This window comes from Rhododendron vialii, chromosome 7a, assembly GCF_030253575.1.
Source record: "Rhododendron vialii isolate Sample 1 chromosome 7a, ASM3025357v1".
NCBI classification, from domain to species: domain Eukaryota; kingdom Viridiplantae; phylum Streptophyta; class Magnoliopsida; order Ericales; family Ericaceae; genus Rhododendron; species Rhododendron vialii.
Window position 1 is genome coordinate 35,708,466 of NC_080563.1, and position 60,313 is coordinate 35,768,778.

At 40.8% G+C, this 60,313-nt stretch overlaps 4 protein-coding genes, 1 long non-coding RNA gene and 1 pseudogene across 5 annotated transcripts; 1 reads left to right on the forward strand and 5 right to left on the reverse strand.

Moving 5' to 3' along the window:
• The first annotated feature begins 10,536 nt into the window (after positions 1-10,536).
• Positions 10,537-12,064, forward strand: LOC131332155 (uncharacterized). Its single transcript, XR_009201605.1, has 2 exons — positions 10,537-10,767; positions 11,464-12,064. It is a non-coding gene; the product is annotated as an uncharacterized LOC131332155 (long non-coding RNA).
• On the reverse strand, positions 10,774-13,627 carry LOC131332144 (MDIS1-interacting receptor like kinase 2-like). Its single transcript, XM_058366224.1, has 2 exons — positions 12,116-13,627; positions 10,774-11,709 (listed from the first exon to the last, which is right to left on the reverse strand). The coding sequence occupies exons 1-2, from the start codon at positions 13,548-13,550 to the stop codon at positions 11,360-11,362; spliced, it is 1,785 nt and encodes a 594-aa protein (XP_058222207.1). The 5' UTR covers positions 13,551-13,627; the 3' UTR covers positions 10,774-11,359.
• A 27,897-nt stretch (positions 13,628-41,524) lies between these two features.
• On the reverse strand, positions 41,525-45,562 carry LOC131332143 (MDIS1-interacting receptor like kinase 2-like). Its single transcript, XM_058366223.1, has 2 exons — positions 43,049-45,562; positions 41,525-42,036 (listed from the first exon to the last, which is right to left on the reverse strand). Exons 1-2 carry the CDS (start codon positions 45,468-45,470, stop codon positions 41,630-41,632), a joined length of 2,829 nt encoding a protein of 942 aa, XP_058222206.1. The 5' UTR covers positions 45,471-45,562; the 3' UTR covers positions 41,525-41,629.
• LOC131332957 (ATP synthase subunit alpha, mitochondrial-like) lies at positions 45,529-47,424 on the reverse strand (annotated as a pseudogene).
• A 7,684-nt stretch (positions 47,425-55,108) lies between these two features.
• On the reverse strand, positions 55,109-55,527 carry LOC131332958 (large ribosomal subunit protein uL10c-like; the record flags this gene model as incomplete). The annotated part of the gene is made up of 1 exon (XM_058367264.1): positions 55,109-55,527. A coding segment is annotated over one exon (360 nt), but the record flags the coding sequence as incomplete, so codon positions are not given.
• Positions 55,528-56,291: 764 nt separating this feature from the next.
• LOC131332159 (MDIS1-interacting receptor like kinase 2-like) lies at positions 56,292-60,082 on the reverse strand. The gene is made up of 2 exons (XM_058366230.1): positions 57,396-60,082; positions 56,292-56,807 (listed from the first exon to the last, which is right to left on the reverse strand). Exons 1-2 carry the CDS (start codon positions 59,833-59,835, stop codon positions 56,428-56,430), a joined length of 2,820 nt encoding a protein of 939 aa, XP_058222213.1. The 5' UTR covers positions 59,836-60,082; the 3' UTR covers positions 56,292-56,427.
• Between the last annotated feature and the right edge of the window lie 231 nt (positions 60,083-60,313).

Sequence of the window (60,313 nt, forward strand, 5' to 3'; positions counted from 1 at the left end):
ACAGGACAAATTCAATTATGTTCAAGCTCTAATTGAGACATGCCCCACATATGGACGAATTTGCTAGGTTAAAATCCATTCTCTTATGAACCAATTAGGATTTAAACTACAAGAATATCCAGGTATAAACATGTTTGATCAAAACCCAAAACATAGATTAGGTATAAAATTGGGTTTACCTTCAATTAGATTTCCCCAATTCCTCCTCCTCTTCTTCTTCTTCTTCTTTTTCTTCTTCTTCCTCTCTCTCTCTCTCTCTCTCTACGTGATACAAAGGAAACAGTGGAGGGGTGTGGAATGGTGTAGAATACCGTAGAAGCTAGGTTTATTAGGAAATAATTATCCCATGAGGTTTGGTGTATAGGTTTAAATGTGTCATAACTCATCTCCACCCTTCATTCTCCCTACGAAGACCAAACCCTTTTAATTAACTTAATTAAACCCTCAAACTTAATCATGTGTCGCTAAACAATTTATGAATGATATGTGAACGATAACCCAACACGTGTAACAATTAGCATGACCTATGCAACATAAAATTAAATGTCATATGCGATGCACGTGCATGCTCAGAACAGGTGTTACAAAAACTACTAAACTTTATGGATCGAAAAGGTATTTTTGGGTGAGTTTCTTGAAGAACACAAGAAGAACTTCAAAAACAAAGAAGAACTAGGCAAGAACGAGCAAGAATACAAGACTTTCTTAGAGAGAGAAGTTGCTAGGTGAATGTGTGAATTGAATGGTGAATATGGGGTCCTATTTATAGCAAAAACTTGGGCTCCTCTCCTCCCCCCATGGCCGGCCATATCTCTCTCTCTCTCTCTCCCATGGATTTGTTCCATGGTCTTGTCATTTCAAGTCTTTCAATCAAGTCATAGCCTTCCATGACTTGTCATTTCCATTCTAGGCCAAATCCTAGGTTATTATGAAGGGTTTTTGACTTGTCTAGTCCTAGGAAAGTCTTGCTTGGAAGAAAGAATAAAATCATGGGCTATGTTATGACTAAAGTAGCTTAGAATGGGTTGGCATGGTCATAATTAGACTTAGGGCTATAAGGTAGCTTGTGCAAATGAACAAAACACACCACACACTCCACCTCTCTCCCTCTCTCTCGGCCTCTCTCCCCTTTCTCTCCTCTCGGCTTCTCTCTCTCTCTCTTGCACTATGCACAAACATATATATATATATAGGGGCCGGTTCCGTAGACACCCACAAAAACACCCAAACAAACACCCCATCTCAGCCCTCCATTTCAAGGGCTGAGATTAAATCTCACTCCACCCCTAAAAACCATCGACTTCCCTTCTTCTGCCTTCACTTCCCGTTCTGCTTCTCCAGAACGATACCCACCCCTCCACCTCCCTCCCCTCCGACCGACGAGCTCCGATCGACTAGCCCCAACCGCCGAAGACCCACCACCTCTCGCAGGCCCTGTCTCCACTTCTCGCACGCCCTGTCTCTCACGTCTGAAAGACCCACCCTCGCTGCCCGACCTCTCTATCTCCCTCCACTCCGACCGACGAGCCCAGCCGCCAACGACTCTCCACCGCGCGCCGCCGCCGACGCTCTCCCTCTTTCTGTGGCGTACTACTGGAAGGGAAGGTCGAAGCACGGTAAACTTGCGAAAATTGAATCTCCCACCCGAAGCTCCATTGCCAAGGTCTCTCTCTCTCTCTCTCTCTCTCTCTCTCTCTCTCTCTCTCTCTCTCTCTCTCTCGTTGATGAGCCCTAGATTGTCCATCTTAGGGTTCCAAAATTTGGGGACCCCCAAAAATTAGTGTTTGTCATACAATACGAAATTGGGAATTTTCTGTGGTCAGTTTGATTGGCTAAATTAGATGAGTTGATTGTAAAAATCAATTGTACAAGAAAGCTGGGTAATGAGAAAGGGGGCAGGAAACCCTTCTGGCATTCTACCTCTGTATTAATTTTCGATGAATATTTGTTTATGTTGACCCATTGGATAGTATTTTTTTTTTGAACAAATTGGATAGTAATTAAATCATTTTAGTTTCTACATATATAACAATCACGTGATATATCCTCCTGGCATTTTGTACTGAGGTTGGCTTGTTTCTGAACTGTATCCTGGATACTTTGTTTGCATTTTTTTTGTATATCAAAATAACTGTTTTGTCCAAATTGATTACAAACAGTATACAATTGAGGAAAAGGTGATCGAGAGGGCTTATAAAAAGCTTGCTCTTGATGCTTTGGTGATCCAACAAGAGCGATTAGCAGAGCAAAAGAGTGAGTGGTTTCCCCTAGTGATTAAGTCATCATGATAAATTTGCGCGAGTAAAATGAGTTGATAATCACTGGCTTCTTTTTCGGCAGCTGTTAACAAAGATGAGATGCTGCAAATGGTGAGGTTTGGTGCTGAAATGGTTTTTAGTTCCAAGGACAGCACAATAACTGATGAGGATATAGATCGGATCATTGCTAAAGGAGAAGAGGCAACTGCTGAGCTTGATGCTAAGATGAAGAAGTTCACAGAAGATGCAATCAAATTCAAAATGGATGACAGTATGATAGTTATCTGTACTTATTAAATTAAGATTTTGACTTCATGCATTTTGCAATTGGTGCTAAGTGCAACTTCTCTTGGTTGGTGCAGCTGCTGATCTGTATAACTTTGATGATGAGAAGGTACAGGTGTTCCAGAATTGTCTGAACTGCTTTATTCATTTTTACTTAATGTTTGTCTGAAGTATACTGTTAATTAATTGTTTCCTTTGCATTGATATTGTTGAAGGATGAGAACAAGATGGACTTCAAGAAAATTGTCAGTGATAATTGGATTGAACCACCGAGACGGGAGAGGAAGCGCAAGTAACAGCCTGTTTCCATTTCCCTCCTATGGTGTCATTCATGAAATTTTCTAGCAGATGTAGTTGGACTTCTGAAAAACCAGTTTCTTGTGCATGCAGGAGCTGTTATTGGAAACAAATTGTTTCTTCTTTATTTCTCTAACCCATTTGAGTTTCAGTATAACAATTATAGCGTCAATAAACCATTTATCTGGTTTGACTTGTGCAGAAGTTGAAACTGACCTTGATGGTGGAGATATAAGATGTCCTGATATTTTCCCATCCAAACTAGCTGAGTTGTTGGAAAGTGTCGCGATGATTGGTTGACGTAGGAGAAGTTCAAGCGGACATGACTACGGCCAAGAAATAGTAAAGAGAAGGTGAAGTTACTGCAGCAAGCAAAGAAGCTGTTCAGATTAAAAAAATATCGAAGAGGCTGTTACTGTTCCAATGGTGTTTGTGAATCCAGTTTTGCTCATCCAACTTTTCAAAAATGAATTATCTCAATCCATCTGGTTGTAATGTACTCTTGGATGTAACAGATTAGAGATCAACAGATAATGAATTATCTCAATTGTACCTATGTTAGAGCTATGTATTGGAAGTTTATTGGAAGTTTTTTCTCTTTTCCGAAGCCATGTATCAATAGTATGGTTTCTTTCTCTTTTTCTGTGGACTGTAAGGTGATGCTAGCATTAGTAATGTCATGCTACCATTAGTAATGAATGGGTGAAATATATAGATGCCCCTTTTGAATTTCTGTTTGGCTGTTACTGTTCCAATGGTGTTTGTGAATCCAGATTTTTGCTGATGTGGTTCCTGTTGTTATTTTGTTGTATTGACTGAGACGCGAGACGTCAGGCTAGGTTCAAAAACAGGGGATACTCTGCTGAAATTTTTTCAAAACGTACCTTTGTGAACGGACACGACACAAGGACACTAATAACTAAATATGTTAATTTTTCTAACTTGCCACAGGCTCTGGCACACTAATACCTAAACAAGCACGTGCTCTCAATTTGCCATTCTCATCAATGAGCAGTAGCTACTATTCTATGAACATAAATGTGCATACTATTCTAAGAATAGATCATTACAAAACAAAGCATAGAAAGAACTTTCACTTAACCTGATCCATACAATCTTTCACTTAACAAAGCATAGAAAGAACTTTCATTACAATCTTTTTTACATTCAATTCCATCTCAAAAATTGATCCCAATCGCATAAAAAAATTGAGGATTATGCGCTTGTTTGTTCCTAAAGTAGTCAAGAACTGACTGTGCATCCCCGCAATCTAGGTCTCTATGCCTCACATTCCTCAAGTGATTGTAGCAGTCCCTATTATCAAAGCCCATGTACTCACCACCAAAAATTGAAGGAATTTTCAAAATTCCTATATTTTCTTGATGGAATACCTCAGTCAAATCCTTAACTGCTTTGGGCATGTTCCGATTTGACTTCATTTTGGTTCTCTTACATGGAGTCACCAGTTGGTGGTTGTGATTTTCATCGAAACTTGTTACTTTCCATTTGCAATTCCATTTGTCATGCATAATTCGCAAATGAGCCTTGCATTCACATTTAACGGTTGAACAACGTCTAACTCTTTTCTTTGGTATCGCTTTTTCCTCTTCATCTGTCTTATCATTCTCCTCCACAACACTCTCTTGTTGCTTTTTTGCAAGATATTTTCCTTCTTTTACGCAAACAAATAGCACCTTAGTGACTTCATTCGATCGGTTTCGTCCTTTGCTTGAAGCCCGAGTACGAATCCAAAATCCATTTTCTTGACCATAACGTTCATAGTAATTTTGTGCTTCTTCAATTGTCTCAAAATACATTCCAATTGTCGGTGTTTTTAACCCTTCCACAATGTTTTCTGGAGTCTCCATATCATCTGCTTCAACATCATCTAAACTCACTAACTCCATTGTTCACCCTTCACTTGCCTGCAAGAAAAAGTAAAGAAATCCATATGCAATGTCGACATAAGAAATCAAGACCTTATTCGACATAAGAAATCCATCACAGCAAAGTAACTGACCGCAATTGGATAACAAGACCCTTTTCCAGAAAAAGAACAAGTACACATAGACAATGTCGACGTAAGAAATCAAGACCAGGTTAAGTTAAGAATTAGAAAATCCAAAAAGGGTGATATTGATGCAATGACCTTATTCAAATTTTTTTTGCAACGTCAAACATTTGTAGATTGTTGGTTCATCTCGATGAAAAAGAATCAAATAACTAAAAAATTATGACTTTTACTCTATTTTTTTTGGAAGTATCCAGATTTGAGCACTTTTGGGGAAAAGCCCCAGGTTCTCAAAATGAGCTAATGCATGAACCCAAAAAACACTAATCAAACATTATAGTAGAAACCCTAGAATCAGAACAACAGGACCCACAAAAATCGATCCAAACTTTTTTCAACAATCCTAAATCCACCCATTGGCGCCAACTAAACATGTGTTTTCCCCACACACAAAAAACAGAGTACACCACAAAAAACAGAGTATTATTTGCATTATCTGCTTGCAAACTGTGTAATGAATGAAATGCCCCTTGAATCCGTGATTAAAGATGGGTCCAACAAGAAAAAACTTGGGAAATAAAACAAAACTGAATTGAACCCATGAGAGGAAACCGATCATGAATGTGAAGTAAAAGAATTGAAGAAGAAAACCGTTTGATTCAAGTAGTACGCCACGGAAAGAGGGAGAGCGTCGGAGTCGGCGTCGGCTGCTGGGCTCGTCGGTCGGAGTGAAGGGAGATGGAGAGGTCGGGCTGGAGGGGTGGGTGTCGGACGGGAGGAAGCTGGAGGGGTGGGTGTCGGACTGGAGGGAACTGGAGAAGCAGAACGTGAAGTGAAGGGGTGTTTGTTTGGGTGTTTTTAGGGGTGGAGTGGATTTAATCTCAGCCCTTGAAATGGAGGGCTGAGATGGGGTGTTTGTTTGGGTGTTTTATTTGGGTGTCTACGGAACCGGCCCCATATGTATGTATATATATATGTATATATATATATACACATATAAGTACATGTATATATTTATCTAGGAAAGTAAAATCTAAGATAGTTAGGTTTAAGGCTAGAACATAGGTGTGCATGCATGGCAAAGCTAGTCTTGCCTTCTTTGGAAGCAAAATGATGAGATTCTTTGTATGACTTGTCTTGTCATGCTTATTGGCAAGTCAAAGGTCTATTAATCAAGGGATAAAAATTTTCCTAACATTTATTAACCAATGGTTAAAGAAATAAAGTTGATAGGTATGGGTTTGAATGACCATTCATGGGGTATAATGATTACTCCTAAAAGGTCTAAGGGTTCATTTAAGGTTTGGAGGGATTTATAAGGCTCAAAGATGGTCTAAAAGGTTCAATTAGGGTTAGGGTAATGTAACTAGGTGAATCGGTGGTCCGGTTCCTCCAACTAATCGGTTGGAAACTAACTTTACTAGCCAAGTAGAGCTTTTAATCAAGAAATAAATTTTTAAATGACTAAAACTTAATTATGACGGATTATTAGAAATTAAAACGGACTTTTAAAAGTAATACCAAGTAATTAAAATAAAATTCAAATATTTAACAAAATTTTTATTTACTGAAAATCAGGGTCGTTACATGGGACATATATAATTTTACACTGGATACAGTATAACATACTCTTATATATAGTGTTATATAAGTATTTTATATATAGGCTACTAATTTTGCCACTCTCTTTTTTGTTAACGTCACTCCCCTGCAAGTATATTTTTACTTATATATAATGTTATATAAGTACTTTATAGATAGGCTATTGATTTTGTCCCCCTCTTTTTTGTTAATGTCATTCCCCTGCAAGTGTATTTTTGTAGTGTTATATAAGTACTTTATATTTAGGCTGTTGATTTTGCCACTCCATTTTTTGTTAATGTTACTCTCTTGCAAAAATACACTTGCAGAGGAGTGGCGTTGTTAACAAAAAAGGGGGCAAAATCATTTCCCTATAGATATTTAGAAAAATATATTGTATATACATACAAATAACACAAACACACATATAGAGACAGATCTATTATGGGGCTTATGGGGGCCAAGGCCCCCAACTGGTTTGGGACTTTTTTTTCTTCCAAATTTCAATATTAATATTAGTTATTTTTTGATTTGCTAAGAACACTTGTATATTGTATTTTTTATTGGATGTTATTTGACATTTAAATGAATGTTATTAGACACTTAGATATTAATATTAGTTGTTTTTTTGGTATTGGATGTTATTAGACATTTCGTATTTGTATATACTCTCTCTATCCCATAGTTTTTTTTTGTCCACAAACTTAGAACGTAAAAAAATACATTAAAAAATATAATTCAAACTCTTTTTTTTGCAAATTACTAGAAATCCATGTCTTCTTTAAATTTTTGCAAAAAGTGAAAATTTAACTTTTGCCGACACAAAAATGTCATCTCCGAAAGATTTATCTTTTGGCAATGCACATTCTATCGCCAAAAGTTCCCCTTAGGACTATCACCGACACAAAAATGTCGTCGCTAAAATGCTGAACTTTTGCTGATGCACATTTCGTCGCTAGAAAAAAAAAATTCGTCCGCAAATATTTCGCGGGAGAATATTTCCCGCCAACCTTACTTTTGCCGACAACATTGCTGTTGCACATACTTTCATTGCCAAAAAATCTACATTTACCAACACAAACTAGTTTTGCATCGGCAAAAGCTTACTTTTGCCGACAAAAAATGCATTGCGTCGGCAATCGGGTCACCTTTGGTGCATTTTCTTTTAGTGCTATTTCCTCTTGAAGAAGCCGAATAAAAACAAGGGCGTATGACAATTAGAAAGGTAACAATTTTTTGAGCTTCTCTTCACTTGCAAATCAAATCCTTGATCAATTTCCCGACACTTTAGATATTTTTGGCATTTAGAGCAGTGTATAAGCTCTTGATTGGTCTCTATTATGTACTTATTGGCCTGCTGTACTTTGCTTTCTTTTGTACATGCGTGGCATCCTCTTGACGGACATATAAATAAATTGTTACTACTTATTAAACAAAAAAAAAACTCGCAAACCGAATCCATTGGAATACATGTGCATAATAGAGACCAATTTATTTACCTTATCATCGTACATATAGAAAACATACACAAAAGAATCATGTCTATTATATATATATATATATATATATATATATATATATATATATATATGAATCATGTCTATTATATATATATATATATATATATATATATATATATATATATATATATATATATATATATATAGATATGAAAACACATACAGATGGAAAAAGGGTGAGACTTACTTGAGACATCGCAGCAATAGACGGCGCCGTTATGGCCACGGTACGTGCCGAGGCGCTCTCCGTTGTCAGCAAACCATAAGGTGAGATTATGATCCTTATCCCTTGCGCAGGAGAAGAGGAGATCACCGTCCCTGTTGCACTTAAAGGAACGGTGGCCTCCCATGCCCTTTCATCAGTATCGGCCTCATTTTGAGATCAAATTTAGGTCAGAATAGAATTATACGAACGGAACGACAACTTCCTCCGGTCCGTTTTCAACTTTTAGACCATTTTTCAAAGGCAATTTGCTAATCAACTTCGTTCATTTTGTAGAGCTCAACAATAACATTAAACTTTGCTAAAAATTATGTTTATCGGATTTCAGTAGATATATGATCGGCACATGTGGAAATTGAAGAAAAATGCCGAAAAATCTAATGAACATGATTTTTGGCAAGATTAATGTTCTCACCGAACTCTAACAAATGAACAGAGCCGATTATCAAAATGTGTTCAAAAAAGGCCAAAAAATTGAAAAAGGACCGGAAGGGGACACCACCACCCCTCCTATCCCAGTATTTTCAAAAGTTTCTCCAGCCTCCAACTACCTATTCAAGACTATTTTATGTCTTTAACAAAATATTTGACACAATATTTGCGAATCTCATAGATCCAAATTAAATTTCAATAATCCGAACTGTTAGTGTTCGGAACATGATTTGAAGGAGTCTCAGCAAAAAATATGACTGAAAAATACTTGATCTGAGTAATTTTTTATTGAACGATTCAAAGGAAAAAGCTTAAAGAGAATATATTAAACAAAACTTGACATCACTTGACGCAGTAATCTCCAACGTGAGACAAAATGTACATTTTACTTGGAAAAATAGATGCATTTGGGATTCATGTACGTAATCTCCTAAAGTTTTCTACAGTAGTTGGCTGTTTCAATATTCCTCCACTTGGCTGTTTCAATTTCCTCCACTTAAAACCAGCAGAGTAGGACAAGATGGTAGGATTTTTTTATATTTTGAAAACTTTAATTTAGAAATTATATTATTAAGAAATTATATTTGTGCCGCTTGTTTTACACGTTTTTTATTTTTCTATTTCCTAATTTTGGTAAAATTTATTATTCCCTTGGCGATGCAGTAATCTCCAAAAGTTTTTTTTGCATGTTTCTTATTTTTGCACGTTTGTTTTTTTTTAGAATCTCTAAGAAAATAACATCGCCAAACGAGGGAATAATAATCATCTCGGCAGTAACCCTATCTCTCCCTCCCTCTTTTAACCCTAGCCACCACAACTCTTCTTCTCCCTTCCCCTCCCCCCATGGGTTCCATACTTGTGTGTGGCGGCCGGAAGGGAGGCCATAGTACTACCGACTCCCTTTTTTTATTTTTTATTTTTTTCTTCCATCTCTCTAGATCAACGACTTGTCGTCTGATCTGTGAGAGTTTTGTTTTCTCATTCTATGAGAGTTTTGTCTCTCGTTCAACAAGAGTTATCAGTTTCATCTTTGGACGAATTTTGTCTACAGATCGGGTTCTCTCAATCAAGGTTGCTTCACAACGATATTTGTGCTTCAGCGTTCTATCCCTACACGATATCTTTGGCGAGGCAACTCGTGGTGGCTTGGCAGATCTGTAGTCCTTGGGAGTTCATTAGTGCGTTCATCCTTGGTTAGAGTGCATCTGATTGTCTGGGTATTTGGTGTCTTTATCCTTAAACTTTGCACTTTTTCTCGTTTAAAACTCCTAATTAGATGTTAGGCAGTTTAAAAGTATCGTTATTGCCTCAGGTCATGCCTAGGTTAGGATGGAAGATATCGATTGTATTGTGATTTACTCGTTTTTATTTGTTACACGATTAGTTTGGCTTTGTCCAAGTTCCTTGTAACGATTTTTGTTTTGTAAGTGCCGCTGAACGTTTATCAATACAATCTTCTCACTTTTGAAAAAAAAAGCTAGGGAATAATAAATTCTACAAAAATTAGGAAAAAATTAGGAAATAGAAACGTAAGAAGGGTGCAAAACAGAAGGCAAAAATATAATTTTATAATAATACTATTCATAAATAAAAATATCTTACGATAATGTTCTACATCAATCATTCTCAACCGCTCCGGCTACACGTTGCAGCCAAGAAAGCCTCTCTCTCTCTCTCTCTCACACATCCCATTGTACCAACTCAAAAATGCTACTTGCACAATCGTTGTGTTGGTTGTATACATAATTCTGACCGTTCAGATGTATTTGGACGGTCTAAATTTTATAAAAACTCTTCTAAGGAAAAGTTGAACTTTTATGGGAAAGAGTTTGGAATCCTGGCCATTTATTTCAGCAATGGACGGTAAGAGATTGATTGTGTGTTGTGTTTTACACAACCGTTGTGTGTAGCACTTTCGTACCAATTTCACAACACGACTCATTCGGATAGTGCTTATCTTTTATCTCCCTTTGTCATGTCTAAATCGACTCGGTTTTTTGTTTGACGATTTGGTTAGGTCGGCCCATAATTTACCTTACATCTCTGGGCCATAAGGACGTGTCTGGTTTTTGATATTCGGCGTTGGGAGCAGTTGACAACCAACTAATTCAGGGTTAATCTTTTGAGGCATCAGAGATGGGTTCGGTATCCAATATTAAGGTACTTTAATTTTCAATTCTGTATTACAAATTTCAAATTCTGAGTTGCATATTTCACTATATATTGTGGTTTTTATCAAATCCGAAATGGGTTATCAATGAATTTCTATCACAACCAAGATTTTAAATACATAGACTGTAGATAAACAGGTTATTATAGCAGGACTGTATGCTAGTAGAGAAATTGAAGTTGTTTAAATGATAAGAGTGTCATACTGTCAAACCAAACTGATCCTCGTGTCCCAAATAATTGGGATATTCACCTAAATTCTATTTTTTCATTGAGCTCTCTTCCGGACTACTTGTTCATTTAGATTTAGTAAGTCTTTCTATATTACGGCATCCAAAATTAGTTTAGGTCTTTCTCTCTTTACAAATATAGCAGATAGACTAAGAGTAAAAATATTAAAATCCTACAAACTTTGTTTGAATTCGCAACGTTGCAAAATTGGTATTTCAAAACTAGCAATACTCTAAGTACAAGCAATTACAAAATAACATAAAGAGAAAAAGAAATTCTGAAGGTTTTTTGCTTCAATACACTATGCTAACCAGAGCATTAGGTTTATTTGGTCTTTGTATTTCATATATACTCACTGGGAAAGTGGCTTTATCTCATCTTTGTATGAGTCTTCGCGGCTTTTAGAGATTTTTCTGGTGGAGAACAGTTGAGAAACAATGTGCATGGTTGGTCTAGATTGTGGATTGGAATGCAAGCATGCAATTGCCAACTTGATCATGTACTTCACTACCTCCTCAACTTCAGAAGACGGAGGTGAAAGGCGTTGGTCCAATACATCGCTCAGTGCTACATTTTCAACAGCTGATGTCGATAGAAAGGAAACAAAATCTCCTGGATGCTTTCCCTTGATCACTTCCAGTGCTAACACTCCAAAGCTAAACACGTCACACTTCTCAGTTACCTTCATTGTGTAGGCAAGCTCTGCGAAAGGAGAGAGAGAGAGAGACCGATAAGAGTTTGTAACACCACTTTCGATAACCCTAAGAAATTGAACTTCAGTTATAATTAGCCAGGGGTGCGCAATGTTATAAGCGGGTAAACATGGTCCATGTATGAGTATACAAATTGTATGATCTGGTGTGTCTGTCCAACATGAAGGTATATAAAAGAGGAATTGAGGGGAAGCAAGTCGGGCTAAATAGGGAATCTGACATTCGAATTGGATTTGAGAAATAAGAAGATATATGGTGTGAAGTATTGTATCACGGGAATTATGATGTATAATGACTTTTTATCGGGTGGGCTATTACGAAGGCAATGATGAGTATATGCTTTATGATATTCGTTTCCATTTTAATCTAGAACACATATATAAAGCAATCGATACCTGGTGCAACGTATCCATATGTGCCTGCAAGTTGACTCCAATTAGAGGAATCAAACTTTAAAAGTTTAGCTGTGCCAAAGTCGGAAACGCGAGCCTCAAACTTCTCATCAATCAAAACGTTCTTGCTCGATATGTCACGGTGAACAATTGGTGGTGTGCAAACATGGTGCATGTATGACAAAGCTTCCGCCACCCCCTTGATAATATTCACCCGCTTCGGCCAATCCAATTGTTTAGCTTCTTTATCATTGCTGAAAATTGAAGCCAAACTTCCCCTTTCGAGGTACTCATAAACAAGAAAAGAGTTCTGGGCATGCGTACAGAATCCCAAAAGCTTTACTATGTTGTGATGCCTGGTTTCAGTTAGTGCCCTTACCTCGTTCAAGAAACCTCGACGATCATCCTTCTCAGACAAAGGATGAAGCTTCTTAACCGCCACTGTATTGCCTGATGAAAGTTTTGCTTTGTAGACAGCTCCATATCCTCCTTTTCCAATGCAATACGTGGCATCGAAATTGTTCGTGGCTTTTAGGATGTCATTGTATACTCCTTTTCCAATGCAATACTTGGCATCGAAATTGTTCGTGGCTTTTAGGAGGTCATTGTATATTGCTCTTCCGTCGTAGATTGATATAGAGAAGAGATATTCATTGTTGGAGGGATCTTCTACATGTGACTTTCTCTTTCTTCGATTGTAAATGATGAGGAATCCGACGAATGCACCTACAAGCAAAAGCACTCCGCCAAGAGTGAGCACAATTACAAAATCAAATGGACCATCAAGAGTCCGGTGGTCCATTTGATTTTTGCATGACTGCAATCCTGGGACATTTCCACACAAGCCTTTGTTTCCTTGGAGGCCCTGTATGGTAGCATTCATGAAGGCTTTGCTGTTGGGAATAGGACCCTCCAACTCATTGAAGGATATGTCGACGTGCACCAACCAATTCATTTCTTCGAAAACATTTGGAATTAAGCCAGACAGATTGTTGTGGGAGAGGTTTAACCACTCCAAACTCTTGAAACCTGTGATCTCTAGCGGTATCTCCCCCGAAAGTGAATTTCGGCTGAGATCCATTTCACATAGGTGAGGTAGCTTTCCCAATGGACCTGGGATTTCTTGGCTAAAATTGTTGTTGGCCAAATTCAAGTAATTCAGTTTGATGCAGTTCTCTAGATTTCCAGCTGCTATTGACCCACTTAACTTGTTTATCGACAGGTCAAGCTTTTCTAGTTCAGTTAGTGATCCAATTTCTCTTGGTATACCACCGGAAAGCTGGTTGTCATTTAGATACAGTTCCAATAGAGAACTCAACTTCCCTAATACCGTTGGAATCTCTCCAGTCAAATGATTTGACGAAAGATCAAGCCTGTGTAGTTGAGCTGAATCTCCCAACTCCAGTGGTATGCTACCTGTTATATTGTTCCCTCCCATCCGTAGGGATTGCAATTTAGGGCACTTACTCCAGTTCTCAGAGATTTCTCCGTAGAATTTATTGTGACTTAGATCCATGTAGTCAAGATGTGGGTAGACCCCAAAGTCTTCTGATATGCTTCCAGTGAGTTGGTTTCCTTCAAGGAGGACTCTAACTAGACTCGAGCAGTCTCTCAAGCTTTTTGGGATACGACCCGTTAGCTGATTGGTGGATACTGTGAAATTCTGAAGCTTCCCACCTTGGCAAATATCTGGGAGATCCCCGGAAAATTGATTTCCCTCCATTTCCAGTACAACCAAGTTTTTCAAATTGCGAAATTCTTTTGGAATAGCACCAGAAAGGTTGTTTACACGCAAGAATAAGTGTGTTAATTCGGACAAGTTTCCAAATGAAGCAGGAATGGAACCGCTGAGTTGGTTATCGCTCAATTTCAAGTCAACGAGAAATTTCAAGTTTCCTAATTCATTAGGAATTGAACCAGAAAGATTGTTGGTGTGCAAGCTCAGGCTAACTAATGCTTTCAGATCACCCAACTGGCCTATCTCTCGAGGAATTGAGCCGTTCAAATGATTTTGTTGCAAATGGAGTGTTTCAAGTTTTGCTAAGAGACCAATTTCCAGTGGGATGTTTCCCGAAAACTCATTAGTAGACAAATTAAGGTAGACAAGCGGGAGTGAGCTAATTTGAGATGGGATGGGACCAGAGAGTTCGTTCATGCTTAGATCAACATATGCAAGATTCGCAAAAGATGAGCATGGAAAGGTTTTGAGAGTACCTTTGATGCCTGAGTTCATGAGGTTCAACCGGGTGACGCTTCCTTCAGCATTGCAAGAAACCCCAAACCAGTTGCATGGGCTACTAGCACTTGAACCGGAGCCATTTTTTGGATCAAGTACCCATGTGGTTAGCACAGAAGTGTTGGCACCCTGAAGGGTTTCTTTCCATTTGAGTAAAGCATTAGACTCTTCAACAGAAGCAGAGCCCGTATACGGTGTGGACCAAAGTGCAACAAAAAGGACCCAAAAAACAGGGCGGAGTAGCTTCTGTAAAAGATCCATGTCTTTGTTTCTTTTCCTTTTGTTTTGCATTTGATGATGATCAAGTTATAGGCACATTTGTGTTAACTGTGTTCATATTTACCCACAGACTTTTGGGGATTTAGAAGTCTATCTTGGGTACCTTTTCTTATTGCTAACAATGAAGAGAGGAGGAAAGAGCCTCAGAACTGAGGATGTACTTTTATAAAGACTTGACTTGAGGTTAAGTTCTTCGTCTTCATTGCAGTTCAAGGGAAAATAAGGTCTTTGTCTTGATCCACTACTTGCAAAGAATTTCGGCTACGTGAATGACCGGACTTGCACACGCGTTCACATTCATACTTTCGAGGTGAAACTAAGTGATACATTCATCTTGAGTGGGAGATTCGATTAGGGTACTGCTATACAATGAACTTTTTTCCAAATAATCTGTCGTAGTAGTTTATAATCTAAATGTTCTGTGGCTAAATAGAGGCGGCTCCTCCTGTACTCGAATACAAGTACGAGGTGAGGAGGGTGCATGTCTAAGAGTTAGATCTTAATCTTTTTGCGTGACAGCCACGATATACGTGACCATATATTGAATCCATCACAGAAACTACCGGGATGGTGCCAATGAGGCAGCTTTGATATATTTTACATTTGCGCAACAAGTCAATTTGTTTGCCGTTCTAAATGAATCGAACTCCTCCTGCACGTTTCCTTTAACGAGTACTGTCTTGCTATCTGTTGAACATTTTTATGTCTGAATTCAAGCTCCACAACAAGAAGATTCTTGCGCTTTACTTAAAAAGTTCCATTACCATCGGCAAAGCTTTTCAAAGGGAGTTTCTATTTTCTGCACTTTATGATTTCAGTCGGAGCGTATCGTATAGTCACTGTATTTTGTTATGTTGGTGCGAATTCGTCAAAGCCGATGAAAGAGGATAAACATGGAGTGGAGTGGAGAGATGCTTCTAGTTGTGTTATAGTGTTGCTGTCCTTAAGACGATATTCGCCCTCACCAATTCAAAAGAATCTGGGGTGCACCGGGTTATAGCGAAGCCATCTCCAAGATAAAATGAAGCTCAGTCTTAAACTGTTATTTAACTGCGTTATGCGCTAACAAAGAAAGATCCGAATACCTTTGGATTCGCGAGCCCGCCAAGAATAAAGTATGGGAGAAAATTCTAGAGAGAAACAACAATCAGAATTGTTCTAATTATCTCTCTCCCAATTGGTTAATTATGTTGCGAAATGCATTCTTTACATATTTCCTAAACACTTTACAAATTCAATAATACATTCTCATGATAATCCAAATAGTCAAAATGCAAAAACTGAAAAAATGAAACTCCCTAACGCGCCGCATTATTGTAGGATCCACACAGTTCGCCATGGTCTGAGGCCTGTGGGATACGAAAGGAAGATAAAAGAGATGTTTGATTTTCAAAACTATCGCCTTGTATCACTTAACCTGATCATCTTTAAAACGAAAAAAATTATTCCAATCAAGTGGTGCCCTAGCCCCCTTACCTTCTACTCATTGTGGTGAAGCCAAGGCAAAGTGTGTGAAGCTCACTATAATGTGTGGTGGGGAAGGAACCTGGGGCACCACGTGACAGTGTCTCAGGAACACCAAATAATTAATTACTCACAAGTCACAACCAACAGCACTATCCCATCAACCTCTCCGGATACGCGTTGCAGCCATGAGGCCTCTCTCTCTCTCTCTCACACACACACACAAACACATCACCCTACCCGAGAAATTTTTCGGTGTCGGGTGGGTATATCCCAAGTGGTACCCACTCGGCACATCCGGACCATCCAATACAGTTTTGGACAGCTTGGATTGAAACACTCTCTCTCCTCTTATCCAACACTTTCTCTCTCCAAATTTGAGCAGTCAAAACACGCAATGGATGGTTCGGATGCGCCGAGCGGACACCACATGGTACCCACCCGGCACTAAAAATTTTACCACCCTACCCTGTATTAACAACAAGGTTCGTTGGGACAATGATGCCGTTTTATCTCTCTTTACCAGATCTAAATTGAGGCTATTGTTTTTGATTATTGTGTTGGGTACTTGGGTCGCTCATCATCACTGGAAGCGAGTTTAGTCTATGCGTATGGGTCTGGTGGTTGATATTAGGCGTTTGGGAACAGTTGAAATTTGAAACCATCTAATCCGATGTGGATTTGGTATCCAATTCCAAGGTACTTTGATTTTCACTTTAGTTTCCCATATTCTAATTCTAAATTGCGTACATGACTTGGTTGTTTTTCATCTAATTTGAAATGGGTTCTCGATGATTTCCATTAGATTTCTAGTTCATTCTCAGGATTTTTAGAAAAATAGACCGTAAATTAACACATACAAACGTTCTTTTAGGGACATCCGATAAAATTGTAATAGGGAGAAACACATATGTACCGGCAAGACTGTGTACTAGTAGAAGGAAAAAATTGGATTTTTAAGAAGGGTAAATTACATTCAACCTCCCTAAGGTTTCTTACTATATCACTGACCTCTCCAATTTTATCTGAATATACTTTAGCATCCTATGATTCACTTTTCCATTTCGATTCACTTTTCCATTTCGGTTTCCCCCTTTTGTTAGTTCAACAATTAAATTTGTGTTTATTCTCATTTTACCCTTGTTTTTGTATGTTTGAAGTATTACACTACTAATACACCAGTTATAGTAAACAAAAATAACTCAACTAACCAATTAGAATCGCTTAACATTCTATAGTTTACCGATAGTTGATTAAAAAAAATTAAGAATGAAACTTATACTTTTGAAATTTGAATAAAAAATCAACTGCTTTAGAAATTGTTCTAACATTTTTCATTGTTAGTCAAAATTTATTATGTTCCGATCCGTCTCAACCAGAGGAACCTAGAACTGTATAATAAAAAGGCATGAATCAAAAAAAATTTAAATGAAAAACAAAAAAGATTCAAATAAATGCTTTTTAAGCATTTCGCGCTCTTGAGTTTGAGCTAACTGGAAGATGTTAAATCTTTAATAGAACCTCTTCTTCTTTTTTATCGGTTGAAGTTTTATAATTTTTTGGTAAAAAATATACCTTTTCAATTCGTGTTGACAAGAAAATTTCAAAGAGAAATATTTTACATCATTTAGAAAAGGTCAACAAGAGACAAAACAACACAAATGTGAGGGCCATTTTTTATTTTTTCCCTTTTTTGAACTATGTAAAAGATCTGTCTACATTTCATTATTTATCAACGCCTTATTGTTGAGACAAACTGAAAAAGGTAAAAAAAAAATTATTTGTGAGAAGGAAAAAAAAAATGCTAAGATGAAAATAAGTTCCAAAAGAATTAGTAACTTTTTTGAATGTTTATATCACATGAACTAATTAAGATGGATAAGGATTAGGTCAATATTAGACTAACTTTTTTAATTTGTCTTTCCTAAAGTATTGGTCCAAATTTTTTTTTTCCTCTTGACAAGAGAAATAAAAAACGTAAAAATAGATGGAGCAATTGTGGAAAGATATAAAAAAGATAACAAATGAGTCAAAATTCAACTTAATTTGTCTTTTATGAATTTTTTAAGTTTGGGAACAATGTTTAAAATTTTGATATTCCCATTGTCAAGATGAATAAGAAAAGTAGAATACGTCGACAAAATTTTGTAAATGCAAACAATTTTATAGTGGAACATATGATTATTTGACCTTAGAGATATGAATTTCCATATTAAGCACGGTCAAAAATGGTATTTACGATTTTTCATTAATGGCGTCATCCTGAAAAGAGTGATAGGGGAGGTTAGTGCAATTTTAAATAAAGCAGGGGAGATTAGTGAAATTGTCAGAAACCTTAGGAGAGGTGATTGTAATTTGCCCGTCTAAAAATCATAGGATTGTTCACTGACACCACTTGTCCTCTTACTCCTTTTAGCGATTTGTATATGAAATCAGGATTTGTTTACGGTACTTTGGAATCACACAAGCAAAGAGTCCTTATAAATGGAATTGCAATTTAGATACAATTGCGGATCTAGGGAAGAGATAACTATTGGCTTTATCGAGTGGGATCTCTGATGGGTACTTGTGTGCTGATCAATTCAGGTCAATTACGTGAACTATTTTCTTGGTATTATGATTCTTCAAGGGCTACACAAATTAACTAGGCTTTAGAGAGGGTTTAGACAGAGAAGTTGAGTGTTGTCAAATTGGACTTAAGAGATACTAATTTTGATACATAACGTATTAACAAAACGGGGAAATGAGTCGGAATATTACTGTCATTTGCCCCCATAGCAGAATGAGTATACAAATTGTATGATCTGGTAAATATTGTCTATGTATGAGTATACAAATTGTATGATCTGGTGTGTCTGTCCAACATGAAGGTATATAAAAGAGGAATTGAGGGGAAGCAAGTCGGGCTAAATAGTGAATCTGACTTTCGAATTGGATTTGAGAAATAAGAAGATATATGGTGTGAAGTATTGTATCATGGGAATTATGATGCATAATGACTTTTTATGGGGTTGCCTATTACGGCAATGATGTAAATTTGCTTTACGAAATTGGTTTCCATTTTTATCTAGAAGAACACATATATAAAGCAGTTGTTACCTGGTGCAACATATCCGTATGTGCCTGCAAGTGCACTCCAATTGGAGGAATCCAACTTTAGAAGTTTAGCCGTGCCAAAGTCGGAAACGTGAGCCTCATACTCCTCATCAATCAAAACATTGTTGCTCGATATGTCACGGTGAACAATTGGTGGCGTGCAATCATGGTGCATGTATGACAAAGCATTTGCCAATCCCTTGATAATATTTACCCTCTTCAGCCAATCCAATTGTTTAGCTTCTTTATCATTGCTGAAAATTGAAGCCAAACTTCCCCTTTCGAGGTACTCATAAACAAGAAAAGAGTTCTGGGCATGCGAATAGAATCCAAAAAGCTTCACTATGTTGCGATGCCTGATTTCAGTTAATGCCCTTACCTCGTTCAAGAAACCTCGACAATCATCCTTCTCAGACAAAGGATGAAGCTTCTTAACCGCCACTGTATTGTCTGATGGAAGTTTTGCTTTGTAGACAGCTCCATATCCTCCTTTTCCAATGCAATACGTGGCATCGAAATTGTTCGTGGCTTTTAGGATGTCATTGTACATTGCTCTTCCTTCGTAGATTGATATAGAGAAGAGATCTTCATTGTTGGAGGGATCTTCTACTAGTGACTTTCTCTTTCTTCGACCAGAAACAATTAGAAATCCAACAAATGCACCTCCAAGTAAAAGCGCTCCACCAAGAGGAAGCACAATTACAAGAACAAGAGTCCGGTGGTCCTTTTGATATTTGCATGGTTGCAATCCTACGAGATTTACACATTTGCATGGCTGCAATCCTGTGACATTTCCACACAAGCCTTTATTCCCTTGGAGGCCATCTATAGAAGCATTCATGAAGGCTTCGCTCATGGGAATGGGACCCTCCAACTCATTGAAGGATATGTTAACGTGCACCAACCAATTGTCTTGGAAAACTCTAGGAATTAAGCCAGACAAATGATTGTGGGAGAGGTTTAGCCACTCCAAACTCATCAAACCTGCGATCTCCGATGGTATCTCCCCCGTAAGTGAATTTTGGCTGAGATCCATTTCACCCAGGTGAGTTAGCTTTCCCAATGGACGTGGGATTTCTTGGCTAAAATTGTTGTTGCTCAAGTTCAAGTAATTCAGTTTGATGCAATTCTCTAGATTTCCAGCTGCTATTGACCCATTTAACCTGTTTATGGACAGGTCAAGCTTTTCCAATTCAGCTAGTGATCCGATTTCTCTTGGTATACCACCGGAAAGCTGGTTGTCATTCAGATACAGTTCCCATAGAGAACTCAACTTCCATAGTTCCTTTGGAATCTCTCCGGTCAAATGATTCGACGCAAGATCAAGCCTGCGTAGTTGAGTTGAATCTCCCAATTCCGGTGGTATGCTGCCTGTGATATTGTTCCCTGCCATTCGTAGGGATTGCAATTTCGGGCAGAGGCAATATCCGGAGAGGAAAAAAGTATAACTAAAGAAAAAGAGCAGAACTGTTTCTGCAAAAGCCCCATGTTTTGTTTTGTCTTTCCCTTTTGGTGTTTAATTGTTGAAGATCAAGTCCTGTAATTTATATTCACATCTCGGTAAGTGCCCCCTTGTGTACGTAAAAACTTTGGAATTTAGAAGTCCGAAGGACTTTACTTGAGGTCACGGTTGTTGTCTTATTACTGGAAAAGATTGGTCTTTCCTAATACTTTTGAACAGTACTTGGAAATCTTTTCAGCTATATGAATGTTGAAAGAAATAGCTAAGTGGCTGTATTGACCCGACATGCATACGCATTCAAACTTCCGACGTGAAACAAAGTGAAACATTCATACTGCAGCTTCCGCAGTGAGAGAGTTGTTCGGGCAATGCTCGATGAATAGATTTTTCGTAACGAATTCCCTTCTTTTTAGTTTATGATCTAAATGTTGTGCGGTTAAGTAGAGGCAACATCACGTGAGCTTGGGTACGAGTATCTAAGTGCGTGTCTAAAAGTTAGATGGAGGATTGCGTTTCTCAAACAAAATATGAAGTTTGTTGAAACTGTTAGTGCATCTCCCTTGGGTTGGTTAGGAAAGAAAGGTGAACTCTTACTCAGAGCATCTCCCACCCATTCTCCATTTTAGAAAGATTCAAAATTATGTGATTCTTCTAAACTCTCAGTTTGGAGAGAGTCTTCAAATGTACCATAGGTCTCCAAAGTTAGAGTCTCAAATCCAACTTTCTATTTTGAAGAATCAAAATGGAGCATGATTAGAGTGCATCTATGTTAATGTAATTGGCAATTTCCGGATGCGACAAACCGTTAGAGTCTGTATTTATTCTTTTTCCATTTGGGTTTGGGAGATGATTTTATTTTGTCTAGATTAGATACTCTGCCCGTTGGTTCAAGAGTTGATAACAAAGGCCGTGCCGTGCATTTTGCTTGGAAAGGTATATGCATCTCATGTGCATTTAGCTTAATATTTTTTCATGCATCATTAAAGGTTTTCAATGTCTTAATCTTTTATGAAATATCATGTATGCACTAACCTTATATTATTGGTCTTGTTTTATTTGAAGGGAAATTTTTTCTAAGGCCTTTTAAGTGCTTGCGCCTTAGTAGCGCCTTAGCAGCGCCTTAGTAGCGCCTTAGCAGCACCTTACCAGACTAAGGCCCTTGCATGCGTGTTAAGAGAGCCTTAGTAGTGCCTTAGCCGAGTAAGGCCCTTGTGCGCGTGCTAAGAGCGCCTTTGTAGGGCTCTCCAGGATTTTTCTTGCTTGGTCATATATAAGCTTGTTTTTCATTATTCTAGGGGATACAAGAGTGATATAGCCCACTTTAGAGAGAGAAAACATTATCTCTTTTGCTCTTGTGCTTTCATTTGCATTTGGATGATTTGAATCTAGCATTCAATCATCTTTGTTCAATCTCGAGAAATACTTTCTTGATTCATGTATTCTCTCTAGTTTGATTCTTTTGCATAAAAATCTTCACTTTACAAAATCCATACTTTCATGCCTATGATACTACTTGGCCGGATGATACCAAAGCCGTGGTGAACGGAGATCGAGGCGTTGGACTCGTGGTGGCTATGGGATCAAGGAGTTGGGGGAGCTACATCAAAGTGGTGGAGTTAGGGTAAGCTTTTGCGGTAAAGTTGTTATTCCTCTCTTAGCACTTTGTAAACCTTTTGATCTATAGCAATTTTGGTAGTTAGGCCGTGGTTTTATGCTTAGGGTGTGATTGACCCTAAGTAGTTTCCACGTATATCTCGGTGTTTGCGTTCTTTAGATTAATTGCTCTTAACTTATATTATTAATTTGGATAGAATTGGCATGGAGTTTGGATAGTAGCTTGAATTGTTTAAGTTGGTGGTTGAGTTAATTTTAAATTGGTCGTCCCATTCCCCCCCCCCCCCGGGACTTTGTAGTGCATTAGATAATTTCAATCTATTTTCTATTTTCAAACTTCATAGGTGCTATCTCTAAGGCCAGTCCATAGAGAGTTTGCCTCTAGTTGTAATTGGGTACCAACACAAGTGGGCGGTGGGATTTGTCCCTCAAGATTAATCGAGGTGCGTGTAAGCTGACTCGGACATTTGAGTTATCAAAAAAAAAAAAACACTATTAGTGCTTGACTTGGACTGTGGAATGTATAGTGGTGCATTGGTCAAATCTGCTTTCTAAATCAACCAGTGCTCCATCTTCTTGTTGCGTTATTGACCCGATATAGAAGACCCACCATATTTCTACCCCAACCACATTTTTTTTACAAAATTTCGATAGGGAAGTGAGTGATGTTTCCAGCACAAAAACTACTGGGATGGTGCTGTATGAGGTTTGCTTTGACAGATTACTTTGAGCATGCATTGAATGTAAACTAAACCAACTTGTGGAGGCTTCGGTTATGGTCTCGGTAACTTTGCCAGACCGTCGTCGATATAGGTCTCATATCGGTTCGGTCTAAGGGACTGTACAGGCAGGCCACAGCGTATATCCTTCTATCTCGTTCGGTATCGAGTCTCCTGTTAATACTTCGGGTTATTACCGAAGCAAGCATTCCATTAAGGTGTCTGGAAGGAGTATAGTGTACCAAAAGGGGACCAGGAGCGATACGTGGCAGATAGGATCACCTAGGCCAGGTCTGGCCATGTGCTTCGTAACCGCCTTATCTGGTGCGTCATCTGTGATGTCATCTGAGGCGGTTACCCGAGCGTATCCTTCACGCGCTACCTTGGAGGCCAAGTAAACCTAGGTCTATAAATACAAAGGGACTCTAACCTAAAAACGTATGCCATTCTTCCCTAACCCTAACCCTAGATCTAAATCTCTCTCCTTACATCTAACTTGATCGTCGGATGGTCACTAGGCTTCCATAGCCCTAGTGACTTGTTGCAGGTCCAGAGGCAGGGGAACGGACCAGCGGAAGAGGGATACTAATTCAGGTCAAGGTCCCGTCGAATCGAACCCCTACAACTGGCGACTCTGCTGGGGACCTAGCCATTATTCCAACATCCACTTCCCCCCCTTCCCTTCTTCTGCTCCATTCAGCGTTCCTGAATCAAACATGGTCGAGATCGATGACGCGCATCACGGTGGAACCACCCACGGGCTCGGTTCCCTCGTGGATCACAGCCTGGCTTCCGGCGGAGCAGCCGCCCTGGGAAAGACCCATGTATCCGTCAGAATAGGCGCCGGAGCGTCAGTTCCAGAAGTAGGCCCATCTTCCGAGCTCCACTCCTACATCCGCCATCTTGAGCGGAAAATCGACGATCTTACGACGGTGATGGAACGCGACAGACACGTCCGAGATGAGTTGGCGGAGATTAAACACCTCCTCCAAATCTCCCTGTCTCATTCCTTTGGGAGTCGCGGCGGAAGGAAAGATCGTCACACCCCCCCCCCCCCTCACAGTCACGGAGTCGGCCACCTCCTAGAGCACAAACATCGCCCCTCAGTCAAGGATCGTCTCGAGTCACCAAGAGCGGCCGGCGCTCGAGCCCCAAATGACACGTCGCACAGGGACTGTTCACGCTCCCCGGTGCAACTTCGAAGAAGACCATCGGCCTTCGAGAGGCTCGGTGGTGGGAGCGTCTCTGCCTCTTCCACCCACTCCGTCCTAGGGGGCAAGACAGGCCAGGAATCTATCCCTAGCCTCACAAGGGCAGCCAGGGGAGACGACAGCCTTGTAGAGATCCAGACCAGAGGATACCGCGAGTGCCTAAAGGGCCCCGGTGCTAGAAGTCCCATCGTCTTGCACCCCGGCGGCGCACACAGTAGGAGCCCGATCACTGAGCGCCTCGAGCCTTCCGCTCGGGACAGCTACCGCCATCACCGCCAAGAACATGAACGATTGGACAAACTTGTTCCCAAGAAAGCGTACAGCGACCGAGCGTCCAGACGGCCCCGACTGTTCGATCCGACCTCATCGCGACGCACGACTTACACGACTCACGACATCCCCCTTCACAAGAGAGATCAACTCGGTTATCCCCCCCAAGGGATTCACCCAACCCAAGTTTGCCAAATACGACGGCAAGACCGAGGCGTACACTCATCTGGTTCAGTATAAACTTGTCATGTCTCTGTTTCTTCGGAACGAACCCTCGGACGATGCCTTCTTATGTAAAGTGTTTCCTGCAAGCCTCGGCAACCTGGGCCTCACTTGGTTCAATCAACTCCCGGCTCGGTCAATTTCCTCGTTCGATTCCCTCTGTGATGCCTTCATGGCCCGATTCATAACTAGCAACAAGCACGAGAAGGAGATCGATTCCTTCTTAGCCCTCTGCAAGCGGAACGATGAAACGCTTCGGCAGTACGCCGGCCGTTATTGGGAACTATTCAATGAAATAAAGGGTTGCGACGGCGTCATCTCCGCCCGAGGATTCAAGCTCGGTCTCACCTCCCAGGACGAGCAAGTCTATGACGACCTCGCTTGCCATAAACCAAACTCTATGAAGGACCTTATGACTCGTATTGAAGGCTGGTGTCAGCTCATTGAGTCCAAGGCAGAAAGGGGCATCGGGAAGCCTACAAGTTCCAAGACATTAAACACTTCGGTATCCACACCGGTCCCCGCACCTGTCTCAACGCCAAAGAAACAGGTCAACACCATTAAGCAGTCGCCGAGGAGGGGATAGAAGCCAAGCGATTTCAACGCTGAGAAAACCGTCTTCACCATTCCCATCTACCGGATCATCGATCAAGTGAAGGACCAGCCCTTTTTCTCCTTCCCAAATCAAAAGCTAGGAACCGAAAATGGGAAAATCAAGAATCCCATCGTCCGATGCAGTTACCACAACGAACAAGGTCACTTCACCACAGCATGCAAGCTCTTCAAGGCCTACTTGGAACAGCTTGTCACGGGTGGCCACCTCGGCAACTTCATCGATCACGAGAAGACGATGGCCCGGGCACAACGGACCGAAACAAACACCGAGGAAGAAGTCTAAACGATCCACGTCATACACGGTCCTCTAAACTCTGAGGCCACTCGCATCATCCGTGCCGAGCTGAACGAGGCCTCCTCCTCCAAACAGGTCATGTTGGTCGGTCCCGAACCGAAGCGCCCCAGAACCGATGATGGTTCCAAATGGACGATAACATTCACCGAGAAGGATCTCGACCGCATCCAGCTTCCCCACAATGACGCCCTCGTGGTCACACTACGCATCGGAGCTTTCAACGTCCGTCGCGTCCTCGTAGACCAGGGCAACTCAGCCGAAGTCATGTACTACTCTCTGTTCAAGGAACTGAAGATTCCCGATACCGACCTCCGTCCCTCCAAAGTTCCTCTTATCAGCTTCAACGGAGCTCCTGTCTGGCCCATCGGTATGATCACTCTTCCTGCCCGTGCCGGCTCGGTGACTCTTGAAATGGAATTTGTGACAGTTGACGTCCCTAGCCCTTACAACGCAATTGTCGGACGCACCTGGTTGCATAAGCTTAAAGCAATTGCCTCCACCTATCACCAAGTGGTCCGTTTCATTGGCACTCACGGACACCAGGAAGACTTGTACGGAGATCAAACTACGGCCAAGAAGTGCTACATCAATGCCGTCCGAAGCAACAAACAAACCTCCCAGGTTAATCTCATTGAAGTCCCCGAGGCCCCAGTTTTGGAAGACGTCGGTAGATCCCCTGACGACAAAACCATAGAAGACGTGGCCACCATCCCAATAACCGAAGACGGTTCCCGTTTCTTCCTTGTCAGTTCCTCACTTAGTGATACTGATCGGAATGACACGGTAGCTTTTCTAAATCGAAACATCGAAGTGTTCACTTGGACCCCATATGGGATGCCCGGGGTCGACCCCTCCTTCATTTGTCACGAACTCAACATTGACCGAGCCAAACGTCCGGTCTTGCAAAAGGCACGACGGTCCTCTCCTCTTCATTCCGAGGCCGTTATTGAAGAAGTTAACCGACTCCTGAACGCAGGGGCAATCAGAGAAGTCTAGTATCCCAAGTGGCTGGCCAACACCGTCGTAGTCAAGAAAAAGAGTGGCAAATGGCGGGTCTGCGTCAATTACTCGAACCTCAACGACGCCTGCCTAAAGGACTTCTTTCCACTCCCTCGTATTGACCAGCTCGTCGACGCCACTTCCGGACACGAGCGACTCAGTTTCTTGGATGCCTACCAAGGCTACCACCAGATTGCCATGAGCGAAGGAGATGTCGAGAACACAGCCTTCATCACCCCCCATGGCATCTTCGGGTACCTTGTTATGCCCTTCGGTTTAAAAAATGCCGGGGCCACTTTTCGGTGAATGATTACCAAGATGTTCGAAGGGTTACTAGGCGACACTATGCTGGCTTACATCGAGACATGGTGGTTAAAAGTTTACGCGCCGGTGATCAGCTAACTCACCTCGCCGAAGTCTTTGAGATACTCAAAAACCATAAGCTCCGCCTCAATGCCGAGAAATGCGTCTTCGGTGTCAGCTCCGGCAAATTTCTTGGCCACCTCGTCTCCCAACGTGGTATTGAGGCCGACCCTTCCCAGATTCTTGCCATTACTCAACTCTCGGCTCCCCACAACAAGCGTGATGTTCAGCGTTTGACTGGCATGGCCGCAGCCCTGAATCGGTTTATAAGCCACTCTTCGGATAAATGCCAGCCATTTTTCGCACTCTTAAAAGGCAGCCGACGGAGCTTCAATTGGACAGAAGACTGCGACCGAGACCTCCAACAGCTAAAGACGTATATTTCTAAAGCTCCACTCCTCGTAACCCCTCGGGACCAGGAAGACCTGTTCCTCTACCTAGCAGTCTCTTCACAAGCCGTAAGCTCGATCCTTGTTCGCCAAGAGGATCGGGAACATCATCCAATCTACTACTCCAGTAAAACAATGACTCCCGCCGAGACGCGTTATCTACCACTCGAAAAGCTCGTTCTTGCCCTCATCTCGGCCTCCAGGAAGCTCGCTCCTTACTTCCAGTCACACTGCATCATCGTCCTTACCGAATACCCTCTCAAGTCTCTCCTCCGTAAAGCAGATCTCTCCAACCGAATCTCACAATGGGCCGTCAAGCTTGCCAATTTTGAAATCCATTTCCAGCCTCGGACTGCAATAAAAGCACAGGTGCTCGCCGACTTCATTGCCAAACTTACGCCGACCACTACACTCGCTCCGGCTCCCACCCCGAGCACCGAGGCATTACTTCAGGCCAACCCTAGCACAGAATGGCAGCTTTTTCACGGAGATGTTTGGAAAATGTACGTTGATGGCGCCTCCAACAGCCAAGGCCCCGGTGCAGGCGTCGTTCTCCTCTCACCCTCCGGTGTCTTGCATGAAAGCTCACTCTCCATCAACTTCCCGGCCTCTAACAACGAGGCCGAATATGAAGCATTGATCTCCGGACTCAAAACTGCCGAAGCCATTTGCATCGAAGAACTCGCGGTTTACAGCGACTCCCAATTGGTGGTTAACCAGCTCTCCGAGGAATATGAAGCTCGGGACGACCGCATGCGTACCTACCTCAGTGCCGCAGTCCAGCTCATTAAACGCTTTAAAGCAATCAGGGTCGAGCATATCTCCAGGGAACAAAACGCCCACGCCCACGCCCTTGCTGGACTCGCTTCGGCATGTTCATCTACAGGACACCGTTCCATCTCCTTCAATTCCATTGACAAGCCCAGTTTTGAGCTTGAAGTGCTAGATAAGGAGGTACTCAACATAGAGCTTGGCCCGAGCTGGATGGACGAAATTGTCCTTTACCTCCGAGATGATTCCCTTCCCACTGACAAAAAGGAGGCTCACCAAGTCCGAAACAAGGCTGCTCTCTTTTGGCTCAATCCAAACGGGAAGCTCTACCGAAGATCATTTACCGGTCCATATCTACTGGTTGCACACCCACACCAAGTACAGGGCATCATTGAAGAGCTCCACTTCGGCGACAACGGTTGCCACTCTGGCGGTCGGTCCCTCGCTCACCGAGCCATTTCCTAAGGATATTGGTGGTCGACAATGAAGAAGGATTCTGAAGAGTTCGTCAAACGCTGCAAGAAATGCCAAATGTTTGCCCTTATCATCCACCAGCCAGCTCGAGATCTTAGTCCCCTCACAAGCCCTTGGCCTTTTTCCCAATGGGGCATGGATATTGTCGGTAAGCTCCCCGTTGCCCCAAGAGGATTTAAGTTCCTCCTAACCGCCACAGACTATTTCTCAAAGTGGGTCGAGGCCGAACCTTTGGTAACTATTGAAGAAACATACGTCATTCGTTTCGTTTGGCGAAATATCATTTCACGCTTCGGTGTCCCTTTCGCCATTATTACAGACAACGGAAGGCAATTTATTGGTCAGAAATACCGAGCCCTATTAGATGAGTACGGCATCAATAGGACACATCCACTCCGACTTACCCCCAGGGTAACGGATAGGCCGAGGCTGCAAACAAGGCAATTTCATCTGGACTCAAGCGACGACTCGAGTCATGCCGGGGAAAGTGAGCCGAATAACTACCCCGAGTACTCTGGGGCTACCGTACTACTCCTCGGCGATCCACTGGTCGCACTCCTTTCTCCTTAGCATTTGGAATGGAGGCGGTCATCCCTCTCCAAGTCGGACTCCCAACAATGCGTACAGAAAACTTCGATGAGTTGATCAACAACAACAGCATTGCTTCGGACCTCAACTTAGCCAAAGAAGAACGTGACAACGCAAGGATCAAGCTCGCATCATACCAACAGGAGGTTACAAAAGGTTACAACCAAAGCGTCCGCCTTAGGTCGTTCAAGCCTGACGATCTCGTTTGGAAAAAGGTGGTGGAGAAATCCAAAAAGCGAAAGCTGATGCCCAATTGGGAGGGCCCCTACCGAGTTCTCAAGCACCTCGGATCAGGAAACTACAAATTGGAGAAGTTGGATGGTTCCCCCATTGCTAAAACATGGAATGCAAACAACTTGAAGAAGTTCTACGGATAGTGCTCGGTTACCGAAGCCCAATTAATCTTTATTATGTTGCATTTTCTTTTAAAGTTTCGAAGACAATTATGTTATGAATTGACAGCACTCCAACAAGTTTGAATGAGAATTCTCTTTGGCACTATTCGTACCCTTTGTTGTTTAAATTACTTACATTCGGTCCGTTCTTGCCCGGACCATTTTATACCGACTTCAGGGATATTGTTCTCCCATAGGTGATACCCTCGGACAAAATTCCCACCAAGTCGCCCAGGCCTCTTCGGTTGTCTAGATTTCTGGTCACTCGCTTTAAGGATACTTGGTCTCCTCCCGAGCCCCTTATACCGATCCACCAAAAGTTTCCCACTGCTCGGACTCGCTGCGTCCCGAACCTATGGCAGAAGCCATACCCCTTCGTGACTCCGGCCTACATCCCTAAGCAGTAATATCATCTCGCATTTACTCGCTAGACTTATTTTCATTAAACAAACGAGCGTACAAACCCAAAATTCATTAAATAATTGCTTTTGATTCGGTCCCTACCGACCTTCCTAGAAGCAGGGGCTTCGGATCAAATCACTTTCTTGATTAAACATCTTTTTTTTCTTGACAAAACTCTTCGATTAACGCTTCGGTTAAACTTGTTTCTACGACCTTTTCAAGTCTCACCGAAGCAGGGGCATCATAACCCAAGGAGCAAACCAATCATACAAGCATTTCAAAGATAAACATTCAAGAAAAGAAAGCATTCACTCACAAAGTATTATGGGTTTCAGCAACAAACCATAAAGAAAAAAAGTTACTGCTTCGATATTAAACATTTACAAACCCTGGTACGGCAAACTCCAAATGTCCGGAGCCGTCCAGTCAACTGACTACTCAAACAAAAGATTGAAGTGTTTTTTTAGAGTTGAGAGGTAAAGTTCCTATGCATCATCAAGGAACAGGGGCGCTTGGGTCAACTTGCTTCTCGGACGATCGGGGCTCTGGGTTCGGCACCTGCTCGTTTTCCTCCTCTGGTAGCACGAGCTCTTCAGGAGGGGGCTCAGGCACGGTTCGAAGCTCAGAACCCTCTGGCAGAGTAAGCTTGCTAATCAAGGCTTCGTGCCTGTACCGAAGCCCGTCCAAGAACCGGTCTCTGTAGAGCTCGGCTTCTATTTCCCGGACTTGTTTCTTATATTCTACTCCGGCTGCATCCCAGCCTTCATCGTAGCCTTTGTTCTTAGCAAATTCAACCTCCCGGGCTCCAGCAACCCTCAAGGTGTTAGCGTCCTCTTCAGCTTTTGTGGCCCTCCCCTCAGCAGCCACCCGTTCCCGGTCGCACCTCTGAAAGTCGGCCAGATAGAGGTCACAAGTCTCCCTCGCCACCTTCAGGTCGTCCTCTTTCTGAGCAATGGTTTTCTTCAGCATTTCCATTTTCTGCTCTTGTGCCTTGCATCGGTCATTCACCATGAGCGCCCGAGCGCCGGCCTACCAACACAAATTAAAAACGATCAAATTCCAACATTCAAATCAAATGGGTCAAAGAAATGTGACTTACAGTGAAGAGGGCCTGCGCTATTTTGACGGTTAAATCTTAGGTTAAACCATTAACAGCCCGGGTGTCCCTTAGGAGTATGCTTCCCCTCAGCATCCCAAACGCAACCCCGAGGTTCTTTACGCTGTCGGCATGATGTATCTGCCGACCAACAAAGTGGCGGAACTCTGGAGCCCAGGGGAGCTCCCTTGGGTTAACCCATTCGCCACCCTCCTCCCCGGCATTCCCGGCTCCTCCGGCCTGCTCCTTCTCCTCGGGGATTTCAATGGTTTCCTGGCCTCCTCCTCGACCATCCCCTCGGTCCTCAAACCGTGGTCTTTTCTCCGGGGGCTCATGAGGGGAAGCGGGAGGCGCCCTCGAAGTTCCTGCTCCGGGCGTGCCGGTAGTAGAGCCGTGGCCTCGCCCCCTCGACCTTCGGCGTCTCAAATTCAACACCTCGCGAATGCCTCGGCCCGACATTTCAGCGCTCAAACTGGTTCTTTTCGACGTCTCTCGGTCAATCTCCTCACGAATGACTCCACGAGGCGCGGACGTGCTTCCCTCGGCTTCGGGCTCTCTCCCTACCCTCCTTTCTCCTCTTCCCACTCTTCCTTCACCTCTTCCAGCTCTCCCTCCTCGGCCACGTCCTCGGCCTGCCCTTGGAACACCTTGTTGCCTCGGCTTCTTCTTCAAAAAGCTGGTATAAGAGGCAACGTAACCGAGTAAATCAGGAGCGTAGCGGCTGGTTATTGGGATTGCAAAGGCGGCTGTGATATGCGCCCGAACGGCTCTTTCCCGAAGTGTCTGCACGACACCCTCAGCTGCATGAATAAATTACCAGTCAATACATGCAAAATACTGTAAGATGACAAATGTATCAGATGTATCGAAGTTAAATTTTTACCGACCAGGGGATCCGTTGTCGAACCGAACCGTGGTGGTAGTGTCCACTTTCTCCCCGGGACCGAACATGAAGTTCCCGATCACCGAAATGTATATACTCGCCCACTCCTCTGAGTCGGGTAGATGGTCGATTAGGAACATATCGTACCCTGTTCGGCAAGACAGGTAGTACCTCTCATGCTCACGATTGACTCCTAACAGGTACACCCCAAAAAGCTCTTCCAGCCCGAAGGTCAGATTGTACTGCCTTCTCAGCTCTATGATGCTGGTTATGATTCGGTACGAATTTATCGTAAGCTGGGAGGAGGTAAGGTTGAGGGTCTGAAGGACTCGCCGGACGAATTGGTGGAGGGGAAATCTAACTCCCCCTTCGGTAATCGCCATTAAAGGAAAGATCAGCGCCCCTTCTCGGTGTGGGAGATCTCTGAGGTCGTTGTTCGGCAGAAGGCGAACCTCAACATCGGGAGGAATGCTATAGACCCGTTTGAATTCTGCGTAGGCGGCCGAAGTGCCATCAAAATACTGGTTCCGGTAGGGACAGGGCCTCATTGGCCTCCTCCGTCCCCGAACCTCTTCTGGGGCGTCGGCGAATGGCCCTGGCCCGTGGCCCGAAGTGCTGGGGGTCTCTGTCATACTTGGATCGAAAGTGGTTATCCTCTGCGGGGTTCTCGAAGGATCGAAGGGTTCAATAAGGTCAATCGGAGTTCGGTTTAAGGCTTGGGAGCGGATCTCTTCAAAGAATTCCTCGAAAGTGGCGGAAGAAATCGAGCTACTTGAACTGTCCGAGGAGAGTTCGATGACCATTCGCTCCTACCTAGCAAGGAAAAGAATGTGTAAAAACCCGTTAGCTATGTGCTCAGGGAAGTTCATTGGTAAACATGGTCATCTCTCCTCGGAGCCCGTTCTCTTCGCCTCTCACCAAGACCTTCTTCCTCGGTCAGGGCCTCAGAGGTCCAGAGCTATTCCTATAGTCTCGGGTTGAATATAGGCCTCGGGAAGAATTTAGGGCTCGGGAAGAATATGGACCTCGGGCGAAGCAAGAACAGCGCCGGAGATTCCCTGCGCCGCCACAGACCAGAGGCGGCGGAATGTGGTCCGTTGCTAATGCACAACTAAAATGACGAAAAACTTCTAAAAAATGATCAAAATATGAAGTTTCAGTCGAAAGGATCAACATACCACAATTTCGTGATGAAATCTGCGGCTGAACTACGTAAGATCACGATTGAAAGCTGGAAACGGACGGTGGCGGCGGTTCGTCTTCAAAGGCAGAGGGAAAGTAGTCGCCTTACCTCTGTCTTTCCTATTTATAATGGGAGAGATGGAAGGCTGCGCGGGAAACGAAGTGTCGTGCACCGAACCGTCAGATCTTCTACGCGTGTTATCATCGGACGGCCAGTATCAGGGGGGGCTCTGCACCGAGGACAGGCGCCGGATATCCAGACCATAGGCGTAATGATGCGTGTCGCCGAAGCGACGTTTCGTACCAATCAACTAACATGGCACGTCCCGAGATAGCCTTTTTATTCTGAGACCTCGGCAACTGCTGACACGTGGCTCTCATCACTGGCGCAGGTTGAGCGGGATCTACCGAGGCAGGCGCTCTCTCCGGTAGTTCTCTAAAAGAAAAATCAATTAAGGCCTGATGTTTCATGCGATGGGTTCAAGACCCTGAAGCAGGGGTGCAAAGCTCTAGGGGCTTGAAGGGCTATTGTGGAAGCTTCGGTTATGGTCTCGATAACCTTGCCAGACCGTCGTCCATATAGGTCTCATATCGGTTCGGTCTAAGGGACTGTACAGGCGGGCCACAGCGTATATCCTTCTATCTCGTTCGGTATCGAGTCTCCTGTTAATACTTTGGGTTATTACCGAAGCAAGCATTCCGTTAAGGTCTCTGGAAGGAGTATAGCGTACCAAAAAGGGACCAAGAGCGATACGTGGCAGATAGGATCACCCAGGCCAGGTCTGGCCATGTTCTTCGTAACCGCCTTATCCGGTGCGTCATCTGTGATGTCATCCGAGGCGGTTACCCGAGCGTATCCTTCACGCGCTACCTTGGAGGCCAAGTAAACCTAGGTCTATAAATACAAAGGGACTCTAACCTAAAGAGGTATGCCATTCTTCCCTAACCCTAACCCTATATCTAAATCTCTCTCCTTACATCTAACTTGATCGTCGGAGGGTCACTGGGCTTCCATAGCCCTAGTGACTTGTTGCAGGTCCAGAGGCAGGGGAACGGACCAGCGGAAGAGGGATACTAATTCAGGTCAAGGTCCCGTCGAATCGAACCCCTACACAACTTACTCGAGTTTAATCCGTGTTTGACTCGGTTTCTAAATATGTCAGGCTAGAACACATCTTAAAGCCGGTTAATGTTCTCCATTCAGTTCAATTTTTTAAAGCTTGTCAACCTGTCATAGCAAAATGACTCGAGTTTAATCCGTGTTTGACTCGGTTTCTAAATATGTCAGGCTGGAACACATCTTAAAGCCGGTTAATGTTCTCCATTCAGTTCGATTTTTTAAAGCTTGTTAACCTGTCATAGCAAAATGGAAAAATTCACTGCTTGACTCGACTTAGCTTGTTCGCCGTTCTAAATGAATCGAACCCCTCCTGTACGTTTAGGTGAACGAATTATATCTTATTCTCTTTGAAGGTTTTTATGTCTGAATTCAAGGTCCACAACAACCAAATCTTTGTGCTTTACTTAAAGTTTCATTACCATACGTAAAGTCTTCCAGGGGTACTTCTACTTTTCGCACTTTCATTATAACAATAGGTTTGTTATCGATGGATTCTACATTCCAATTTTTAGGAAAGGAAATTTCCTTATCCCCAAAAGTGACAGAGAACGTACAAAAGTACAGATTAGTGATTCTTCACTTGCCGCCCCTTGGTGACATAGCTCATAGGTTGGGTTGTTTGGCCTAATAAGCCAAATGGCTTTATTTATTTGTTTTTATTTAAAAAAATTTGCTTTATTAATTTTTCGTGAATTTTTTATAAATTTTTACTTTGTCATGATGAGGAAAATTTAAAAAGTACAAAATTACGATCGAAATCTAAATTTTTTGAATAAAAATAAAAATAAATCAATAAATCAATTTTTTTTGATATTAAAATAAATTATTTGACTTATTAGGCCAAACAACACGAATTACCCCATATAGGCTTAGGCTTAGAGAGAGAGTATTCCAAGAAAGTACGTCCGGAGTCTTTGGAGATATTTTGGATCAAAAGTCTTGCATGCCCAAGTCATTTTGATACGAAGGGCTTATTCATTGACCAATACAATTGGAAGATCGTACTAACCATCCAACGCCCAAGTCTTAGCATTTAAGTTTGGTGACTCAAAATCCGAGTCCGTGGGTCCAATGACCCCAATTGGTCTTCAATTCAGCGACTACTACAATTTCGTTTTTAGGAATTTTTTTTTTTTGCCTTTTGCCATCAAGCACAGTATTTTGGTACTCGTAACTTGAAGCCGTATATCATCTAAAACGAAGGGCATTAGAATCACATTAACGGTGCCACATTAGTATCCTGTGCATATTGCTGTGAAAGTGCCTAAAATTCTATTTCTAAAATCTTATAAAAGTGCCTAAAACCCTAAACTCTAAAAGTACCTAAACCCCAGGATACTCTATGAAAATGCCTAAACTCCTAGGGTACCCTATAAATGCCTAAACTGCTAAAACCCTATAATAAGAAAGTGCACACGCGATTTGTTATCCACATTGTTGTGCAGAATGTTATGTTAGTGGTATAACTTGTTGGCAATTTGTTGGGAATGCCTAGAATTAGTTTGTCCTATATTGGTTCATTATGTAATTCCTGTTTTTGCATCGTATTATAAATAGGGGACTTGGGGGACTTCTTAGAATTATCATTTGGGTGGCCTCTCTCATATTGAGGCTTTTCTAGAGTTGAAGGGATCACAGTCGGCTCTTCTTGCCCGTGGACATACCCATCTTGGAGAACCACGTATATCTTGTGTTTCTTGTGATTTTTTGTTTAGTTTTCTCTTTCTCGTTCTTAGCTTGCATTCAAAGCGTTCCGTTACAACAAACTGATATCAGAGCCTCAAGTGGGGTGTCGTTTCCGATTGCGGTTATGGCAGCTAAATTCAAGATTGTGAAGTTTGATGGGTAGAGCAGCATTGGAGAGTAAAGATGAAGACTCTATTAACCCAACAAGGATTGCACAAGGCTTTGTTTGGCAAAGTTAGTTCTGGGATCAAAGAGGAAGATTGGGATGATACGGATGCCAAAGCTCTGAGTTCTATTCAGTTGAGCCTGACAGATGATGTTCTTTGCTAGGTGGAAGAAGAAACTTCAGCAGCAGGTATTTGGTTGAAGTTGGAAGGCATATATATGACGAAGTCGCTCACCAACAGGTTATATCTCAAACAACGTCTTTGTACGTCAGTTCGTGATCGGCTCGACTGAAGTCTGGGATCAGAACGAATGCTAGTACAATTTTTAAAAGCTTGTTAACCTGTCATATCAAAATGGAAAAGTTCACTGCTTGACTCGACTGAGATTGTTCGCCGTTCTAAATGAATCGAACCCCTCCTGTACGTTTAGGTGAACGAATTATATCTTATTCTCTTTGAAGGTTTTTATGTCTGAATTCAAGGTCCACAACCACCAAATCTTTGTGCTTTACTTAAAGTTTCATTACCATGCGTAAAGTCTTCCAGGGGTGCTTCTACTTTCCGCACTTTCATTATAACAATAGGTTTGTTATCGATGGATTCTACATTCCAATTTTTAGTAAAGGAAATTTCCTTATCCCCAAAAGTGACAGAGAACGTACAAAAGTACAGATTAGTGATTCTTCGCTTGCCGCCCCTTCGTGACATAGCTCATAGGTTGGGTTGTTTGGCCTAATAAGCCAAATGGCTTATTTATTTGTTTTTATTCAAAAAATTTCGCTTTATTAATTTTTCGTGAATTTTTTATGAATTATTACTTTGTCATGATGAAGAAAATTTAAAAAGTACAAAATTAAGATCGAAATCTAAATTTTTTAAATAAAAATAAATCAATAAACCAATTTTTTTTTGACATTAAAATAAGTTATTTGACTTATTGGGCCAAACAACACGAATTACCTCGTATAGGCTTAGGCTCTGTAATACCCCGACTTTTAATTGTGTTTAGAATTTAAGTATGTGTTGAACTTGATGTTAATTATGTGATTTTGGCTTTATTTTACTAGTTTATTAGGAAATGGAACATAGGTGGTTATAGGTCACACCTACACATGATAGTTTTTCTTATGATCCTTTAAAATGAAGGAAACGTGTAACATTTTCCATCCTCATCACACGTATAGAGAGAGAGAGAGGGAGAAAGAGATGACTGGAAGAAGAAGGAGAAAGGGGAAAAAGGAGAGAAACCTAGGGCTTGTTCTATTTGAGTTGAATTGAAGTGCTAATCTGGTAATTCAAGCCTCTCTTATACTTAATTTCATGTTTCTTATGTTAAATTCTATGTTCTAATTGCTGAATACATGCTTTAGATAATTGAGTTCAAGTAGCATTTGGGTTATTGGTTGAAATCTTAAGAACCCATGAACCTCCTTTCAATTCCTAGAAATTTACATGTTTAAAGTTTGTGTAATTCATGAATTTGGTATATTTGAGGTAGCCCATGAGTATGTTCAAGTTTACTGATGTTTTGTGAAGTTTTTGTATGAGTTTTGATGTGAATTTTAGGGTTTTACTTCAGAAATTCGTCCAGGTTGTGGGTAGGCAATTTAGAGCTTCAGCAGAATCGAATCTGCCATGTTATTGAGGGATTTTTCTCACCAACTTCCCGACCTTGATATTTTTACTGTAAATGCCTGTATGTGTCTTCTTTATTGTGTAAAATTTTCAGAACCTAACTCAAAATGTGGAAGGAGTTAAAAATCGTTAACCGACCTGCTGTTCTGGTATCTGCAGTGCTGACAGCATCGTCGCACTTTACGGAAACGGTCATATTTTTCAGCTCGGGCAATGATATTGCGATCCGATTCTGATTTTGAAACTAGACTCATAGACCTAAAAAAATGCATGAAGATTGTATCTTAGTTATTCCTGTGCAAAAACAGATTTTAAGTTGAAGTTAGAACTGCAACTGTTTTCACTAGGCTAGGTATCTAACTTCTTCAATTGTTCTCAAATGTGTTTAGGACCTCATTTAAGTTATATTTATGCATGTTTAATAGTTTCTAATTGTGTTTTCATTGCCTAATTATTTTAGGAGGTTCGGGTGACACGTGGATCGAGGTGAGTGATTTAATACCTAAATCACATGGTTTTGAACTTGTTTTCCTTATCGTGCTTATTTAAACATGTTTTATAAATTGTGTACTCCATGGATACCAATGAAAGGTGGACCTATTTGTAAAATATTTGTGAATCTATTTAATGGCATTCCCAACGTCCGGTCTTGCTAGGGGACGGCTTAATGGCTAGCAAGGGTGTTTGAGGTTGGTGTGTGTTTTGGGATAATGCCTAGACGTCTGGCTTATCCACTACCGGGGACGCCTAGTAGCTTTTGAATTTTGAATAGCGGAATGTGCATTATATTTGGCCTATGGATTTGAGTTTTTGTTTTGAAATTCTATCAAATTATTTTGCATTGTCCATGGAAGGCATGTGAGTTATGTATTAATCATTCACACGAGCTTTGGCTTATGGATTTTCTTTTCCACCTTTCAGGAAACGATGCGTAGGGTGGGGTGGTGTTTACTTTTGGGATGTGTGTATTTTTGGAAACTTGTAAAAGGAAGTTATGCTTGTAGACACTTAGATCTGTATATGGTTTGTTTAGCTTTTGAGTTTGTAAGTAAGCGCAGCTCTGAGAGGTTTACCTTTTGGTTTGTAAAACCTATGTAAGACTTTGGTTTGTTATTAATAAAAGTTGACTTTTGCTTCCGCTGTTATGTTTTAGCCCCTTTTGATTATCACTTGTTTAGGTGATATTTGATTTGTGATTTGGTCTTAGTGAGAAATCACTGGCATTTGTCATGATTAAGACCTCAAGGGGCGGGTCAGGGTCGTGACAGGCTCAGAGAGAGAGTATTCCAAGAAAGTACGTCCGGAGTCTTTGGAGATATTTTGGATCAAAAGTCTTGCATGCCCAAGTCATTTTGATACGAAGGGCTTATTCACTGACCAATACAATTGGAAGACTGTACTAACCATCCAACGCCCAAGACTTAGCATTTAAGGTTGGTGACTCAAAATCCGAATCCGTGGGTCCAATGACCCCAATTGGTCTTCAATTCAGCAACTACTACCATTTTGTTTTTAGGAATTTATTTTTTTTGCCTTTTGCCATCAAGCACAGTATTTTAGTACAACCTCCGTCCCAATTTACTTGTCTCAGTTCTATTTTAACCGGATAAAAAAACTAGTTATTTCTTTAAATTGGTAATGAATTTTATATCCAATATGGATCTTGTTTGATAAATCTCGATTTGTTCTATAATACAATGTTTTCAAAATCACTTAAAACATTATAAATTACAAGATATAATCAATTGAAAAGTGGCACAAACTCCAAAAAGTGACAACTAAATTGGGACGGAGATAGTAACTCGAAGCTGTATATCATCTAAAACGAAGGGCATTAGAATCACATTAACGGTGCCACATTAGTATCTTGTGCATATTGCTGTGAAAGTGCCTAAAATCCTAACTCTAAAATCTTATAAAAGTGCCTAAAACCCTAAACTCTAAAAGTACCAAAACCCTAGAGTACCCTATGAAAATGCCTAAACTCTTAGGGTACCCTATAAGTGCCTAAACTACTAAAACCCTATAATAAGAAAGTGCACCCTAAAAACCCTATTTAAGTGCCTAAACCTAAATCCCAATACTCTATGAAAGCTCCTAAACATAAATCATAGGGTACCCTAAACCCTAGTATCCTAAACCATAAAACCCTAGAGTACTCTAAAATCCTAAAACCCTAGGGTACCCTAAGATTTTAGGGTACGCACATGAAAGCTCCTAAACATAAATCATAGGGTACCCTAAACCCTAGGATATCCTAAACCATAAAATCCTAGGGTAATACTTCCATTAATGGTAAATGTATTTTTGTAAAAGTGGACCTAGTGGTAATTAAGTATTCTATCTCTCCTTAATGAGAATTAATTTCATTTTTTCTGTACTTAAAGGTAAAAATCTAAAAAATGTAACAAAGATTGGTATATATATATATATATATATATATATATATATATATATATATATATATATATATATATATATATACATATACAAACACATATACACACACACATATAGTATCGATTAGTGTATTGAGTAACTAGGATATCGTCTATAATTACAACTATATACATATTTTGCATCCCTGTGATCTACTACTCCCTTCGTCCCAAATTCTTTGTCCGGTCCGCAAAACGGAGTGTTAAAAATAATACAATTTTTGCAAGAAAAAATCAAAAGTTTTTCAACAACTTACTAGATATCAATAAGAATTTTTAATTTGTGAAAAAAATTGGAATTTTTTTTTGAAAAAATTCCATTATTTTTAACACTCCGTTTTGCGGACTGGACAAAGAATTTGGGACGGAGGGGAGTATATAAGAAGGAAAAAAAATATTAAAAAAATAAAACTACTGCTAATAGTAACACAAGTTTTCGCAGAAGCCTTGGTTGGGCGCATGATCGAGTTTTCAAAAACTTCATTGGCTGGGCGAACCTGTATGATTTTAAATTTTTCAGAAGAAAACTACACTATAGTCCTAATAAAAATTTGAAACGTCGGTAGGGCAATCGCCCGGGTTAATCCGCCCTCCCTTCTGTTCCTGGTTATAATGCCCTGTTGCAAATTCTGGACTCTGTTGGGCTTTTCTTTTCAATGGGCGTTTCCCAAACATTTGTTTGATGCTAAAGTGTTACTCAGAATAGTTTTCTGCCCATGGCCCATATTGTGGTATCCCATTGGAATGTTATATACGAAATTTTTGTTTACATGTGACCTAACCACCGTATAACTTCTTGGTAAATTTTAGAAATGGAGAGAAATATGTGCTATGTCAATTCACGTCGCAATAATTTTGTTGAAAATTTCCACAACCCGACCAAGATTTAACGATTGCTACCTAAGTCTTCATCCAAACAAAATTGAACTCCAGAAGTTTTTTTTTTTTTTTTGTAGTTAACTAGCTTCTGGTTGTTGTGGGTATTTGCATAGTTGGATGGTCCACTGGAAAGCTTAATGAGAATAGATTCAACAAAACATGACGTCATCATGCAGGAAACTCGTATTCCGATTTGCTAATAGAGAAAATCTTATTCATGAAGCTCCATGAATAAGATTTTACACAGGTGTATCGTGACTGTCCAAAAGTGTTTTGGGAGGTCGCGATTCATTCCTCCGTAAAGAATTTATTCATGGTCCGTCGTGAATATGTATCTCTCTTGCTAATATAACTAACCTTCCTAGCAAGCATACAAACATAATACTTACAAACATCCATGGGCCTACTCTTGGCTACATTATTATTACATGGATATGTGGCTACATTATTATTACATGGATATATTTCCGTAGATTCCCTGAGAGTCACTTATTCTCTGCGTAGTTAGAGAAAATACTTGGAAGAGTTTCTACAGCTTCTACTAACAGTAGCCTTTTATTGCAAAGTTTAGTGTTCCAGATTGAATAGTTGCCCTAACGTTACCGAGAGGAACGACTCGGCCAGAAGGTGCTTTTGAGTCGATAGCTCTTTGGAAACTTGGTTCATGGATGGTTGAGATTGCGACAGCTCTTTGGAAACTTGGTTCATGGATGGCCGAGATTGCGGACTGGAGCTCAAGCATTTGAATGCAAGTTTCATGGTAGAAACTACTTGTTGGGCAACTTGATCCGTTGGAGGCAAGAGACGTTGGTCCATGACATCCTTCAACAATATGTGATTGGCAGAGTTTGGTGATGACGATGATAGAAATGAGATGAAGGCACCCGGATGACCTCCCAAGATCACTTCCAATGTTACCACTCCAAAACTATAAACGTCACATTTCTCGTTCACTTCCATTGTGTAAGCAAGCTCTGTAAAAACAAAAAAAAAGAAGTAGAGACACAAATAGACTAACTAAAATTGCCCGTTCTTCCGCGCATCGATGTTCAAATTGCACTTTCCTACATAGGAGTATCGATCACTTATCATTCAAGTTCTGTAAGGAGGTTATAACTTTGGAAGGATAGGGCTTTGAAATCTATTTTTGCAAGCTGAGCACACGAAAATAACATATTAACGTTAGGTAAAACATTTTGGGGATTCAATTGCCGGCCAATTGCACTCACAACCAACACAAATGGTCGCACCGTTGTTTGTGGAGCCGGTGTGAATGGAGCTAACACATTAATATGAGTGTCTGTGTAAGACGTACGTCTAATATCGTGTTCCTTTCGGTATTAGATCAAACTGGAGAATCTTCAGGAAGGACAAGTTAGATTAATTGGAGTACATGACATGCTCAGGGAAGCATTGTAAAAAATAAACAAATAAGCTCTAATGTAAATACGTAACATATTGTTAGAACTTGTGGCTCATACATTATATATGAAGAGATACTAAGGAGTTCTAGAAAGAGGCCAGTTGACAGAGCGTAGCGGAATTAGTGGAGTGAAGCGGAGCGGAGCGATTGTAGGGACATTTTTGGAAAAGCAAAGGCCATGTACACAGATTAGGGTTAGGAATAGAGGGAGCTATAAATACTCTATGTAAACCCTATTCAGTGATAATAAGAAACAACTATCGCTCTTGCTCCCATGGACGTACCCGGTTTTTTGGAAACCACGTAAATTCTGTGTCTTGATTCTTTACTGTTTCATATTCGTATATCATGGGTGTTTTTCCTACACATATATACGTCGAACAAATGTCCGGAGAGTATTTGTGTCTAGCAAGTGTCCGATACGGATATGTGACTTCCCAAAGTGTCCGTGCTGCATAGAATAGTTGAACTAACGGAACCTCCAAATCCAACAAGCACCAAATGGAAACCACAAAAAATAGACTTAAAAATTTGGATAAAAATAAACTATCTTAGAAGTTTACCTGGTGCAGTATATCCAAATGTCCCAGCAAATGAGGTCCAGTTAGAGGAATCAGGCTTCAAAAGCCTAGCCGTGCCAAAGTCCGAGACGTGGGCCTCATACTCTAAATCCAGCAAAATGTTTTTGCTCGATACGTCTCGATGAACCAAAGGAGGCGAGCAGTCATGGTGCATGTATGATAAAGCATTCGCCACGCCTTTAACAACATTTACCCTCTCAATCCATCCGAATTCTACTGCCTGTTCATTGTTCCTGAGTATCGCTCCCAAGCTTCCCCGCTCTAAGAACTCGTAAACCAAGAACGAGTGTCGTGTGTGGAAGCAGTACCCATAAAGCTTCACAATGTTTCGGTGTCTTACTTGTGCCAATGTACGAATCTCAGCCGTGAAACATCTCAAGTCTGTTGCTGCTTCACTATCTTGCCACAAGTGAAGTTTCTTCACTGCCACAACCGGGCCGTTTGGCAGCTCAGCTCTATAAACTCGCCCTGTTGCTCCCTCTCCAATGCAGTATTTCAAGTTGAATTCTTCTGTCGATTCGATTATGGTTTCGTACACCAATTTGCCATCGTAGCTCCAGATAGCAAACAAATTGTACTCTTCTTGCCTTGATCTGATTTCTACGCTCACTTCGGTTCCTGCATGCCTTGCTCTTCCTCGTCGAAGATAGAAAACTATAAGAATTACAACTAGAACAATTAAAAAAGGAATTATTATGCTTAGAATCAGTACTAAGTTGTGCTTCTTGCCATCAACTTTGCTCCTACTTGTCAAAGGGCAAATCTTCAAACCGGGGGCGTTTCCACACAAGTTTTTGTTGTTTGCAAATGCCTCCCCTGGAGCTTCGCGAAAGGCTTTCAAGTTAGGAATAGGACCCTCCAACTGATTGTAGGACAAATCAACATACGTCAAGCTTAGCAATCCATCAAAAGAGGGTGGAATGCGGCCACGAAGCTCATTGTGGGAGAGATTCAACGTTTCCAACCGAAGCATATCTCCAATCTGTGGTGGTATCTCTCCCACCAGTAGGTTTCGACAGAGATCGAGATTTTCAAGAGAGTGCAAATTGCCAATCTCAAATGGAAGACCTCCCGTTAATTTGTTGTGGCTCAGATTCAAGTCTCTCAGTCTCAAGCAATTCCTCAGTTGCGATGGAATTGATCCCGTTAAATTGTTAGTCGCGAGGTCAAGCCTTTCGAGGTTGCTATAGAGCATCCCATTCCCTACAGGAATGTTGCCTGAAAGTTTGTTGTTGTCTAAGAAAAGGACGCGCAACGAGGCCAAATCCACCAATTCCTTTGGAATAACTCCGGTGATGTGATTCGATGAGAGGTCGATTTCTTGTAATTTTTGTGCTTCTGCAAGCTCAGTCGGTATCTCTCCGGACACTCGAGTATTGGAAATGCTTAGTTTCGTCAAGTTTTGTAACCGCCCCCAGTCCCAAGAAAGTTGGCCATAAAAATCGTTATGACTCAGATCAATGTACTCTAATCTTGGGTTTACACCGAAATCTTCTGCTATGTTTCCTGTCAGCCGATTCTTCTCAAGCCTAAGTCTCATCAGCTTGGTGCAGTTTTTCATGGTTTGTGGGATTGTACCAGAAAATTGGTTGCCTTGTGCAGTAAACTTCTCAAGTGATCCACCAAGGCACAATTCTTGTGGTAAATGGCCACTGAAATTGTTTTCACCGATAAAAAGTCTCTTCATTTGTGTGAGATTGTTCATTTCTAGAGGAAGATTGCCACTGAGTTTGTTTGTAAATAACGTTAGCAGGACGAGAGAGCTTAGCTTTCTGATTTCAGCAGGGACGGAGCCAGAAATTTCATTATAGTGTAACCTCAAGTAGGTGAGCCTTGTCAAGTTCCCTATCAAGGGAGGAATGGTTCCCGAAAGATAGTTTGAAAAGAGAAGCACAACGCTCAAGTTCCCGAGGAGACCAATCGAACTCGGGATTGGTCCGTGGAATTGATTTCTTGACAGAGATAGGAAACTGAGTTCGGAAAGGTTACTTATGGAGGAAGGAATGGTTCCGTAAAAGGAGTTGTCTTTCAGGTCAAGACCCTGCAAGTGAGTCAACGACGAGAAATCGAAATTCGAAAGCTTACCCTTTATGCCAAATTTCCTGAGGTTTATATCGATGACCATTTTGCGCTCATTGCACGTAATTCCTTGCCATTGACATGGTGATGAAGAGGAGTTTTTGGGATCAGGTTTCCAGGAAAGGAGAGGTGGGGAACTTGGGTTGGTTACGTTGGTATATTGAAGGGTGGATTTCCATTTGAGAAGTGATGTAGCAGCTTCTTCATTGCTGTTGAAAGCAGAGGAGGGGGTAGTGAAGAAAATAGGGAAGAAATCAAGAAATAGAAAGAGGAGTGATTTTTTGAAGGAGGATACCATTATGGTTTTGCTTGTGTTTTGATTCATTAGATGTGAAGTATTGAGTGAGCACTTATGTATTTGGAGATTGGGGGTGTGTTTGGTTTCAAGTCAACTGTAGCTCTTTTAGGATCATGGCACAGCCAGAATATGGGGCCAGAAATTGCAGAGGAGCAGGATCCAAAGCAGTGGCTGCTACAAGAATGGAATATTCCAAAGCATTCGCTTCGGAAAGAATTTGAACTAATTGTGCCACAGTTGAGCGTTTCTGCCCAATTGCTACATAGACACAATACAATGTCTCACTCTCTGAGGTGGCCCTTGAGTTCATTTGCTTTTGGTTTGATATGGTATCAATAGCAATAGCGGTTTTTCAGTTTGTCAGTCCCCGATTATCAGTTCTCGTTGACCACGGCCTATAGGAACCAGGCTATCCACCGCTTTTAACCCTGTTTGCATAGGCTCGTGCACAGATTTACGTTCAATAATCCCGAGCGCATTCACTTCGACACGTCTTCGCTCGTGATCACCTAGAGACCCTCTTCCATCAATAGGCACTCCCAACCCGTCGACCACACACCCTAGCATAGCCTTTCCCCCGGGAACATCCACAATAGAACCAGTGCGTTTTACAAGATCTCCTTCTTTAATAACAGTATCACTGCCAAAGAGAACAATCCCAACATTCTCATTCTCAAGGTTCAAGGCTATTCCTTTCACACCGCTAGCAAATTCCACCATTTCCCCGGCTTGAATCTCATTCAATCCATAAACACGTGCAATCCCATCTCCAACGGAGACCACTCGACCGATCTCATCATAATAAAGCAAGTAAGTGCTTGTTCTTTATGAGGTTCCATGTCTAAATCTCATGAAAGTCAAACATTCAAAAGCTTGGGACCACTGGAGGTTTGTCCGGTCGTCAACTTTAGAGTTTCGAAATGAGTTGAAGTGCCCACAAGCTGACCTAAATATCGGGTTATAAAAAAAAAAAAGTCTTTTAGGACCAAGTTTTAGAATGGGAGAGGGAGAGAGCGCTGAGTGGTGGGTCCCCCACCACCCACCCCCCCCCCCCCCCCCCCCCCCTCTTCTTTTTCCCCCATAATGTTCTCTTCCTTCTTCTCTTCCCCTCAGTCCCTTACTATCCAACTGTCTCTCTTCTTTGGACAACGGAAACCCAAATTTGGAGTTCTAAGAACATCTCCAGCCTTGACCCAAAATTTTATCCAAATTTGGGTTAAAATCCATTTTGGATCAGGCTTACTCCAATGGCAAAATGATCTATTATCCAAATATATTATTTTTTAAGTATTCAATAGCAATAATGTAAATAATAGAAGGGAACAAATTTGATTTGAAGTAAAAAGTGACAGATTCGTTCTGGCAGCAGCGGCCATGAGAGAGAGAGAGAGAGAGAGAGAGAGAGAGAGAGTTTTGCAGATATCCAAAATGGCATGGGAGGAGCCATTTGAATATAAAAAAGAGCTGTTGGAATGTTGAGGGAAAAAAATGGGGAGAGACTTGGGTTGTCACAAATTTATTTAAGAAAAAAAAAAGGGTAAAATCCAGAATGGGGAAGGATTTAGATTAAAGATTGGAGAGGGGTTTTTTGGGTTTTGCCCAAATTTTAAATTTAAATCTTGAAATGGGTCAACGTTGGAGAGACTAAATCTGAGTTTTGACTCTTGAATTGATTCTACTATTTCGTTTTAACTCAGTAACGCTATATCAATAGAGTCTGGGCCCTCTGGGGTCATTGTTTTATTTGTACGTTTCCTCGATTAGAGTATCAGCGTAGTGTATGTTCGATGCACGGAACAAAAGAAAAAACATCAAATATTAACTTTTTTTATAGTCTCTTACGACGAATGGACATAGGAACAGAGGACACTGTAGGGCACTTCCTGTAGTGCACTCTGTAGGATGGATCCGGACCATCCATTTTGACAGTCAATGATTGAGATTCATTGAAACACTCTTACCGGTAGAAGTTAACAAACATATCTAAACCATTTATTTCATTAGTGCTCTACAAGGAAGCGCCCTACAAGGTCCCCGATTTCATGGACACAAAGCTATTTTGACCAAATACTAATAGGGCTGCAAATGAACCGAGCAACTCGCGAGCTCGGCACAGCTTTGCTCGTTAGTGCTTGACTCAGATCGTTTAGTAAATAAGCCGAGCTCAATCTCGAGTTTTCGACTCATTTAGTAAACGAGCCGAGTTGAGGTCGGCTCGTTCGACAAAAGGTCAGTTTGGTTCGATTAAAGAGGCTCGTTTAGCAAATGATTAGGTTGAGCTCGTTAAGAGCTCGGCTTGTTAAGGCTTGAGCCAAGCTCGAGCTCAAGTTTTTTGCTCATTTAGTAAACTAGCCGAGCTCGAACTCGACAAATCTCGGCTTGACTCGAATCATTTGCAACCCTAAAATTTTATACAAATGGTGGTTGATTATTGTTGTGCAGGAGTACAAGAAGATCTGTCAATTTCCATCCCGAAATTCATCGCAGAGTACAACCTAAGCCATGTGAAGCTGTCTACCTTTTTATGCATTTTCTAGCGTAAATGGCCCAAACCAAATCAAAAACATATAGTATCCGTTTGTTTAGACGTAAAATATTTTACCTATTTTTTGATGTTATTGGTTGTGTATAAAATAAGGAAAACGTTTTACATGTAAAACATTTTCTATCAATTGAATGAAAATGACTTACCCTTAAATATTTCGTAAGTTATTTTTCGAAATTAACTCGCTACCTTCTACTGCAATTGTCACTGCTTAGTTTTTTCGATCGTCAGTCCTGACCCACGTTCAATTCCAATTATCTCAAATCTCTCCACCGTTTAAGCCCTCCTCTCTCTCTATACTATTTTGTTGATTTTTGAAAATATTTTCAAGTGCCAATCAAGCACCGAAAAATAAAATTTTAAATTTTTTTTTGTAAAAAACATTTTACATCGAAACAAACGGAGCCATAAAGTGGAATGTCTCTAGATGAAGAAAATGGCACACCTTCTACTCCATCTTTGGCATGCAATAATTTCGTACCTCTTTCTTTTCTTTTCTTAGCAAATGGGTCGAGTAAACTGAGGGCCTGTTTGGGAGCTGAGATACTATAGTGTGCTTTTGGATTATGAGAAATGCATTTTACATGTTTTGGAGCAAATTATAGAACTGTACAATACATTCTGAGAAATGAACCAGAGAATTAAGAATTCAAGAATTATTACTCCCGGATGAGCTTTTTGATTCTCATTATAAATTCAAACACTATACAGATTCTTATTCAATATGAAAACCAAAAAAATTCTATTACATGCTCCCAAACACCCCCTGATTGTACATCTTATTTGACATTTCTCTCTTTCTCCCTAGCAAATGTTAGGGTATAGGAGTATAAATTTGTTATAAAAAGAGATCGACAATACATTAAAGGGATAATGCTTTTCTCTACTAACAAGATTATGTATAATGCACAACTCTGTGTTGGATGTCAGAACTTAAATCACATAATTCTACAGTTGGACCATTCACTCCTACTCTCAATCTTTGCTATATGCTATCGTTCGTTTTCAGACTACCGCTCCATTATTTTTATGTCTCATACGTGATTTATTTCAAGCTTCATTTTTTTTTTTTTTTTGGAATAATCAGAAACAAAATTGCTTTTTTGTGGCTTTAATTAGATTTGCACAATGTTATGGAGCATGTTATAGTTATTGATACAAGTGCAAAGTACGGATTACCTCATTATGATTTGGTTGTTTGGCAGATAACCTCCCTGTGTTTCACTAATGACCAAATCACCTCCTTATGTTTTTGGAGTAAAGTTCAACGGTTAGCTTTGCCGTCTAAGTTAACAGAGAGTAGATTACACATGCATGTGTTGAAATTGGGAAAGAAAAATAGTAATAAGAAAAGTCAAAACTAATTGTAAAAGGACTATACTATCCTTCTCTTCTTTTTTTTTGGTCAAGCGGAAAATATACTGGTTGTATTTGGTTGGTAGTTTAGTTTAGTTTAGTTTTGGTAGTGGGTGGAAAAAGAAATAGGGTAATGATTGGAGATAGGGGTAATGATTGGAGAGAGATAGAAAGAAAAATGAAATTAATAATTAGAGATATAAGGTAATTATTGGAGAAATATATAAGATAATGATTGAAAACAAAACTAAAACTAAATTGGCAACCGAACAAAGCCAGATCTGACTATCCTTCTCTTCATCTTCTTCCTTAAACATACGCAAGCCTCTATCCATTTCAGTGGTTTACTCCCACGAACCACCGGCTTCCTTTTTTAATCTGTTTCCTTAACCAACTGTAAAAGGAACATAATATTTCCTTCTCTTTCTACCCGCCGGCGGTTTGCCCCAATTAACTTCGACGCGGACCCCGACGCACCGCTGAACCCAGCTTTCATATCAAGCTGTCTCGGCCAATGGATAACTCCCACGCCGACGATTCTCAAATGCAACGACGGAGGTGGAAATTCTCAACTCCAAAGACGCCGACGCAATTGGATCCCGTTCTCATCCTCATCTTTAATTGTCAGCCCACCCAACTTCATCTTCTCCTCCCTCAAACTCGGGTACAATAGTTTTCCAAATCCTATATATTTGGAGGGTTTCGCATAAAAATTTGGATTTCTGAATATTTACGATATTAGGGGTTTAAGTTTTGAATTGGGGAGTTTTGGATTGCTTTCTGTTTCTTTTTCGATTCAATAGGTTGGAGTATTTAACTGGTGGTAATGCATTCTGCAATTAGGGGCTGACGGAGTTGAATGGGATCGGCCGGCGATGGGCGAGGTTGTATCAGGTGTTTGTGGTGAAAAATACTTAGCAATTGATTATGCTTTGGGGATGTTGATTATGATTGTTACGTATTTACATGTATTTTGAGGGAGGGTAAGAGGGTAATTTCACCTATCAAACTCACCTAGGCAATTGCTGACTAGTGAGAGGTAGAGTGAACCCTTTAAACACACACACACACACACAAACCCAAACTCCCGATGTGGGAGCCAGCTCATTTGAGGCAGGCCCAAGAGCCTCGCCACGAAACGCAGCACAACGACAGCGGGCCCAAGGATGTATTTACATGTATGTGTGCAAGTAAATTTGGGTTGAAAGTTAACTACAGTCGGATAAATATGTTTTTAAGAAAAAAAATTAGGCGTACTGTAAAAAACTTAGTCAATTTTTTTATTTTTTATTTTGCCAAGAAAAGACAAAGGGAAAAAGAAGAGGAATAAGATACAAGGGTATTATAGTTAGTTCAACTTTACTGTTAACGGAGTTATGATTGCACTTTACTTCAACAGCATAGGGAGGCGATTTGGTCATTAATAAAATACAAGAGGGTCATCTGCCAAACGACCAAACTATAGAGAGATAATCCATAATTTGCCCTCGATACAAAATGCTGAAGGTTTTCATCTTTTCTTTTTTCTTTTTTCTTATAGTGTTATTTGCTTTCCTTGACGTACTTCCCAAGTCTTCGCTATACATTTGTCAACTTTGCTACGATGAGAGAATATTTAAGTTGCTAATTTTGTCACTTTTTTTTTTGTTAACGTCACTTTTCTGTAGGTGTATTTTTTGTACGAAAATATACTTACAGAAAAGTGGGGTTAATAAAAAAGAGAGTTGCAAAATTATTTCCCAATATTTTTCCTAAAATGCACGAATTTCATTTGATTGTTATTCCCACGAATTGACCATTGAAATACCCTCCACAAAGGATAATAGATGCCATTTCCAATAGGCTATTGGACGTTCATATTTGACTTTCACCCCCGGGACTAATAGCCATGTTGAATTTATGGACACTCTCTTTCCCTCCTCTGCGTGACTCTGGACCCCTATAATTTTAACCTACAAAACTCGAAGGCCTCTGGAAACCATTTTTAGGGTGTCTTCCACCAACACAAATAAAGTATTTATTGTGAAAGAATGTTATGTCTCGTAAAACGAAAAAATAAGTACCTTAGCGGAACGGGACCTAACCGTTCTATCTACCTTACGGTAGGGTACCCTAAGGTTTAAACACTTTAAAGTTTTTTAGAATGCATTTTCCTATCATATGATTTTAATGATTTAGGCACTTTCAGAGGATACCTTAAGGTTTTAGACACTTTCATAAAGTACCCTAAGGTTTTAGGCACTTTCACTAATTTTTTGTTATCAGTGAACTTTCACTATTTTTTTAGAAAGAGTATTTTAGTAATGGTTATGTAACACATTTGTCCTTATATTTGATTGATTGCAAAGGTGCATGTCCTTTGAGCTCAAAAAATATAAATATGATAAATATTTTTGGCTATGTCATAATTCATACTCTTGTATTCTTTCTCCGATTAAAAAAGAAATTATCTTGAGTTTTCTTCCTCCAACGAATGAGAAACACGGTAAATACTTAATATTGACGAAAAGTCAAATAAAAAGGACAAAAAAAATTCAACAAAATCAATTATGCGACGTACAAGATCCAAAAGGTCAAAAAAAAAAAAAAACTTCATAATCAAGAGACGTGTATAATCATGATCCAAAAGGTTAAAAAAAACTTCGGCTTTGTTTGTTTGCTAGTTTTGAGTATTTTAGTTTTGATAGTGGATGGAGAGAGAAATAGATTAATAATTGAAGGGAGGAGTAATGACTAGAGAAAGATAGAGAGAAAAATAAAAGTAATAATTAAAGATATAAGATAATGATTGGAGAAAATAATAGAGTAATGATTAGAAAATTAAACTAAAACAAAGTTCAAATGCGAAACTAACAAAGCCATAATCAAGAGACATGTATAATCATGAGTCCAAAAACTACGTACAAGGCAACTTTAGAGGGTGTCTGGAGCTCTTATTTTACATGCAACTTTAGAGGGTGTCTGGAGCTCTTATTTTACATTTTTGGAGCGTGAGACGGTGAGAGTAATGCAATTTGAGAGCCAATTTTAGAATTTATTGTGTTAAAAGGCGTTCGGTAAAATAAATTAAAAAATGCAAAACTCAAATATCACAATCTAGAGGACCTTTTTGAATTCCAATCATACTTTCACTCAATAAACTCTTCCGCAAAATTCGTTGTGCACGTATAATCCTACACTTTTAGCAGTTCTCACTGTATAGGAAAGAATTATAATTTACCATCTAAATTCCACAAATCTAAAATATGCACTTAAACACTTTATTGGTGGTGGAAGATCATTTATTGACTGCAAAAAAATTCAAAATAAAATCTTTTTGGATTTATTTTTGTACTAAATCAAGAAAATTTAATTTTGATCATAATACGAACCAATAATCCAATTTTTTTTAAAAAAAAACTAACAAATGCAGAATTTTGTTGAATAACGAAAGAAATAATACTCCATAACTATTACTTTCTCCCTCATTTTTTAAGTGTCCAACTTCGTAACTCCATTTTATTAAAAAAAAAACATCATCATTATACTTTTTACATCAATTTTTACCTCTACTTTCCCTACTTATCCTCTATGTAAATATTATCATTATACTTTTACTCACTAACTTTTCAAAATACAATATAATTTTAGGGGCAAAATAAAAAATATATCAATTTTTATCCATTAAATTTACAAAATGGATATTTACTAGGTGACAACCCAAAATAGAATACTAGATTCTAAAAAAGAGACGGAAGGTACGTGTATTAAACCAAAATAGGCCTAACGGTGCAAAAGCAGATCATATGATTCAGTATTTACTCAATAAAAATTGAGACAATGGATCTATAGAAGTTTATGAGGTCAGCTAAGCTGCATGCACGGACGCGGATATAAAAAAGGTGACACAATAATTCGAGGAAAAGAAATGAGGACACCGACATGGCGAAAAGACAACACAAACATCAGAACCTAAAGAAAACTACTCATAAGGCAACTACCAAGACGTATCGGTGCTTCGTGGTACTTCAGCAACTTCAACAGGAATGATAACTTACCCCTTAGTTGCATGAAGCGAGAGCGGGTGCGTAAGCGGAAGTGGGGGCTGGAGGGAGGGAATACAGAAGCTCTCAAGATTGGAAGAGTGTACATATATTATGAAAATAATGTAACATAAAGTATTCACTTTAAAAATAAAATCATTTTATAGGTAGTAAAAATATGAGCTAAGTCCTCCATAATTAATCGAGGTATACATAAACTGATCCGAACACTTGAGTTATGGGAAGAAAAAGACACTATTAGTGCTTGACGTATAGCGGTGCATTGGTCAAGTCTGCTTTCTAAATCAACCAGTGCTCCATCTTCTTGTTACGTTATTGACCCGATATACAAGGCCCACTATATTTCTACCCCAAACACTTTTTTTCCAAAATTTCTATAAGGAAGTGAGTGATGTTTCTTGCAGAAACTACTGGGATGGTACTGTATGAGGTTCCCTTTGACAGATCACTTTGAGCGTGCATTGAATGTAAACTAAACCAACTTACTCGAGTTTAATTTGTGTTCGACTCATAGTTGCTATCAACTTTTTTGGGGTTAGTCCATAGAGAGTTTTGCTCTGACTTTAATTGGGTCCTCCACAAGTAGGTGGTGGGATTGGTCCTCCAAGATTAATCTAGGTGTGCATAAACTGGCCAAGACACTTGAATTATCAAAAAAACAAAACCCACTAAGAGTGCTTGACTTGGACTCTGGAGTGTATGGTGGTGCATTGGTCAAGTCTGCTTTCTAAATCAACCAGTGCTCCATCTTCTTGTTACGTGATTGACCCGATATACATGGCCCACCATATTTCTAGCCCAATATACAAGGCGCTTCTTTCGAATCTTTGAAAAAACGCACATGACACAATTATTTTTAGAATATAAATATTTTTTTCATATAGGTGCGCCTCTCTTTAAAAAGGTGCACGTCTCGGACCCAACAGAATTTTGCGCTTCGGTGCGCCTTTTATCCTTACAACTATGGAAGTGAGTGATGTTTCCAGCACAGAAACTACGGGGATGGTGCTGTATGAGGTTTGCTTTGACAGATTACTTTGAGCATGCATTGAATGTAAACTAAACCAACTTACTCGAGTTTAATTCATGTTCGACTCGGTTTTTAAATATTTATCAGGCCAGTACACTCATCTTAAAGCCGGTTAATGTTCTCCACTCAGTTCGTGATCGGCTCGACTGAAGCCTGGGATCGGAACGAATGCCAGTACAAATTTTTAAAGCTTTTTTAACCTGTCATATCAAAATGGAAAAATTCACTGCTTGACTCGACTGAGATTGTTTGCCGTTCTAAATGAATCGAACCCCTCCTGTACGTTTAGGTGAACGAATTATATCTTGCATATCGCGTGACATAAAGTTATTTATCTAGACACCTCTCTACGTTTATCCGTTTTCCATGGTCATCCCCTCTACGAATTTTTGCTAAGACAAGACCCCACATTAAAATTTATTTTTCCCCTAGACTCCTTCCGTCAGCCTTCCGTTTAGAACCGATAGTTTTTTCACCTAAAAGTGGTAAAATTTTCCAAAATTGCCCCCTACTTTTATTTTTGCCCCACTTTGGCAGAGACCACCACCCACGCCACCCTTCCCTCACTGCAACCACCACACCGTCGGCCACCACCCTTCTCTCTCTCTCTCTCTCGGAGTAACAAATTGGCAAATTCTACCATTTTTTAATTAGGTAAAATGAACTATCATTTTAAGAAAACCATAGGAAAGGCGGTTGAAATTACTTGCACTTCATTCACCTCACACACGATTACATGATAGTATGTGCTCAGAAAATAAAGAATAGAGAAACCCACCCCACCCCTTTAACATTACCTTTCATACAAGACTTGAGTACCTCCCATTGGGTGCCCTCAATCACTTTATAGACCAACGAGTTCTTGGCGACAACGAGATTGGTACTTTCCGGCAACGATTTGCGGAGGTCTTGGAGCTGTTTGACGGTGAGGCCTTTGTATTTGATGCCGGCGAGGAGGTGGCAGTCTTGGAGGCGGTGTTTGACGGTTTCGACAGTTTCTTCCTTCTTGGTTCGGCTGATAGCGGAGCGGATTGTGGTGCGGCGCCGGCGCCGACGAGGCGGAGGGGAAGTGGGAATAGGGAAGGGATGGAGGGTTTTGGACGTGGGATTTTATGGATAGGGTTTGAGAGGGAGAGGAGAGTGGTGGTTTTGAGGAGGGGAAGGTGAAGAGAGTGGCTTCCAAGGTGAAGGATGAGAGAGGGATTTTCCGATTGTGGGGAGAGGGAGAGGGAGAGAGAGTGGTGTATTCGGTGGCGCTCGGCTGCGTGACGGTGATCGTGAAGGGAGAGTTCAGGATTTGGGGCAAAATTTTGGAGAGAGAGAGAGAGGTGCGTGGGATGAGCTGGTATATTGGAAATAAATACGTAAGGGCAAAATAGTCTTTTCATTTTTTCCATTCAACGGAGCTGCGTTCTTCAAATGGAAACTTCAATGAGGGGTCTTGCCGTGGAGCAAATTCGTAGAGGAATGTTAGGGACAAAGAAAATGAATAAAGAATTGATCCTTAAAGTGTACTTGAACGGTTTAGATGCACTGTGCAGTGCATCTAAACCGTTCAAGTACACTTTAAGGGTCAATTTTTTGCACAGTGCATCTAAACCGTTCAAGTACACTTTAAGGGTCAATTCTTTATCCATTTTCTTTGGACGTAGCATTTCTCAAATTCGTAAGGGGAGTGACCGTAAAAAACGGATAAACATCTGTTCTTGCTTATGATGCCCTGCCGCAAATTTTGGACTCTGTTGGGCTTTTTCAATGGGCGTTTCCCAAACATTTGTTTGATGCTAATTGTGGCTCAGAATAGTCTTCTGCCCATAGCCCATATTGTGGTGCCCATAGCCCATATTGTGGTATCCCCATTGGAATGTTTTGATACTTTTTTGAGCATACAAACGTCTGAAAAAATATAGGAAACTCGTATTTTGGTTTGCGAATATAACTAGCTCAATCATTCTCTGCGTAGAGAAAATACTTGGAAGAGTTTCTACGACTTGTACTAACAGTAGCCTTTTATTGTAAAGATAAGTGTTCCAGATTGAATAGTTGCCCTAACGTTACCGAGAGGAACGACTCAGCCAATAGGTGATGCTTCTGAGTCGATAGCTCTTTGGAAACTTGGTTCATGAATGGCCGAGATTGCGGAGTAGAGCACAAGCATTCGAATGCAATTCTCATGGCGGAAACTACTTGTTGCGCAACTTGATCCGTTGGAGCCAAGAGACGTTGGTCCACGACATCCTTCAACAATATGTGATCGGCAGAGTTTGGTGATGACAACGATAGAAATGAGATGAAGGCACCCGGGTGACTTCCCAAGATCACCTCCAATGTTACCACTCCAAAACTATAAACGTCGCATTTCTCGTTCACTTCCATTGTGTAAGCAAGCTCTGTCAAGAAAAGAAAAGTAAAGACACAAATAAAGTAGACTACTAAAATTGCTCGTTCTTCCTTGCATCAATGTTCAAATCACACTTTCCTACATGGGAGTATCACTTATCATTCAAGTTCTGTAACAACATATATACCTTGAATCATATTTATCATTCACAAAAGTATTTGAACAAAAGCATTCCATCACTTACGTGTCTTTATAATCAATGAATTATCCTTCCTCACACAAAAAATAAGATTTCCCTAATTTTTAATTAGAGCCTACTATTTTGTTTTAACACCCCGACTTGTTTTGCGAGTGTACGGAGAGTGTCCGGAACATTTTTTATAGTGTCCCCATAAAAAAAGATGTGAAAAAATAGGACACTTCGGATTTAAGTGTCGCACACTTATTCGGAGAGTATCAGTGTCCGGCAAGTGTCTGATGCCGATACTTGACTTCCAAGAAGTGTCCGTGCTACACTGCTACATAGGATTGTAGAGTTGACCTAAAGGAACCTCCAAATCCAACAAGCACCTAATATGCAAACCACAAATAGGCTTAGAAATTTGGATAAAAATAAACAATCTTAATAGAAGTTTACCTGGTGCAGTATATCCAAATGTCCCAGCAAATGAGGTCCAGTTAGAGGAATCAGGCTTCAAAAGCCTAGCCGTGCCAAAGTCCGAGACGTGAGCCTCATACTCTAAATCCAACAAAATGTTTTTGCTCGATACGTCTCGATGAACCAGAGGAGGAGAGCAGTCATGGTGCATGTATGATAAAGCATTCGCCACACCTTTAACCACATTTACCCTCTCAATCCATCCGAATCCTACTGCCCGTTCGTTGTTGCTTAGTATCGCTCCCAAGCTTCCCTGCTCCAAGAACTCGTAAACCAAGAACGAGTGTCGTGTGTGGAAGCAGTACCCATAAAGCTTCACAATGTTTCGGTGTCTTACTTGCGCCAACGCACGAATCTCAGCCGCGAAACATCTCAAGTTGGTTGCTGCTTCAGCTTCACTATCTTGCGACGAGTGAAGTTTCTTCACAGCAACAACTTGGCCGTTTGGCAGCTCAGCCTTATAAACGAGCCCTGTTGCTCCCTCCCCAACGTAGTATTTCAAGTTGAACTCTTCCGTCGATTCGATTATGTTTTCATACAACATTTTGCCGTCGTAGCTCCAGATAGCAAACAAATTGTCCTGCTCCACTTCTCGCCCTGATCTGTTTTCTGCGCTCCCTTCGGTTCCCTCATGTCTTGCTCTTCCTCGACGAAGAGACAAAACTATAAGAATTACAACTAGAACACAAAGAACACTTAGAAAAGGAGTTATTATGCTTAGAATCAGTACTAAGTTGTGCTTCTTCCCGTCAACTTTGCTCCTACTCGTGGAAGGGCAAATCTTCAAACCGGGGGCGTTTCCACACAAGTTTCTGTTGTTCGCAAATGCCTCCCCTAGAGCTTCGCGAAAGGCTTTCGTGTTAGGAATAGGACCCTCCAACTGATTATAGGACAAATCAACATTCGTCAAGCTTAGCAATCCATAAAAAGTGGGTGGAATGCGGCCGCGAAGCTCATTGTGGGAGAGATTCAACATTTCCAACCGAAGCATATCTCCAATCTGTGGTGGTATCTCTCCCGCCAGCAGGTTTCGACTGAGGTCGAGATTTTCAAGAGAGTGCAAATTGCCAATCTCAAACGGAAGGCCTCCCGTTAATTCGTTGCGGCTCAAATTCAAGTCTCTCAGTCTCGAGCAATTCCCCAGAAGCGATGGAATCGGTCCCGTTAAATTGTTAGTCGCGAGGTCAAGCCTTTCAAGGTTGCTAGAGAGCATCCCATTCCCGACAGGAATGTTACCTGAAAGTTTGTTGTTGTCTAAGAAAAGGACGCGCAACGAGGCCAAATCCACCAATTCCTTTGGAATAACTCCGGTGATGTGATTCGATGAGAGGTCGATTTCTTGTAATTTTTGTGCTTCTGCAAGCTCAGCCGGTATCTCTCCGGACACTCGAGTATTGGAAATGCTTAGTTTCGTCAAGTTTTGTAACCGCCCCCAGTCCCAAGAAAGTTGCCCGTAAAAATCGTTATGACTCAGATCAATGTACTCTAATCTTGGGTATACGCCGAAATCTTCAGCTATGTTTCCCGTCAGCCGATTCTTCTCAAGCCTAAGTCTCATCAGCTTGGTGCAGTTTTTCATGGTTTGTGGGATTGTACCAGAAAATTGGTTGCCAGGTGCAGTAAACTTCTCAAGTGATCCACCAAGGCACAATTCTTGTGGTAAATGGCCACTGAAATTGTTTTCACCTATAAATAGTCCCTTCATTTGTGTGAGATTGTTCATTTCTAGAGGAAGATTGCCACTAAGTTTGTTTGTAAATAACGTTAGCAGGACGAGAGAGCTTAGCTTTCCGATTTCAGCAGGGACGGAGCCAGAAATTTCGTTATAGTGTAACCTCAAGTAGGTGAGCCTTGTCAAGTTCCCTATCGAGGGAGGAATGGTTCCCGAAAGATAGTTTGAATAGAGAAGCACAACGCTCAAGTTCCCGAGGAGACCAATCGAACTCGGGATTGGTCCGTGGAATTGATTTCTTGACAGAGATAGGAAACTGAGTTCGGAAAGGTTACTTATGGAGGAAGGAATGGTTCCGTAAAAGGAGTTGTCTTTCAGGTCAAGACCCTGCAAGTGAGGAAACAACGAGAAATCGAAATTCGAAAGCTTACCCTTTACGCCAAAATTCCTGAGGTTTATCTCGATGACCGTTCCGTGCTCGTTGCACTTAATTCCTTGCCATTGACATGGCGATGAAGAGGAATTTTTGGGTTCAGAAGATTTCCAGGATAGGAGAGGTGGGGAACTGGGTTTAGTATATTGAAGGGTGGATTTCCATTTGAGAAGTGATATTGTAGCAGCTTCTTCATTAAAGTTGAAAGCAGAGGAGGGGGTAGTGAAGAAAATAGGGAAGAAATCAAGAAGTAGAAAGAGGAGTGATTTTTTGAAGGAGGATACCATTATGGTTTTGCTTGTGTTTTGATTCATTAGATGTGAAGTATTGAGTGAGCACTTATGTATTTGGAGATTGGGGGTGTGTTTTGGTTTCAAGTCAATTGTAGCTCTTTTAGGACGAGACCATGTGGGTTTGGCCAATTGAATATGATAAAGCAAGTAAGTGTTCGTTCTTTATGAGGTCGCATATTCGAATCTCATGAAAGCCAAACATTCAAAAGCTTGGGATCACTGGAGGTTTGCCCGGTCGTTAACTTTAGAATTTCAAAATGAGTTGAAGTGCCTACAAGCTGACCCGAATATCGAGTTATAGAAAAAAAGAGTCTTTTAGGACCAAGGTTTAGAATAGGAGAGGGAGAGAGTGCTAAGTGGTGGGTTTCTCCTCCATCCTACTTCCCATCTCCTCTTTTTTCCCCATAATGTTCTCTTCCTTCTTCTCTTCCTCTCAGTCCCCTACCGTCTAGCTATCTCTCTCCTTTGAACGACAGAAACCCAAATTTGGAGTTCTAAG

What these genes read in the sequence shown, in the direction of transcription:
- LOC131332144 (XM_058366224.1), bottom strand. Translation starts at nt 13,550, where the DNA reads ATGGGAGGGAACAATATAACAGGTAGCATACCACTGGAGTTGGGAGAT. An exon ending in ATATGGATACGTTGCACCAG is followed by an intron (nt 11,710 to 12,115) that starts GTATCGATTGCT and finishes CTCCTTTCGCAG; the next exon opens with AGCTTGCCTACACAATGAAG.
- LOC131332143 (XM_058366223.1), bottom strand. Translation starts at nt 45,470, where the DNA reads ATGAATCAAAACACAAGCAAAACCATAATGGTATCCTCCTTCAAAAAA. An exon ending in ATTTGGATATACTGCACCAG is followed by an intron (nt 42,037 to 43,048) that starts GTAAACTTCTAA and finishes TTGTTTTTACAG; the next exon opens with AGCTTGCTTACACAATGGAA.
- LOC131332159 (XM_058366230.1), bottom strand. Translation starts at nt 59,835, where the DNA reads ATGAATCAAAACACAAGCAAAACCATAATGGTATCCTCCTTCAAAAAA. An exon ending in ATTTGGATATACTGCACCAG is followed by an intron (nt 56,808 to 57,395) that starts GTAAACTTCTAT and finishes TTTTCTTGACAG; the next exon opens with AGCTTGCTTACACAATGGAA.